General features: G+C 49.0%; 1 protein-coding gene, 1 long non-coding RNA gene and 1 other non-coding gene across 3 annotated transcripts; 1 reads left to right on the top strand and 2 right to left on the bottom strand.

The window, feature by feature from the left end:
- The first annotated feature begins 13,713 nt into the window (after positions 1-13,713).
- TRNAE-CUC (transfer RNA glutamic acid (anticodon CUC)) lies at positions 13,714-13,786 on the top strand. Its single transcript has one exon. It is a non-coding gene; the product is annotated as a tRNA-Glu (tRNA).
- A 12,607-nt stretch (positions 13,787-26,393) lies between these two features.
- LOC132366682 (uncharacterized) lies at positions 26,394-37,528 on the bottom strand. Its single transcript, XR_009503494.1, has 3 exons — positions 37,448-37,528; positions 26,911-26,988; positions 26,394-26,527 (listed from the first exon to the last, which is right to left on the bottom strand). It is a non-coding gene; the product is annotated as an uncharacterized LOC132366682 (long non-coding RNA).
- Positions 37,529-49,930: 12,402 nt separating this feature from the next.
- On the bottom strand, positions 49,931-52,104 carry BLOC1S4 (biogenesis of lysosomal organelles complex 1 subunit 4). Its single transcript, XM_059924288.1, has one exon. The coding sequence runs from the start codon at positions 51,894-51,896 to the stop codon at positions 51,243-51,245; it is 654 nt and encodes a 217-aa protein (XP_059780271.1). The 5' UTR covers positions 51,897-52,104; the 3' UTR covers positions 49,931-51,242.
- Between the last annotated feature and the right edge of the window lie 17,796 nt (positions 52,105-69,900).

Here is a 69,900-nt window from a genome sequence, read left to right as displayed (position 1 = left end):
ATGGAGCCTGGAACAAGGTTGAACTAATGCACAAAAGAATTCTTCTACTCCCCTGACGTTAGATATTACTGATTTGAATCTTAAACTCTTAAAATAAGAACTCTCAGTGTGTTTAAATCCCGTAACATATTGTGTTCCTTCAGGCATAGGAGGCCCTGGACTTAGAATCAGGGGGTTTCTTTGAATTCAAGTTGTTCCATTTACCAGCAGTGTGACATTGGGCAAGTTTCTTAACCTCTCTGAGCCTCAGTTTCCTCATGTGTAAGACGGAAGTAATAAAGCCTACCGTACAGGTCATGGGGAGGGCAAAATCAGGTGGTACAGGTAAAAACACCTGGCAGATGAGGATAAAATCTTATTAACCGCAACAGCCCTAACACACATTGGGCCCCCTTTCGGTGGAGGACAGGGACATTCATAGAACCTTTGCGGTTTGTGAGCTTTCAGACCTCTTACGTCACTCAATCACCTGACCTAGAATATTCTTGCTAGCTTGTTCACTCTCTGTTGTCCCCACCCCTGGAATGCCAGGGCTGGGAGGGCAGGGGCTTATCTGTGCTGTCCACCATTCCACCCCTGGCTCCTGGAGCCTGCCTGGCCAGCACATGGTACCTGCTTGTTAAGGATTTGTTGAATAAATGCTCACTTCAGGAGCTGGGTAAGGGAGACATACTCTTTCCCATTTTACAGATGAGGAAACTGAGGTACAGATAGGTAGCCGTGGCTTCCTCTCTACACCGTGTCCACGGTCCTCCAACCACAGTTTGCCTCTGGAGTTACAGGGAGTGGAGGGGCTCAGAGTGTGGGCCCCGGAGGAAGACTGCTTGGGTTCAAAGCCTGGCTTGGCTGCCTACTAGCTGTGTAACCTCAGGCAAGTCACTCGAGCTCTCTGGTCCTCAGTTTCCTGTCTGTAAAACGGAGGTGATAATAGTAGCTGCCTTATGGGTTGTTATGAGAGTTAAATGAGGCTATCTCTGGACTTCTCTGGTGGTGCATTGGTTAAGAATCTGCCTGCCAACGCAGGGGACACAGGTTCAAGCCCTGGTCCGGGAAGATCCCACGTGCTGCGGAGCAACTGGGCCCATGTGCCACAACTACTGAACCTGCACTCTAGAGCCCGTGAGCCACAACTACTGAGCCCGTGCGCCACAACTACTGAAGCCCATGCGCCTAGAGCCCGTGCTCCGCAGCAAGGGAAGCCACCGCAATGAGAAGCCCATGCACCACAATGAAGAGTAACCCCTGCTCGCCACAACTAGAGAAAGCCTGTACGCAGCAACGAAGACCCAACGCAGCCAATAAATAAATAAATAAATAAATGTATAAAAAATAAATGAGGTTATCTCTGTAAAGTGATTAGCACAGTGCACGGCAGAGAGGAATGTCAGCTGTCAGCAACACCATCCATAACACTAGGAAGAAACAGGTCCAGGGAGATGACTCACCCACAGTCACCCTGCTAAACTCCAGGCTCTGTCCACCACCCACACACGCCCCACTAGCTGCACGTGGAGACCAACCACGGCTGGGGAGTTAGCCAGGCCAAGCAATGGGCTCCCAAGACAGTTGGGGTGCAGGGGTGCTCCATCCTGGGCAAGGCCTGGCCCGGGGACTCAGCTATCAGCACCACATTCAGCTCCTGGAAATGGGCACACCCAGGTTGGCCTGTATTGGTCTGTATAGGCTGCAGCTGCTCTGGCCCAGGCTGGGTAGGGAGCAGAGGTGGCTCCAGACCTGGCCGGGAGCCCAGGATGGGAGACAGGAGTGGGGAGCAAGCCGAAAGGGAGGGACACTGCTGGAAGCCTGCCTCTACCTCAGCTGCACCCAGGCATGGACCCCATCCTGTTAGAGGCTGCAGTTCTAGATTGTCCCCTTACTCTGCCCTGGAAGGCTGACTCATAGGGTCCAGAATCAAATTCTGGTTATGAGCTTGGGTGTGGATTTCCAAGCCTCCTCTGGAATTAAGATCACCTCTGGGGGGCTTGGGACTAGCTTCTGCAAAGAGTTTGTGTGATATTGTTCAAACAATAAGGGTTTTGTTGCCGTATGGACCTGCCTCTGCTGCTTACCTTTGTGTGACCTTGGACAAATAAAAACCTCCCTCAGCCTCAGTCTCCTCATCTGTAAAATGGGCATAATGACAGTTGTTCCTCATGGCTGTGTTAAGTAAGAAAGAGCCTGTAAAGCCCTTCCTTCCAGAAAATCCTCTTCCCAGCAAGGACAGCAGATCAGCAATTCTTCAGGCATCCCCAGGTGGGAACACCACTTCCTTGCCAGGTGCCCAATGGTCCCGCCTGCTACCATCACTCAACTTGATTAGAGCGATTTACTGGGAAGCCAGGTCGTCCTCAGAACTTTGCATGACCAGTAGGGCTCACGTATTCATCTGACTTTGATTCAGTGCCTAGTGGCACGGAGCTCTGTACGGCCCTCCCTGCTGCCCCAGGGCCCAGGGTTTATGCCCAGCTCGTGTCTAAGGTGGGACAGCCTGATGCACCTCTTTCCACTGTGGAGCAGACCTGCGGGGGGGTCAGTAAGTGGCCTGAAACATCAGGGCTAAATCCAGTCCCGACTCCACTGTGTGACTTAGGGCAAGCTACTTAATCTCCCCGAGCCCGATTCCTCTTGGAAAATGGCATAATTCATCACCCTGGAAGAGGTTAGTCAGTGTCAGTGTCGGGCTTAACACAGGAAGAATATTTTCCGCCCATCTCCAAGGAGGTGGGCCCTTTCTCACCTGGCTCTGGGTACCAGGGCCACAGCATCACCCTGGACAGAAGCCCAAGACCTTAGGAGGCGACCCGGATGGCAGACCGAGCATTCGCAAAGATGGGAGCTGCCTGGTGAGGAGGTCTCAAATGTGGAAACTGAGAAGAGTGGACTTGGACGAGCATAACCTGTGCCAATGAGCTCCGCCTGCCCCAGGGGAGGGTCTTACAGGAGGAAGGGCAGGGATCCGGAGGACAGGGAGACCTCACAGGCTCAGGGCTACGAAAGGAAAAGCCGGCAATCTCTGATGGGTCCAGGATCCTCTCAGAGAGGGGCCGACGGTGGGGACAATGACCCTGAAAGCCCTGAACCTTGGTCTCTGCCCATATCTGCTCCTTGTCGGCTCCAACTGGGGCTCTGCACACAGATACCAAAGTCCCGGTGCCATGCCAGCCGGATGGGCCACTCCTGCCAGACCTGGGAGAGAGGAGAGGATGGCCGTGCTCTCAGGATGCAGGCCCACCGTGCATCAGGAAAGCCTCCTGGATGTGCGTGACCGGCCACCCCAGATACTTACTCTGAATGCACTGGGCATGCTCTGGGGAGAAATTAGTACATCAGGGACCTCCAAGAGAGAGGGAAAAAATCCTCACCTGAGTCGAGTGTGCCGGTCCCTTTATGTGTCAGCTCGGCCAGGTTCCTCTCCCCAGTTATTAGGTCAGACTCGAGGGTGGGTATTGCTATGAATGCATCTGTCGACGTGGTTCCTCCTACAATCAGCTGACTCAAGTGAAAGAGGTCGTCTCCATCACGTGGGTGGGTGTCATCCAATCAGCTGAAGACGTGAAGAGCAAACGTGAGGTTTCCTTGAAAAAGAAGAAATTCTGCCTGTGGACGCCGTTCCTGCCTGTCTCCAGCTCACAGGCCTGCCCCGCAGATTTCAGACACGCCCAGCCAGACCCCACAGCTACGTAAGCCCCTTCCTTAAAATGAATTTCCATTTCTCTGCTGAACCCCGGCTGACACGGAGGAAACAGATGTCCAATTCCAGGTTCACCTCCCCTTCCTTCTTTCCATTCCTTCCTCGGAGCCCACGATGCAATAGACACCGTACTAGACCCCAGGTACATGATGGTGAGCACAGCCGACACCTTCCAGACCAGCAGGGAAAAGACACACGCACGGTGTAAGTGGCGATTCCTGCCTCTGTGGTGCGCCGTGGCTCGTGGAGTTGACACATCCCTTCCTGACTCCGCGTTCAATGATGTCACGTTGGTGACTTGAAATTGGCTGTGGTGTGAGTATTTACACCCCGGACATCGTCAGATGCTGCGAATTAGGGCTCTTCCCACCCAGCCCTGTCCCCCCGGCTCACCGGTGCACCACTTGAATATGACAAGGGAACAACTTAGATTAGGAGCTGGGGGTAATCAAGGGAGGCTTCTCGGGGTGAGTGACATCTGAGTGAGGCCCAAAGACTAATCGGGAGTAAACTAGGTGGGGAGGGAAGGGAAGAGCAGCCAGGCTGAGGGACCAGCATGTGCGGAGGCCCTGAGGAGAGAAAGAGCTTTGCTGTCTCATCACCATCTCACTTGTCTGGGTTTCCCTCCAGACTGGGGGCTCCTGGCGGGGGGATCTGCGGCACCCAGCAGAGCCACGCTGAGCTGGGTGACCTCGGGCTCGTCACCATGCCAGGTTTCCTCATCTGAAAACTGGCGGGGACGGGGGGTCGGGGTGGGGGGTGAGTGGCAGGAGCTGAGGGTGGAAAGGTCGACCTTGAGGTCAAGGTAAGGAGTGCAGATTCTTTTCCAAGGTCAGTAGGAAGCCACAAGGCAGAGACATGATCTGATTAATATTGTTAAAGCACCAGTGAGGCTGCCGGGAGGGGAGTGGAAGCAGGGGAGAGCGGCTAAGAGACTAAGAGCTGCATCCCAGCGGGGAGGGGGCAGCAACCCGGTCGGACGGACAATGACGGAAAAGAAGAGAAGTGGTTGGATTAGGGATTTATTTAGAGGACTGCTCGTGGGGCTTATAGATGAGAAAGAGAGGGTAGAGGATGCCACCCATGTTTCTGGCCTAAGAAACTGGGGGACAGGGGGACATTGACAGAGATGGGAGTGTGTAGGGGCATAGGTGTTAGGGGGTGGGTGTCACAGGCTCTGAATGGGCTGTGAAAAGCTGAATGCATTTCTGCTCGGGGCAGATGAAGGGTTAAGTCAGCAGTCTGCCAGACAGCCTTGGACTACTGGCCACTGGCTTGGGATCAGGAACAACTAACATATCTCTTGGCTCTGCCCTCCTGAGTCCTGGCCTCTAACCTAGAGGTCACCTCAGGGTCCAAAATAACTTGGGACTCCAAGCTTCATGTCTTCATCCCGGGCGTAAAGCAGGAGGAAGAGGAGATGGGCAGCTCTCGGTCCCCTTTTTAATGAGCTCTCCTTACCAACTTCTCCTACGGCTCACTGGTCAGAACTAGGTCACATGCCACACCTGGCTGCAAGGGAGGCTGGAAAATGTAGTCTTTGGTGGGACACATTCAAAACAGGGTTTCGTTGGAAGGGAAGAAGTGAGGCAGCAATCTCAGCAATACTGTCTTTCTCCCATGGCTCTCCCACTCCCTGGCTGAACAATTCCCCACACCCCTCGTGTGGACACGTAAAATTCAGACTTCTTGCTCTGACCTGCAAACCCTTCACCATCTAGCTTCTACTGCCCTGTTCCGCCTCTCCCCAGACCTCTCCTTCTCTTGTCCCCAGACCTGATTCTCATCCCAAGGTGAAAGTCACGTTGTGGTCACTCCATGTGTCCTCAGTGCCCTGACCAGGGCCTGGCACCAGACCAAGGCCAAGGTGTTCTGAAGGAATAGGTGTTGAGGTGCTTTCTAGGGCTGTGCACAATCCCAGGGTTATTAGCGATAGCGACATATAAGAAGCAGTTCTGTTTGGTGTCACCACTGTCACTGCGAGGTCCTCCTCCTGCAGATGGAAGCAGCCAGAGGGCTCTGAGAGATTGGGGTGGACGGCCGAGCCCTCGACAGAGGGGCTGCCGCTACATGGTCCCAGCAGGTGAACACAGCTCAGCTGCGGATACCTCTGAACCATACTGCACACTTAGGAAGCAAACAAAGGTATGTTTTAAAGGTTGACATTGCTGAGGCAGACGGCAGGATGGAGAGGCCAGTTTTGGGCAGAGATGCTTGCAGAGCTTACGGGGCCTCTCTAAGCAGCCATCAGCCCCTTATTCCTGTTCATGGTGAGGATGCTGTGGTCCAGAGAGGGGGATAGGGAGGGGACCAGAACGGCCCAGTGTGTGCCGCTGGGCACCAGGCACTGTGCGCAGATTTCCAGGTGGTGGTTCATTTCTGGAGATGGAGAAACTGAGGTTCACAAAGGTTAAACAACCTGGTTGAGGTCACTAGGCTGACTCCTTCGCTGTATTTTATTTTTCTGATTCTTCATCTCGTATTATCTTATCGCTGACTTTTTCTTCCCTCCCTCCCTCTCTTCCTTCCTTCTTCTCTCCCTCCCTCTTTCCCTCTCTCTTTTTTTAGGAATAATTTCATGTAGTCAAATGCACAGAACTTAAGTATTTGATGAGTTTCTCCAAATGTATACACTCTGTAACCACTGCTCCCATCAAGATAAAGAGCATTTCCACCTCCCAAATCCATTGCCCTCACATCCCTTTCTAGTCGACTCCCCTCCCCCTCCGAAAGCAACCCCTGTTCTAATTCCTGTCTCTGTGGGTTTGGTTTTGCCTGTTTCTGAACTTCACATGCATGGATTCAGGCTGGCTCTTCTCTTGTTTCCTTACAAATGGCGTGGGGAATCCGGGGCCATCTGGGGAAGGGCTGTGGTCAGGGGTTGTCAGCTAAAGGAACAAAAGGCACGACGCCGTCTGTACACTGCGTCCTTCAGCGCAACTCCCGCAGCAGGGCTGCATGCTCACATCACTCCTCTCCTTCCGGGCCAGCCGTGCTCCCAGCCCCCTCACAGCACTGACCCACTCTCTCGCTGGGAAGCGTTCCCTGACCCACCGGCTGCTGTGTGCTCCCCTTGCCCGGAACTATCCTTCAACAGCCTCAACGCAGTCATGATGAAATCACTGGTGGTGTTACTTTTATTCAACACCTGTGTCCCCCACGCGAGGTCAGGTGTGTCATGGTCACATCACATGCCCAGGTGTAGCTTGCTGCAGTGCTTACACATCTTCAGTAAAGACTCGTTGAATGATTGATTGTAGGAGTGTGTGTGTGTGTAAGGGTTGTGCTATAGGAGAGAGGAAAAGGGAGTATGGGCGAGTGTGGGCCGAGGAACACAGAGGGGCACAGGGGCAGCCCTGCCTGGGGTGGCTTTAGGGCAGCACCCCAAGGGGTGCTTATTCAGCCTGGCACTGACCCTTGCTTGGTCCCTTTAAATCCTTACCAGCCTCCCTAAGGAAGTTACCTCCATCACTTTGTTTTATAGACGAGGAAATGTCCGGCCCGGAGCCCATCTATCTCCTGCCTCAAGACTGCTCTGAAGAGGCAAGGGAGAGGCCAGGATATAGAGGAGTTTTTGCAACAAAGACCAGAGAGTCGAACATCAAAAGATTACTTTTGGGGCTTCCCTGGTGGCGCAGGGGTTAAGAATCCCCCTGCCAGTGCAGGGGACAAGGGTTCGAGCCCTGTTCCAGGAAGATCCACACGCCTCGGAGCAACTAAGCCCGTGCGCCACAGCTACTGAGCCTGCGCTCTAGAGCCCACGAGCCACAACTACTGAGTCCACGTGCCACAACTACTGAAGCCCGCGTGCCTAGAGCCCGAGCTCCGCAACAAGAGAAGCCACCGCAATGAGAAGCCTGCGCACCGCAATGAAGAGTAGCCCCCGCTCGCCGCAACTAGAGAAAGCCCACGCAGCAACGACGACCCAACGCAGCCAAAAATAAAAAAGAAACAAATAAATAAATAAAATTTCCCAATTCATTCTGTGTATGTGAGGTTTAACAAGATGTCTTTAAATGAAAGAATAACAGGTATGATATTCCTGGATAACTTTTGCTCAACTCTTTTTGGCGCACTTTCCCAGGAACTGAGAAAGTGAAGGGCTCCAACAACGAGGTCACGAATCCCTGTGCAAACCAGGCGGTTTCCGTCAAATTGAGAAGAGTCTAACCAAGTACCCCACTGACTGATCAGTAAAAATAATTCAGATAATGAATCATCATTATGTGATTTTTTTTTGAGGGGGTCACATATCTTTGAAGGAGTTCAAAGAATTAAGTGACATTTCTATAACAAAAGTGCTTCCCTTCCCATAGATGTATTTATATGAATGAATAATTTCCATGCTTATATCTATAAATACAAAAAAGAGGAATAAAACCTACCTTGAACCATGTCTCATTTTAGCTATAAGTAATATTCTTCCGTGGATATCATGAGCTAATTCAGCCAGCAAGGCCTGGAGGGGGCCTCAAAAAATTTCAAGTAAATTTTTATTTTTATGTTCAATAAGTATCAGAATGTGTAACATAAGAGATTTTTACTAAGTATTTTGGTAAGGGTAACTCAATCCAAAAGTAAATTTTTTAAGCTCATAGAGCCTTGGAGTGAAAGGAGATTAATTTCAATTTATATAAGAATTTTTGTTAGAGAAAAACTAATGATTGGATAACAGTAAAATACTTTGGGCATACAAATATATGCTGTTAAATTAGGACAAAATTCTGGAGAGAGTAAAATGAAAATATAAAGCCACAGAGGAAAAGAAACAAAACAGTATGTTCGATTGTCAAAGAGCTTGTTCACAAGTTTTTAAGTGGAGGGTAAGTGGGGGTCAAATTTCTACAGAATTTAGATTCCATTGATTATATTTATTTATTTTTACAAATTTATTTATTTATTTTTGGCTGCATTGTGTCTTAGTTGATGCGTGCGGGTTTTCTCTAGTTGCGGCGAGCAAGGGCTACTCTTCGTTGTGATGCACGGGCTTCTCACTGTGGTGGCTTCTCTTGTTGCGCAGCACGGGTTCTAGGTGCTCGGGCTTCAGTACTTGTGGCACACGGGCTCAGTAGTTGTGGCGCGAGGGCTTAGTTGCTCTGCAGCATGTGGGATCTTCCCGGACCCGGGCTCGAACCTGTGTCCCCTGCATTGGCAGGCGGATTCTTAACCACTGCGCCACCAGGGAAGTCCCCATTGATTATATTTAAAAGAGTGAAGTAACAATTTTATTTTAAAATGTCAATATTTTCAGTACTTTGGAAGTTACGTTATTTGCAACTGTGTAAATTTAGGGTAAAAAACTGAGAGAAACAACTTACACAAAGTTGAGAGAGTCAAAATATACAAGGGAGTACATTGGGGGTCCCTCGCCCACATTTTTTAAGGCTTATATGAGCAAAAAAGATTTGAGATCACGACTTGAAGGATAGCTCTTCAACAGCGGACCACACTCCCATCTCCTCTCAAATGTTGGTGTGTTTTTTTCTCCTGAGCCGTTTATTACTCAACCTGAGCTTTTTGAAAGGAGCCTGCACATGACATGCTGCGGAGGAGGGTCTGATCTTTTCAGGTAGAAAGTTGCAGAGTTGATCTTAACAAGTTCCAGAGGGTTTGTCTCTTTCCCAACCCTATTCCCTTGAAGAACAGAAAACCTCTGGGGTAATCTTATTTGAATCCCCAGGACCAACGTCAAGTCACTTGGGACAGGGAGATCAAAGACAGGCTGGTATCTCTGTGCAGGGAGCCTGCAGTGAGCTTCAGGGGACGCTGTGCTCCCAGGATTGGTGTGTTGGAGACGACAAGTGTCTTGTCTTGGCCTCCTGAGCCCTCTGGGAGTCTTCTCTAGGTCTTCGTGCAGACCAGTGGGCGGTAGAATAGTTGGGCTGGACCTGAGGCCAGCTCTTCAGTGTTCCTGGCAGGGTTGCTACGATGGCCACTCAAGAGAGACCCTAGGGAGCCACTGTTACTGACTAGGAAACAGTTCCTTCTTTTTTTTTTTTTTTTTTTAATAAATGTATTTATTTTATTTGTTTATTTTTGGCTGTGTTGGGTCTTCATTGCTGCGCATGGGCTTTCTCTAGATGCATCGAGCGGGGGCTACTCTTTGTTGTGGTGTGCGGGCTTCTCATTGCGGTGGCTTCTCTTGTTGCGGAGCTCGGGCTCTAGGCACGCGGGCTTCAGTAGTTGTGGCGCGTGGGCTCTAGAGTGCAGGCTCAGTAGTTGTGGCGCATGGGCTTAGTTGCTCCGCGGCATGTGGGATCTTCCCGGACCAGGGCTCGAACCCGTGTCCCCTGCATTGGCAGGCAGATTCTTAACTACTGCGCCACCAGGGAAGTCCAATACTGTTTTTTTTTTTTAAGACCATTCTCTTAGTACTTTTTAAAAACTTAAGTCAGCATTGTCTTCCAGTGTTAAAGGCACCCCCTCACCTCTGCATTGAACTTAAGGTGTCAATCAATACAAAGGAATGGAACATACATCCTGAGACAATTTCATTGTGTGTAAATTCATACTCTTTTAATTTTTTATGATGAGGAGATGAGCTCAGATTTAAAATTCTTCAAAGCACATTTACTGTAACAAGAATTGTTACGTGTTAATACTGCAGTTTTCAATAAAGATTGACTACTTATGTTGCAAAAAAAAAGAGCAGACCACAGAAGGATGAGCTCGTTTTCCTGAAGTCCCTTCAGTCAGGACTGTGATTTGTGCTTCGTGCTTCTTTGCTTTAAAGCGCGCAGGTGATGCTTGCCAATGGGAGTGTCAGCTGAGAACACGTCTGCGAAGCGCAGGGGGAGGTTGAAGTCAGCCTGCTCTGGACCGGCCTGGCTCTCCTGCAGCGCTGCTGGGCCACAGGCTGGCTGTTGGCCTTTGCACAGGCAGGCAGGCTGGCTGGCAGGGAGGAAGGGCCACAGCCAGGCCCGGTGCTGCTCCTGAGGTAGGCAGCGCTCCTGGAAGCCTCCTGATCTTCTAGGCAGGATTGGAGTCTAGTCCCTACTCTTGTTGCGATGGAGGGTGAGAGCTTGATTTTCCCAAAGGGCAGCCGAGCAGATGTTGGGAAGATCACCAGTAAAGGACATGCGGACCCCAAACTTGTGTCTCTGCAAGAGCCACTGGCTTCCTCTGTGCCAGGGACTGACCTAAGTGCTCGTACCTAATCCTCAAGCAGCCTGGGAGGGCGGAGTGATTGGAAACCCAGGCAGCCTGATTCCGGGTCACATCGTGTATGAGGTGCCACCGTCAACACAGACACGTTCTAGCCTCCGAAGGGGCGATTTAACTCTTACCTCTTCTACTTAAAACTCTGTGATCTGGAGTGAGGCATTAACCCTCTCCGACCCTCAGTTTTCTCATCAGCAAAATGGTCCAGGCAGTGGCAGCTGCTCTGCCTGAGAAGGACTCTGCCATATCAGAAAAGTTTGTGCCTAAAATTAGAAGGCTGAAATCTCAATTTTGACGTGTCGGATAAGATAACATAGGAGGACAAACCACACTTATTTTTGTGGCTTTCCTAGTTGGCTCTGCTTGGAACACTGTCTGGCATTTTCCATGCCTGGGGCATCCCCAGCTGCCTCTTGGGGCCTGAGAACCTTTCCTCCCAAACCCCAAATACCATAGCAGCTGCACCAGGGCTGGCAGCCATTTGGATGATTCCCAGGTGGCCTCTTTTGGAAATGTATGGTGACTGGGCAGGAACTGCGTTCCTGCAATGGGGAGAATGAGGCCTGTCCTAGAGAGGCGGGGGTGTGGCGAGGGCAGTGGAATCCAAGTCCAGAGACCTGGGTCTCGCCCTACAAAACCACTTACTGTGTCATCTCAGGTGGGTAGCTTAACCTTTCCGAGCCTCATTCCTTCACTCAGCTATCCTCAAGGCTGAGCCCTGGGGACTCAGGAATGAGTCAAACAGGCCCTTCCCTACAGGCCCTTCCAGTTTCATGGGAGAGGCAGCCAAGGAAACTGTAACAGGCAATGGGATCCTTCTGCGGCTGAGAGGCAGTGTGCCTAGACATCAGGAGGACTTCTTGGAGGAAGTGAGGTTGGGGCACCATTTTCCTCTTCTGTTAATTGAGAGGGCTAAATTAACTAACACTTTTTTTATTTCGGAGTAGAATTGTGTTTTAAACTACTTTATCATAAACGTAATACATGCTCCTGATGAAAAATTTCAAGAGAACCGATAGGTATTAGATGGAATGTCTCTTTCCCTGCTCATCTCTGGAAGGAACTAAGTACATTCCACAGTTTCTTGTGTAGCCTTCCAGAAATGTTCTATGTGCATGGAAACCTACGTGGGCAAAACATGAAAAGCCCAAATAAATAATAATAATGGCTCCTAGCTGTTGAGTGTTTCCTACGTGCCAGCCTCAACAATGATGCTTGCTCTTTTCAATTAATATCTCTCTGACATATTTCTTCATCCATAATCAGCTTTTCAAGATACTGCAAAAGTAGCCTGGGAGGCAAGTGAATAAACATTTCCCACTGCCTTTCTCAGAATTGCCTGGATCCCACTGAAACCTCCCTATGGTTGAGTTACTGTTAGCTCAATTTTCAGATGGGGAAACTGAGGCCCAGAAAAGCACAGTGGGGGTCTGAGTCCACACGGCGACCAGAGGCAATTCCATGCCTTGATTAACCAAGTGGGGCTCTGGGGCCAGAGGGAGGCCACACTGTCCTCAAGTCCTGGTTTCTGGAAGAGAGCAGGACTAAAGATAACCCAGGCAGGCGGGAGGCGAGTGTCAAAAGCCGCAGCTTCACTAGAAAGTGCAGGCCCGTCCTCCACCCGCAGGGGTCTGGGATCAATGCACAGGCCAGGCTCTTGGGATTCAGGCCAGTGTCCCTGCTCCCCGCCCACCCAGGCGCCCACACATCCCCAAATGCGTCATTGTGGCTGCTTTGATTGTCACTGGCTGGGTGGCCCTGAGCCTGAGCAAGTCACTGGCCTTTCTTTTTCCTTTCTTTTTTTTTCCCCTTTGTTTTTAAAAATTGAGGTGGGATTCATATAACACCAAATTAACTATTTCAAAGTGTCCAATTCAGTGGCATTTAGTGCATTCACAATGTGCTAATGCCCCCTCTATCTTGTTCCAGACATTTTCATCACCAGCAAGGAAGACTTGCACCCTTGAAGTAGTCACTCCCCAGCACCCTCCCCGCCAGCCCCTGGCGGCCACGTGTCTCCTTCTTGTGTCTATGGATTTGCCTCTCCTGGACGTTTCATACAAATGGAATCATACAATATGTGGTCTTTTATGACTGGTTTCTTTCACTGAGCATCATGTTCTTGAAGTTCATCCATGTTGCAGCGTGTACGTCAGGGTTTCATTCCTTGAAACAGATAAATAACATTCCACTGTATGAATAGACCATGCATATTGTTTATCCATCGTTGTCTGCGGACGTTAGGGCTGTTTCCACCTTTTGGCTACTGTGAATAGTGCTGCTATGACACTGCCCTTTCTCAGCCTCTGTTCTCACATCCGGAAAATTCAGATACTAAAATTACCACCCCCCTCCCCACTTGGGGGGGGAAGGGCAGTATCGGGGTAGGGGATTAAGAGGTACAAACTATTAGGTATGAAATAAGCTACAAGGATATATTGCACAACATGGGGAACATAGCCAACATTTTATAATAGCTATAAATGGAGTATAACATTTAAAAATTGTAAATCACTATGTTGTACACCTGAAACTTATAGAATATTGTACAGCAACTATACTTCAAGTTTTGAAAAGTTTAAAAAAAAAAACCTACCTTGTGGGGTCCTGGGGAGGATGAAATGAGTTGTGGATGTAAAGCCGTTACCTGGCACGCCGCGACACTCCACTACAGCTTCTGTTGGGTGTTTACTGCACAACCTAACATTGATTGAGCACTTGCTGTGTACTGGTCTCAGCACTTACCTGTTTTCAGTCATTTATGGACATGTTTTCCATTCATTCATTAATTCCTCCAGCAACGTTAGGAGGTAGGTCTCAGTGATCAATTCCACTTTATAAAACACTAGGCCCAGGGGAATTCCCTGGCGGTCCAGTGGTTAGGACTCGGCACTCTCACTGCCGAGGGCCCGGGTTCAATCCCCGGTCGGGGAACTAAGATCCCACAAGTTGCGTGGTGCGGACAAAAATAAAAAATAAAAACAAACTTTAAAAAACAAAACAAAACAAAAACTAGGCCCAGAGAGGTCAGCTAATGAGCTGCCTGTGGAGGCAGGATCTGAACCCAGACCACGTGACCCTGAAGCCTCAGCTGGTCTACACTCGTGGGGGGTTGACACAGCTATCCTTAGTGACATCGCCTCCCGGCTGGGGACCGTGAGACACTTTCACTTTCTTTTTTCCCTTGGGCTTTCTCTGTTCCACATCTCTGTAAGTGCTTGATTTGTTTTTTTTGTTTGCTTTAAATTTTATTTATTTATTTATTTTATTTTTGGCTGCGTTGGGTCTTAGTTGCTGCGCGTGGGCTTTCTCTAGTTGCGGCGAGCGGGGGCTACTCTTCATTGCGGTACGCGGGCTTCTCATTGCGGTGGCTTCTCTTGTTGTGGAGCACGGGCTCTAGGTGCACGGGCTTCAGTAGTTGTGGCACGCGGGTTCAGTAGTTGTGGCTCGCGGGCTCTAGAGTGCAGGCTCAGTAGTCGTGGCGCACGTGCTCAGTAGTTGTGGCACACGGGCTCAGTAGTTGTGGCTCACGGGCTTAGTTGCTCCGTGGCATGTGGGATCTTCCAGGACCAGGGCTCGAACCCGTGTCCCTTGCATTGGCAGGCGCATTCTTAACCACTGAGCCAGCAGGGAAGTCCCGCTTGATTTGTTTTTACAATGAGCAGATCATAATTTTGTAATCGGAAAGAATCAGGAATGATTTTAGATGCTGGCATGTTATATGTCATGTGAGAAGAGCTGAACCCCAAATTCCAGGTACAGCTTGATCTCAACCGTCTTGAAAAGTGTACCGGAAACACCCGGTGTGAGGTGGGGAGGGCCTGTTTGCCAACATATTAATAAGGTTTGTCTCTGGGGGTCTGGATGGGGTGATCACGTGATTTTTCATATGAGTTTGGTCTCCTTCTAGCTTTTCCAACTTTATTTTGATGACAAACAAGTATCGCTTTTATATTCAGAGAGAAAGTGATTCTAAAAACAAAAGACAGATTTTCTCGGCTGGGACCCATGGGTGTTTCTGCTTTGGGTCCCGCCAGGCAGGTGGGTTTGATCTGCTGGGAACAGTCCAGGGAACTCATGGGGAAGCTATCAGACGGGGGTTCCAGCGCCGAGGGACATGCCCAGGGACTGCCAGCCTGACGCGGCCACTTGTCACCTCACCCCCGCCCCAGGGATACAGAGAGGACACTGCAACCCCAGGGCCTCGCGCTCAGCACCTAGAGCAGGGGCACCTCACCCCGGGCTGCCCCCCCATCCCGGCCACCTTGCCTCTGCTTATGCACTGCTCCCACCTGGCATCCCCTCCCCCCTGCATCGTCCAAACCCTCACTCTCCTCAGGCACAATCTGCGAGACCCGGTGGAGCACTGAACAGAGCCGCCCACCTCTGAAGGTGTTCGTCCTGGCTGCGGTGGACGAGGTACGTCCGCAGCTCTGTCCTTCCCACCTCCTGGGGAGACAGTATTGCCTGTCCTGATCACGCCTGTGTTCCCGGGTTCTGGAACTGGGTCCGGCACCCAGGAGGTGCTCAGTGCATGCTGAATGGGTGGTATTGTCCTATTCTTATTCTAGAACGGAGACATCTGAGGCCCAGGGAGGTTAAGCAACTTGCCTAAAGCCACACAAGCAGAAGGATGCTGGCCGATGGAGGCTGGACTGTCACATTTGACACCAGTGCTCCTGGTCCCCACGCCTGCCCTCCCTGCTCTGGGTTCTGATTTCCAGGGGGAGCTGGTCCTCGGTGATGAACAAAGGGCTTTCGTGAAGGAGATGGGCAGCAGCACCAGAGGGCCGGAGCTGCAATCCCAGTTCTGCCACATACTAGCAGTGTGACCTCGAGCAAGCTTCCTGACCTTTCTGTGCCCCCCCCCACAGTTTCCGCATCTGTAAAATGGGTACAGCGGTACTACCCACCTTGCAAGACTGCCAAGGGGAGCAAGTGAACCATGCGTGGACCAGAGTATGTCTGATGTCTGCTTATTCAAGGAAATTGAGCTTCTTAAGGGGTCAGCTGAGCTGCCGGGCAGAGCTGGGCACCCTGACCCATCGCAGCAGAGGCTGTTGGATTCTGGGCTGTGTGGTGGCAGCCAGGCCTCCTCCCATCGTGAAGTGGCCATTGAGCCCCTCGATCTGACTGGACATCTCTGTAGCTCTCTCTCTCTCTCTGCGTGACCCACACTTGAGTCTGGAACCCCCATACCCTCACATGCCCTGATTTAAAGTGCCCTCCCCCCCCCCCCCAGGAAAAAGAGTGAGTCAAACCGCCCGACAGGGTTGGGGACCTCTGCTGTAACCAGGACGGCCAGAGAGATGGCTAAACCCGTAATGACAATAACAGCAGGGTCAGAGCTGCCAGACTAATTCCACCTGGGGGAGTCCAGAAGCTTCCTGGAGATGGTGTCATTCGGCAGGGTTGCGACAGCTGGGTCAGAGTTTGACAAGAGAGCCGAGAGGAGAAAGAAGACTTCTCGGCCGTGGACGGGACGGGGTGTGCAAAGGCAGGGAGGGCAGAGGACGCTGCATCTGACCCCACGGCCACCTCTGCTTTGGCAGGACACCCAGGGCTGGCCTGACCTAACCCTGACAGCAGCTGCCAGGAAAACAGGTCAGAGCAGGATGGACCCTGGCGGCTTTGCACACGAGCTTGGCTGGAACACGCAGCCCGAGCGGAGGAGGGGGTGTGCTGGGCAGGAGTGTGTGACCGCGCTGCTCCCCCGCTTCCCGGGGGCTGTTACTCCCACCCTGATGTCCAGGCCTCCCAGTGAGTTTGCAGGCAGTCGCGGCTGGCTGGCCGCCGGGGGGGAGCGGGAGGGCTGCCTCAGCGCCTGCAGCGTGGGTGGGAGGCCCTTCCCTGCCCAGCTGTCCTGACGCAGCTCCGCCCAGGAACCGGCCCGGCCTCCCGTGCGCTGGATCTGCCGCTTCCCGAGAGGGGGAATGGGCCCAGTGCGGCCCCTCTGAGCCTGTTTCCCTACAGCTCTGCAGTGAGCTTCCAGGGAGATAAAGTTTGAGAAAGTGCATGTGTTTATTTATCTTTTTAAATTTTAGCTTTTTGGCCACACCATGCGTTGTGCAGGATCTTAGTTCCCTGACCAGGGATTGAACCGGGGCCCCCTTCTGTGGGAGAGCGGAGTCCTAACCACTGGACCGCCAGGGAAGTCCCAGAGAAAGTGCGTTTAAACACGGGAAGCTCATCTGCAGAGGACCGTTGTTGCTGTTGCTACTATTATTATTACTTTGTTAGGCTTGACCCACGGGAGGCGTTTCATTCAGTGGGAGAAGTCAGACACATCTGGATTTGAATTCCAGTTCTGCTTCTGGGCAGCTGTGGATCTGGACCGATGACTTCTTTGAACCTCAGGTTCCCCGTCTGTGAACATCTAGCACGAGTGCATCCCTAGGCTCTGCGGTGGGGGGGTGGCCGGCCTCCGGGAAAGGCCAAGGTCAGCGCAGGAGGGCAGGGCCCGTCTGGGGCAGCTCCAAGTCAGAAGCAGCGTCCTCGCGGTCCAAGGCCAGGCCACTGCCCTGGCCTCCCGAAGCCACCCCTGCCCCTGCCCCCTCCCTCCCCCGCCAGTCTGAAGCGCTAACTCTCATAACCCCTCACCCGTGCGTGAACCCTCGCATTTCACCTAGAAGATGCTGTCAGCACCCCTTATACAGACAACACTGTTGAGCTACTGCCGTGGGCAGGCCCCATGCCAGGCCCACGAGGCCACAGGCCAGGGGACACAGACGGACAGCCGCAGGCAGCGCCCTCCACCAAAAGGCAGGTGGAAGGGCCCGGGGGCTTGGGGAGGGGTCAGGCAAGGCTTTCCTGAGGCAGCGGCCTTAGGCTGGGCCTTGGAGGGCCCCATGGCCGCCCCATCACCACTTCTCAAGTCCAGGTTCATTGTGGGTCCCCAGGGCCCAACGCACACCTGGGGTTTGGGAGGGCCCAGTGAGTGTTCGTGGAATAAATGAATGAGTGAGTGAATGACACAGGGTGGAGAACTTTTCAGTATCTTTATATCCGACTCAGAGTTCTTCCCAGGGAGAGAACTCAGCTCTGGGAGGTTACTTAGTCGGGCCTCTTAGGTGGTGATGGAAGCGTCAGGGGACGTTTGGTGACTGAAGGGTGGACAGTCCCCCTCGGCTACCAGGCCTTCCCCTCACTCACGAGGTGAGTGGGGCTCTCCCCAGTCTCGACGGCCCTCGCTGTGCTGTGTGGCCTCAGGCCATCCACTGACTCTCGGCCTCAGTCTTCCCACCCATGAGATGGGGTTGTGACCGCAGTGTGTCCGGGGCGCGCACGGGGCTCTGTGGGTGGGAAGGTGAGCAGACACAAGGCTGCGCTCCTGCAGGTTCTTGGTCTGGGCTCTCTGGAGCTCCAGGCTCCGTGGGCGGGCTCGTGGGGCGTCCAGAGCAGACAGCTCCCTTTCATTCACTCTCCCGGGCACCCCGGTGCCAGCTGTGCTGGCTGCCGGCACGCTCTTTAATTATCGTGTCTGTCCCCACACCCAGAGTGGCCCATCCGCCTGAATGCAGTCATTGGGGCCCCCTAAAACCTGCGAACAGCTGGACTGTTGCCGCCAGAGAGCCTGGCAGGGCCTGGGCCAGCCCTTCCTTCCAGGGGAGGTGAATGAGAGAGACAGACAGAGACAGAGAGACAGACGGAGGTGGGGAGGGGGGGAAAGGAGAGAGATGGAGGTCGGAAGGCCCACAGACAGGGCCGGAGACAGAGAGAGAGACTACGGGGCGCCCGGGGGTGGAGGTGGGGTGTAGGCGGGGAAGGGAGGAGGGAGAGGCGGCCTGGAGAGAAGAGCCTGGCCACCAAGGGTTGGCAGCCCTGCCAGAGCACACGGAAGCCTGGGCAGCTGCTGGAGATGGGGAGACCCCCTGCAGCCCACCAGCAGCCCCCTCCTCCCTGTTCCCAGCCCTGTCCCCAGCCGTGGAAAAGCCTTACACTCTCTCTCGCTCCCCAGCAAACACACACGTGCCCATCGACACCCTTCATGCACACGCGGCATTCACACACTCACACTCACCATCACTCACGACTGCACATGTGCCCGTGCTCAACTCAGCCCCACGTACACGTGGCTGGCATGACCTAGGGCTCCCGTCTGCCGGGGAGGTGAGAACAGACCAGGCAGGCGCATGCCTGGGACTCTGTCCCCTGAGGCTGCTGGTGCCGCGGCCCACAAGTACCCCTAATCGCCGGGAGGGGTCCTGAGACCTCCTAGAGCTTCAGCAGGGTGGATGTCTGCCTGCAGGGGCTGCACAACCCCTGCTTCAGAGCTGATTCTGCCTCCCCCCGCCCATTCATTCTGCAACCCAGACGGGCAGCCAGGGCCCCAGCCTTCAGAGAGCCTCTACGCGGGGTTTCTGCGTGGTGGGCCCACTGCCTTGTGCGACCCTGCAGCTCCCTGTTGGTCCCCGTGTGACATGCAGCTGCCGGTTTACGCTGGACACCAAAAATCCACTCCCAACAGGATGGTGGACGGAGGATCCGTGGACAGCCTCAGGGGATCCGGGGAGGGGCGGGCAGAAGGGGCTTCCCAGGACAGCGGCACGGACACGGCCAAAGGAGCAGTGCCCACCATCCACGCTGAAGACGTCCAGACGTGGACGTCCATCTGAGTGCGCCGCTGCCGTGGTCCGTACCTGGCCACCCCTCTCTGCCCTCTGCCAAGTTCAGGGCGGACCAGGATTGCCAGGTTGACCCCATCCCACCAGCCCTCGACCACTGACAGCTCAGAATATCCTGCCTTGAGTGGACAAGTGAGCTCTCTCACTTCTATTTTGATTAATCATATCTGTGAAAATGGATTTGTAACAGTTACAAAATCCGTGCAGCAGAACAACTCAAGATGAACAGTCAGTGAAGAGGGTTCCCAGTGCTCTGTGCCTCGAGAATCACAAGATAAACTCAAGGCTGTCATTTGGGTACATTCACAAACTGTTTTCCTACATTTACTTTTTTAAACCGTACTTTTAATTTAGGTATAATTCACAAAACATAGAATTTGTTATTTTAAAGTACTGTACACAGTTCGGTGGTTTTTGACATATTCACAAGTCTGTGCAACCATCACCACTGTCTAATTCTAGAACATTTTCATCACTCCCAAAAGAAACCTTGTACCCATTAACAGTCACTCCCCATTCCTCCCTCCCCCAGCCCCTGGCAACCACCAACCTACTCCCTGTTTCTATCGATTTGCCTATTTTGGACATTTCTGATAAATGGAATCATACAGTCCGTGGCGCTTTGTGTCTAGCTTCTTTCACTGAGCATCAGGTTTTTGAGGTTCATGCACATCTTCATATGTGTCAGGATTCTGCGGGAATACTATCCCATTGTATGGCTAGCCCACATTTTGTTTACCTATTCATCTGGCAATGACTACTTGGGTTGTTTCAAACGAACTGTTAAGATACATTGTTTCAAAATTATTTTGGAAACAGTGTGCAGTTGACAACTCTCCTTTCTTATTTTCCCTCTCCTGAGGTCAAGTCCTTCCTATGTTTAAATGTTTTTTTCTTTTAGGAAATAATGGTGACTCTAGAGGAAAGTCTTTTTTTTTTTTTTTTTTTTTTTAATTTTTAAAATTAATTAATTTATTTACTTTTGGCTGTGTTGGGTCTTCGTTTCCGTGCGAGGGCTTTCTCTAGTTGCGGCAAGCGGGGTCCACTCTCCATCGCGGTGCGCGGGCCTCTCACTATCGCGGCCTCTCTTGTTGCGGAGCACAGGCTCCAGACGCACAGGCTCAGTAACTGTGGCTCATGGGCCTAGTCACTCCGCGGCATGTGGGATCTTCCCAGACCAGGGCTCGAACCCGTGTCCCCTGCATTGGCAGGCAGATTCTCAACCACTGTACCACCAGGGAAGCCCCGAGGAAAGTCTTTTTTTATTATTTATTTTTATTTTTTGGCCTCGCCGCATGGCAAGGCGGCATGTGGGATCTTAGTTCCCCGGCCAGGGATCGAACCTGTGCCCCCTGCCGTGGAAGTGCGGAGTCTTAACCACTGGACCGTCAGGGAAGCCGCTAGATGAAAGTCTTAAACAAAATGTCCTTGGTGGGGAGACACAGAGTCAGCAGCCCTAAATGGACTCCCAAACCTTTTCTCCTCCCCTGATCGGGAAGCCACGGGGCTGACGAGCCTGCAGATCTTGTTCCGTGGTGGCATTACTGATAGCTGACACGGGGTGCCTTCCCATTTCATCAGAGCTTCCTTGCCACGGTGTTTTCAGGAATCTGCGTCTGGGTGGAGACGGCCATTCCCAGCCTGTGGGGAAACAGACATTCTCTGTGGTCCTCCTCCCCACCCTGGAGGCTGATCTGTGCGGGGCAGGGGCTGGGAGGAGGAGACGCGATTATAGCCACTGAGTCACCAAGATGTGGGGAGGTCAGGCCTGCGCTTTCACCTGTGTGCCTTGTTCCCTGCCTGAGTCTTGTTGGCTCAGAATAACAAGAAAGGACAGTTGTCAACTGCATACTGTGCACCTGGGATAAGCTTAGGTCCCAGGTATCTGGGATCGGGCTGGAATGGTGGGAAGGTGATAAGGAAAGTAGCTCCATTGGATGTGTTGACAATTACACGTACATAGAGTTTATTACAAAAGCAATACAATAAAGCACATCAACATTTTTTAAACAGGAAAAGAAAGGGAATTCCCTGGCGGTCCAGTGGTTAGGACACAGCACGTCCACGGCAGGGGGCACAGGTTCGATCCCTGGTCAGGGAACTAAGACCCCACAAGCCGGGTGGCACGTCCAAAAAATAAAATAAAAAATAAAATAAAATAGGAAAAGAAAGAAAAAATTCACCTCTCATCTCACCCCAGCAGGAGCACACTTATTTGCATTTTGCTGAACTTTTAATTTGCCTAAGAGAAAAACAAGATTTAAAAAAAAAACACTTAAAAAAATTATAATAGCCTGATGTTGTGCAACCATCACCATTATTTATTTCCGCAACTGTTTTCATCATCCCAAACAAAAACTCTGACACGCTGAATAATAACTCCCCACTCCTCCCTGCCCTCCACCCCACATAACCTCTATTCTACTTTATGCCTCTGTGAATTTGTCTATTCTAGGTATCTCATATAAGTAGAATCACACAGTATTTGCTCTTTTGTGACTGGCTTATTTCACTTAGCATGGTGTTTTCAAGGTACATCCATTTTGTAGCATGTGTCAGAACTTCATTCCTCTTTATGGCTGAATAATATTCCATCATATGGATTGACCATGTGTCAGAACTTCATTCCTCTTTATGGCTGAATAATATTCCATCATATGGATTGACCATGTGTCAGAACTTCATTCCTCTTTATGGCTGAATAATATTCCATCATATGGATTGACCATGTGTCAGAACTTCATTCCTCTTTATGGCTGAATAATATTCCATCATATGGATTGACCATGTGTCAGAACTTCATTCCTCTTTATGGCTGAATAATATTCCATCATATGGATTGACCATGTGTCAGAACTTCATTCCTCTTTATGGCTGAATAATATTCCATCATATGGATTGACCATGTGTCAGAATTTCATTCCTCTTTATGGCTGAATAATATTCCATCATATGGATTGACCATGTGTCAGAACTTCATTCCTCTTTATGGCTGAATAATATTCCATCATATGGATTGACCATGTGTCAGAACTTCATTCCTCTTTATGGCTGAATAATATTCCATCATATGGATTGACCATGTGTCAGAACTTCATTCCTCTTTATGGCTGAATAATATTCCATCATATGGATTGACCATGTGTCAGAACTTCATTCCTCTTTATGGCTGAATAATATTCCATCATATGGATTGACCATGTTTTGTTTATTCATCTGCTGATGGATGCTTTGGCTGCTTCCATCTTTTTGGCTGTTGTGAATAATGCTGAACACTGTTGTACAAGTATCTGTTTGATTCCTGCTTTCAGTTCTTTTGGGTACATACCTAGGAGTGGAATTGCTGGGTCATCTGGTAATTCTGTTTCACTTTCTGAGGAACTGCCAAACTGTTTTCCACAGCAGCTGCATGACTAAAGGCCATTTAAAAAAATTTACCTTTAATATTGTTAAGATATCAATACTATCCAAAGTGATCTACAGAGTCAGTGCAATTCCCACAAAGATCCCAATAACATTTATTATAGAAATAGAAAAATCCATCCTAAAATTCATATAGAATCTCACAGACCCTGAATAGTGAAAACAATCTTGAAAAAGAACAATGTTAGACGTCTCACACTTCCTGATTTCAAAACTTATTATAAAACTCCAGTTATCAAAACAGCGTGGTAATGGCTTAAAGACAGACATGTAGACCAATGGAATAGAATAGAGAGCCGAGAAATAAAACCTCAAATACATGGGCAAATGATTTTCAGTAAGAGTTTCAAGAGCATCCAGTGGGGAAAGGACAGTCTTTTTAGCAAGCGGTGTTGGGAAAACTGAATATCCACATACAAACGAAAAAGTCGGACCCTTATTTAACACCATATACGAAAATTAACTCAAAATGGATCTAAACATAGGCCTAAAATTATAAAACGCTTAGAAGAGAACATTGGGGAAAAGCTTTATGACATTGGATTTGGCAATGATTTCTTGGATATGACACCAAAAGCACAGACAACAACAAAAAAAATAGGTACATTGGACTTTATCAAGATTAAAAACTTTTATGCATCAAAGGACACCATCAACAGAGTGAAAAGACAACGCATGGAATGGAAGAAAATATTTGCAGATCATACATCTGATAAGAAATTAAAATCCAGACTATATAAAGAACTATTACAACTCAACAACCAAAAGTTCCCAAACAACTTGATGTAAAAATAGGGAAAGGGCTTGGTAGGTTTGATCTTCAGGTCCCACCTGGCTCCGAGCACCCTGGCTTTTCCAGTCATGGAGGCTTCTCCAAGAAGGAGGCAGCTGGCAAGAAGGAAGCCTGGACTTTTCCAGCAGGCTGAGTGCACCTTGCCCCCACCCCGGGCAATGGGCTGGAGGCTTTGAAAGAAAAGCGAGAACCCAGAGAGAGCTAGTGGGCTCCTTTGCCTGCCTCTCCTTGACTGGCCTGGTTCCAGCTTCCCCTGGAGCACTCTGCCCACCCCCAGCTGCGGGAATGGCTCTGTCACCCTGGCAGGGGAACCAGCCCTGGGATCTGAGCAGGGCTCATCAGAGCCGGGTGGCTGCCTCAGCCTCCCTCCAATACGGGGTGCCAGCTCCCTGGGAAGCCATTTCTTCAACAACAGGGACACCAGACAGGGGCCCCTGGCCTCCAGGTCGGGGCAAACGAGGAGCTCATTGGAGGTGAGAGAGACGTGCGGTCCTTTCTGAGGTCCCTTCTGGTCACTAGCACTTCAGGTTTAAGCCAAGAGGAGGGCTTGTTTCTTGGATTTGATGTCAAGAAAGTAGCGGGTGGTTTGGAGAGATGCTTGGGATGGGCGATCCTAGGAGTGGCCGGACGGAAGCTGCAGCAGCAGGAGAAGGAGGAGGGGTGACTCGAAATAACAGCACGGATGCTGGCCGGCCGGTGAGCGCTGCGCCCTCATCGCTGTCTGTTGCTCGTCTCCACCCACAGACTTCTGCAGAGTCCGCCTCTGCAGAGAGGCCTCCCTGGCCACGTGGCTGCATTCCCCTCCTCCCTGTGGGTCCTTCGCTAGCACGATAGGTCCACTTGAGCAGCACTCTGTCCCCCCGCTCTTTCCTCGGTGCCTACAGCAGCGCCTGGCGCCTAGCAGGTGCTGGAGAAATACACACCTGAGGAACGAATGCATCCTGTGAAGGGAGTTTACCTTCAACAGTTTTTTCAGAGAGGCTGTGTAACTCCTCTGAGAGCACACAGCCAGAAAGAGGCAGGGCTGCGATTTGAACCAGGCCTCTTTCCAGGAGTCAGAACCTGGGAGCCCACTGCCGGGCTGGGTGGTGTCTGCACGTGCTTCTCTCTGTGCAACGTGACAGGACATCCTGTCATGTGCGAGCACGTGCACACGCTCCCGGGAGCCGAGCCCTGGGATTGGCAGGAGGTTCTGTGCTGTCCTGGAGGATGATTGGCCTCCTCCTCCCCCCTGCTGAGGGTTTATTCCTCCAAGCCTGGCTTAAGCGACACCTCTTCTAGGAAGGCTTCCCTGGGTGTCCCCAAGTCCCCTTCCTCCTCTAGACAGTTCTAGAATCTTGTACAAAGTCCTGCTAGGGCGTCCGTCATGGCGAATCACAAGTACAGCAGAAAGACTTGGGGCAGGTCTGCCTGGATTAGAATCTGGACTTGCCAGTAGCTGTGGGACCCTGGGCATATCACTTCGCCCTCCTCCCGCCCCACCAGCACGGCTCTCTCACCCGGACAGTGGAGACACTGGTACCCTCTCTGCCAGGGCCGCCATAACACAGGACCACAGAGACAGGGCTTAAACAACAGAAACTCATGTTCTCACAGTTTTGGAGGCTGGAAGTCCAAGATCAAGGTGAAGGCAGGGTTGTTCTGCAGCCTCTCTCCTCAGCTTACAGATGGCTGTCTTCTCCCTGTATCTCCATATCACCTTCTCTGTGTGTGTGTCTGGGTCCTAATCTCCTCTTCTTATGAGGACACCAGTCCTATTGGCTTAGGGCCCACCCTAGTGACCTCATTTTAACTTGATCACCTCTTTAAAGGTCCATCTCCAAATAGAGGCACATTCTGTGGTACAGGGGGTTAGGGCTGCAGCATCTGGATTTGGGGGAAACACAATTCAGCCCTTGGCACGGCCCCTAACCTGACCCTCGAATTCCCTATATAATGCCCCTGACAAGGAGTTTCCCCGCCTTGGCTTGCACACCTCCAGTGATAGGGAGCTCTGTACCTTCCCAGATGATAAGTGGTGGTGGTGACTTCTAGCGGGTGGGCGCCATCCTTCTGAGCAGCCCCGCGTGGAAGCTAATCCCTCTGGCCCTGGAGGAATGGAGAGGGCCATCTCACAGTCTTGAACAATTCGCAACAGGTTGGTTTCTCCCCAAACAGTGAGAGGGCTTGCTTGTTTTGGAAGACAAATTCAAAGGCAGAGACCTGTTGGTGGAGTTATCTGTGTTTTGTTATCTGCCTTGAGCAGAAGTGCTTTGGAATACCCAAACAGCATGATGCCTTGTTTGCACAGATAAACGTCAAGTCTGCAGCCAAAGGAGTTTATAAAAGAGCCACCTTGGGAGGAGGGCATGGTTTTAGGGGCGGCCACTGCGAAACTGCAAATTATTTTCTTCCCCACCCAGATGAGTTGGATTGTTCTTGTGTTATCCTAGCCAGATGGCAAAAGGCTGCCACCAGGGACGTTCTGATAGTCTTACGCGATTCAGTTTGGCTTTAAAAATCCATTCTCAGAGCTCAGCAAATGAAGCAATTTTTTTTACCCTGATGTCATTCTATTTTTACTTAAAGTTTTTTCACATTATAAATATCATACATGTTTTTTGTAGATAGTACAACAAAGCATAAAACAAAAATTACCTTTAATTCCATCTCCCAGGAACAATCGCTGTTAACATTTTGATGCATTTCTTGCATTTCTCTCTCCCTTTCCCTCCCTCTCGTCAAAGAATACAAAAATTAAAAAAAAAAGATTGCATTGTATCTCATATACCCACTAGATACGACAGATAGAGCAGTGAATGAGACAGACAAGGGCCCACCCTCTTGGAGCTCAATCTAGAGGGAGACAGAAAATAAACATATAAATGAACTTTCAGGCTGTCTCCAATTTTTCCTCTGTTGCAAACAATACTGCATTGAGCATTCTTATAGCCAAGGGCCTGAATACACACATGCTGATTGCATAAAGATAACTTTCAAAAGGTGGAATTTAGGAGACAGGATGTTTTCCATTATTAAAAAAACAAAACAAAACTGTGATGATCATCTGTATGCATATTTATATTAGTAGTGTATGGATATTACCTGATAAATACCTCTTCTGCCTGTATTAGACAGCTTTCTATTATAGATCTGTAGATTCTCTGGATTAGAACAGATTTTGCAGCTTTCCTGCCTAGGCTAACCCCTCACTCCTCTCCTTATGCAGCTTTACGTACCTCCAGGGACAGAGAGCTCATTCCTTCCTCTGGCAGTTCATTCCATCTTTGCATGGCGCTGTCCTGGGACACGTCCCCCTGTGTTGAAATGAAATGGGTCCTCCTGGGCTTCCACCACTGACCCTGGTTTTCTTGAGACCGTGCAGAGCAAATCCAGGCCTCGTTCTTGCACCAACCCTGCTGAGCCCAAGGCTAGCTCCACACAGCTCCCACCCCCTGCTGAACAGCAGTACCTCTCTTGGGATTCCACCCAGGGGTTGTCTCACCTCCCCCAGGGAGCCTTCCCTGACCAGCCCTCCCTTGAGAGCCCCATTCCCAGTCCCCGCTCCTCCGGGGAAGCACCGGCCTCTTTTCCTGCCTGTCTCCGTCTCTCGCGGCTTTAGCTCCATCTGTGCACCCCCCACCTCTCCACTGCCCTGGAAGGGCTTAGAGGTGAAGTGGGGAAGGTCAGATGATTAAAGACAGACGTATCAGGCAAGGATTCCACCCTGGGTGCCCTGATCTCATTAACGCAGTAATTGATCCATTGAATCCAGGCCTTACTGACTCATAGGTTGATTTCTCAATAGGGTGGTTGGTTTATTCATTCGTTCATCTAGTAAATCTTGACTGCGGTCTTTTTTTTTTTTTTTTTTTTAATTTTAGTGAAGTATAGTTGATGTACAATGTGTTAATTTCTGCTATACAACAAAGTGATTCAGTTATACAGATATATATATTCTTTTCCAGTATGGTTTATCCCAGGATATTAAATATAGTTCCCTGGGCTCTACAGTAGGACCTTGTTGTTGACCCGTTCTCTATACAGTAGTTGCACCTGCTCATCCAAACTCCCACTCCATCCCTCCCCCACCCCCTCCCCCTCGGCAACCACAGGACTCTTCTCTATGTCTGGGAGTCTGTTTCTGTTTCATAGATACGTTCATCTGTGTCATATTTTAGATTCGACTGTGGCGTTCTTGAGCCAGGCACCGTGCTGCGCTTTGGGGACGGGGCATGAACAAGACAGCTCTTTGATCCGTGAAGCTCACCGTCTCGAGGGACAAGACAGATGCTAAATAAATGGGGAAAATCCAACAGGGCCGCGAGACAGACAGCAGTCAATAGCGGCAGATCCCAACCCAAGGAGGAACGGCTTAAGCTCAGGCTTGCAGGCCACCGAGGGGCAGCCCCGCGAAGATCAGAGGAACAGCCCATGCAAAGGCCCAGCGTCCGAGTGGGCTCGGCATGTGCCAGGCTCAGAGGGAAGCCTGCCCTTGAGCGAGCTGACTGGCGGCCCTGCCTGAGGAACACGTGTTTTGCCCTTAACAAATCACCCCCTAATTCCAAGGGGCTGCCAACGGGGAGGTGCCCCGTCTCCAGCCACACGCAGCGCGCGTGTCTTCCTGGAAACCGGTAAAGGCAGCCGCCCCCAGCTCGCAGAACCTCCTCCCAGAGAGGCCGCAGGGGCGGGGGCTGAGCCGAGGGAAGAACAGGGCCGCATTGTGAGTGTCCCACAGGCCGCTGTGGCCAAACAGAAGGCCCGAGTGTGTCCAGGGCGGGCAGGCGGGAGCTCAGAATTGCTCAGGGAGCCCTCAGTCTCCAGGCCAAGTGTGCGGCCAGGAAGAAACAGGTCTTTATTACAGGGAGGCCCGGCACGGCCTGAAACGGAGGACTCGCCGGGCTGTCCATCTGCAACCTTCCCGAGGCTTCACAGGGGTGGGGACTGGACACAGAGCCACAGGCGAGTATAGACACAGCGAGTCTGCATTTATGATCCACGGGGTGTTCACACACACACACACACACACACACACACACACACGCCTGGCTCCCTTCCCTCTGTTGCAGCAAAAAGAGAAGTGAAGTCTTCCCTTCCCTGAGAACAAGGAAGATAAAGGGAACAATAAACAGGCTAGAGAAGAAACATAACGTGGCCTGAAAGAGTTAATCACTCCTTGGTTTACTTTAACATGTTGCTAATTTGTAGTAAATAGATTTGTACTTTACAAAGCTAACCTCACTCCCTGACACTATGTGATTTACATTCGGTACCCATCACCCCTAACTCTGTGTGAGTTACATCCCCTGCCTCTCACCCCCTAACCTTATTATGTCCCTGCACTTACATTCTATATGCCCCTGGTAAGAAATCACCCCCTGTAGTTTTTGCATTTCAGAAACAAGGTCACCGGCCAATAAACCAGAGGCAAACGGACACAATTACCAGACTGCTGGACCCCAATTACTGGGGCGGCCTGACGCCACCTATGACTGTTTTGAAATAATGCAAAGGAAAGGAAGAATGCAAGACCTTCACTGCTTTGCTCCTTATCCTATACCCCGGACTTCTAGCCCCACATATTAAATCTTCCCTGATTCCCAAGGAGGGAGGGCACAGCTCTGGAGGCGGTAGCCTGCTGTGTCTTCCCTTCTGCCTGGCAGAAAAATAAAGCCATCTCTCTCTCTTCCTCCCAAATCCCTGTCTCTGTTTCTGTTCGGCCTCGGTGCACAGGGAAGCTGATACTTCGGCAACAAAATGGGGGCTCGTCCGGGGTCTGCTGGCGGGCAGGCAGCCCCGCAGGGCCCCTCGGCTTGATCGGAAGCTCGGGGATATCTCTCTGCACGCCAGGCTCCTTCGGGAGAGCGGAGGGTTGGAGGATTTCTCTGAGGCCGGATCGCCAGGGAGTCCCTGCCGCAGGGCTGTGCCCCATCACACCCGGCCTGTCGACTCGGCGGCGGAGCTCCGAGGCTGCGGCGGAGGACGGGGGAGAGGCTGACCTAGCAGCTGCCGAGGCTCCTTTTGCCTTGAGGACACCTTCTCTTCTCTTGGCCGCGCCGGCCTGGACTTCCGCTCCGAGAAAACACTGAATATTGGAGGATCAGAAAGAGGGCGTAGGAAAGTCGCGACGCACCCGTCAGCACCTACGGTGAGTCTCCCGGACTGCGCTCCGTGACCTTGGACGGTCCCCTTAAGGGGAACTAAGGTACCAATTTGAGGATTTCTCTGCAAAGGGAAATCCTGATGTGGAATGCTCCCTGCAAAGGGAGATTCTGATGTAAGACGCCGCTTTGGGGCAACGGTCCAGGTCGAGTGGGACTCGGAAATCACGTTTGGGCGGGTCTCCGCCATATGTTTCTCTTTTTCTTTTTTGAGCATCCCTTTGCTGTTTCCTTTTATGGTTTATGTTTTATGTGTGACTTCCAGCTGATGAGGTGAAGGTTTATGTTTTGATTTGAGCGTGCTAATATCAAACGTCTGTTACCAACTGCTCGAGCCAAAATGGGAAGCGCTTCCTCTAAGGTTCCACCCACCTGGGAACACTTAGGGAAAATTTTGAATGACTGGTGGACCTATAGCTATGATCCAATGACAAAGAAAAATGGCCTGAAAATGGGTCTCCTACAATTAGATCTTTATTGCCACAGGATGGGAAAAATGGACTGAGGTTCCCTTATGTTCAGGACTTTATGCCCCTTTTATTATAATCCTGCTGTAGGTAGCTCCATAATCAAAAGCCTGAGGAATCAGGAAAAAAAAAAAAGAAAGAAAAGAAAAGAAACAAAAGTCTCCTGACATTCTAAATGATCCTCTTCTAACTTCTCCCAACTCTCAGGGGAGTGGGAAGGTTCCCCAAGTCCTGCAAGTTCCCTTACTTCGCATATTCTTCTGATCAAACTAAGACCGCACCTCCCCAGAGGGACAATCCCTGCTGGGACAACATTTTATCAGCCAGTCTGCCCCTGTTATCAGAGCCAATTTGAGCATTATCTGGTTTAAATTTTAGCTGTGAAACCATGACCACAGAAAAAGAAAGATGATTTTTGACAGTATGGCCACAATACTCTTTAGGCTCTGGAGAAAACTGGTTAAAATAAAGCTTTTCTTAAAAGTGCAAAACCAGTTCTTTTTGCATGTGCAATTAGAAAAAGCTAGCTTGTTAAAATACTTTTCTTCAAAATTCTGACCCTGAGAGAACAAAAATACGCCTAGGACAAAGCTTGAAGTTAACTCTTATCGTTTCCTTGAGCTACAAACACAGCCCACTTTGCCTGAGACTTCAGCCTTGGGTTAATTAGTAGAACTTCAAGCCAAGAAAAAAAAAAAAAAAAGAGGCAAAGAGACATTTTAAATCTCAAGTGGAAACTATGAGATCTCTGTCTGTCTGGATATCTGTGTATGTCTCAGTATATGTTTCTGTCTTTGGATAATATTGCTGAGGTTAATTTGTAAATGAGCTCTATTTAATTGGCTTAAAAGAAAAGTAAGCACATACAAATCAAACAATTCTAAATACAAGAAAAATTAAATAAATTTCAGGTTCATGTGACCTGGGAAATATTCAGTATTAAATTAAAACCTGGTATTAATGTTTGTTTGTTAATCTAATTAATATAGACATGTCTTTAGAGCCATCAACATTAAGTATAATACTTTTATTGTGCCTAGGTTTAATATAAACTAAATAAGATCTTATTATATCTGTTACAAATTTGTCAGCAATGAAAATAACTCGATGTGAAGAAACTTTTAAGAAAAAAAATTGCAAATGAGATAAGAGCTTTGGGTGAACTTTTTAGGAATACTTATGTTGTAGGAATATTTACTTAAGAATGATCTCTCCAGATATTCGACAACTTGAAAATTTAGAGTTGTGCTAAATTAAGTTAAAAGATGGAAGTTATTAAATAACTAGGCCATTTCCAAATAAAATAAGATACTGAAACATTAATTACTGAACATTGGCTTCCTTGTACAGAGAAACAAAAGGTTTAGAACTATTAAAAAATGTGTTTGGTGCCACACTGAGATATTTTCTATAAGAAAGCACATTCTTTAAATGTTATTATTTGGATGTACATTTACCAATCTACAGAGTGCTGATATAAAGGACAGTTCATGGTTGCTTAAGGAAAGTAGGATGTGTGTTTTTAGTAAAGAAGGTATGAGGAATGGAATTGCATTTTATTAAGGGAAAAGGAAGTAGGTCTGATTTACAGGTGGCTGTTTCTGAATGGGAAAATAAAGTGATGGATACAGAAAGTGATAAAAAAGGTTTGTGGAAAGTGGACCCTGAGAAAAGAGTTTTATGCATGGTACAAGTTTTCTTAAGGTGTTGAACTGCCTTGGATGACAAATTTTAAGCTTCTTTACCTTTTAAGTGATCAGTTCGATATTTGCCTTTAAATCTTTTATTGTCACTTTGGCTAAGTGAAAAACAATTGTTTCACAGCAATGTATGATCTTATCTGACTGAGTGTTCTAAACCCTTTTGTTTTTTTGATAAAACTTCCCAAATCAAATTGTAATGAAGTTTCTTTGACCTCTAGCTAACTTTGGGGTGCTTCAAAGGGCCTCTGAAACATCCCAAAGAGAGATGTTACACTAATTAGGTTCATTTGGTATAAAATTACATGGGAAGTGTTGTCAAATGTGTAATAAATCTTCTTAGGTTAGATTGTATGGTACTTGTTACTAATATAGATATTCTAGAAATTATATGGAGTTTCAAAAAAATTCTGATATGTCCTGGTAAAATGTTATCAGTCATAATTCTAGTTATTATCTTAAGCGTCATATGTCACAACAGTAACCAAGTTACCTTGTAAGTTACATTGTAATCAGATTTTTAAACTTGCCATACGTCTTTTGTCATTATAGACACTTACAGTTTCACTCTGAAGCTTTTGCAAAGATGCTTCCTCTTTAAGAAGATTTATAAAAAGGACTTTTGGATAAATACAAGTTTCTGACTTTCAGACCATAATGCTAAACTGGATATAAAGAAGCTCTTCTCCTCAAGCTACTTATGGTTTACAACAATTTGGTAATTTACACCTACGGGTAAAATTAAAACATTTATTTTTTCTCTCTATCTGCTCCCTCCAGAGATTGGAAACTCTTAGGCCCCCAGCACCTTTATCAGATAAATTAGGAAGGCTACCTCACTAACAGGTACAGAAATCTCAAGGTATTTTCGGGACCTTGAAAAGGGAGGAATTCACCTAGATCTGGTAAGCGAAATCTGTGACAAGCCTTTGGTGTGACTTTCCTGAGAGGTCTTTTAAAAGTTCAGTCTGAGACTCCTTATAAAAGTTTCAGGAAGCAAAAAGCCTAGATGATAAATTACAGTTATATAAATCATCAGGCCAAGTTTATTGAGACCAGACTGAAATTTGGTTCTCTCTCTCTGTTAAGAGAACAAAGTTTTCTTGGGATGCTGCTTTAATAACAGACTATGTAAATTTCTTTGCCTTTAAGTGATTTACATTTGCTTTTAAAATCTTTTGTTACTTAGGTAAAGTAAATAAGTATTATTTCACAATGATCTATGAAGATCATGGCACACGTAAATAAAGTTCATTCTGCTTCTAAATTAACCTCTCATTGTCAGACTTTTGCCATCCTGATTGTCCTTAAAACATGAAAACAGGGGCTTCCCTGGTGGCGCAGTGGTTGAGAATCTGCCTGCTAATGCAGGGGACACGGGTTCGAGCCCTGGTCTGACACGGGTTCGAGCCCTGGTCTGGGAAGATCCCACATGCCGCGGAGCAACTAGGCCCGTGAGCCACAGCTACTGAGCCTGCGCGTCTGGAGCCTGTGCTCTGCAACAAGAGAGGCCGCGATAGTGAGAGGCCCGTGCACCGCGATGAAGAGTGGCCCCTGCTCGCCGCAACTAAAAGCCCTCGCACAGAAACGAAGACCCAACACAGCCAAAAATAAACAAATAAATAAATTAATAAATTAATTTAAAAAAAAACAACAAAAAAACATGAAAACAGTCTACTCCTAAATCAGGGAATTTAAAATGGGTAAACAATAGCTGTAAATCAAACAGTCAGGGCTACGGAAAATCCAAGACGGCTGCTTGGCTTTTTCCGGCTCCCTGATAAACCTTATTTTTTATTTGATGGGATAAAGCCTTCCCTGGTTGCAGGGTTAATGCCCTCACAATGAAGAAAAAAAATTCTGTTTTACTGAATATTAAATTCTAGTTTTGTTAATTAAGGTCTGTGTTTACCAAGACTCACTTCCCAGATAGTTCCTTGCAGTTATGTTATATTGCTAAAAAGTTTAATTGAATTATTAAAGGACACTCTAAGTTTGTTTCTAAAGCTTATCTCAGTAATTTTTCTTTGGATGAAGATCAGATACCCCACGACCTACAACCAGGGGATTATACATACTGGAAAAGACATAATTTAAAGGACTATCTCCAAACTGGATGGAAGGACCCTTATCAGGTACTCTGAACTAGCTCATACACAGTAAAACTAAAAGGAATTAACTCTTGGATTAATTTCCACTCACAAAGTGCCCCTGCACTGGACTGGCCTATAGAGAGGATGGCTGACCTCAAAATCACCTTAAAACAACGCTGAAACAGAGGAGAAACTACACTCACATCAGGATGAGAAAAAGACAACATCAGAAGTAGACAGCTTACCCAAGATCCTGGACCTGACTCATATGCTCATTTACAATGTTTTCTTGACTTCTTGGACCTTTGCATATGAATCAAATGTTTTTCTATCATAGGCAGGATGCTATGCTAGTTTTAAAAATCAATCCAATTGTTGGGTTTGTGGCCAATTACCTATGTCTAGTACTTCTGGGTTACCTGAGTGGATTTCTCTACTCCAAGGCTCTAATTGGCTGACTCTTAGGAAATTTATCTTAAAAGGAAAATTATAGTCATGTTCAGGCCACTATTGATATGACTAGATGAGATCCCCTCCCCTGACCAATTAATAATACCTGCTCTGACCCTGACCATAAATATGAATTTTCCTCTATTACTCAAAGTTCAATCAGAGCAACAAGCAAAATTTCAGCCAAGGAATAAAACCTCCCACAATTATGGGATGGATTTATGTAACTAACACCAGGCTATGGTAATTTAAGGTTCAAGGCTCCTCTAAAGGCTGGGGACAATTAAATCATACTAAAGATAATCAGTCTAGTAACACTAAAAAACTGGGCTGAGTACCTTACAGACAATGCCAATATATAATTTCCCTGAAGAATAGGGATTGGTACAGAACAGACTAAGTCAGACGACCTGGGATATACTGGGCTGCCCCTAATGGAAGTTCTTGGCTGAATTCTTACTTATGACTTTATTAATACTGCCAGCTATGTTATTTGTATTTTGCCTATTTCCAAAAATTTATTGTTTCTTATGTTACCAAGTGTGTGACCGAGCCTCTGATAAAATGATGATATATAGTTCCATATGAGATCAATGATTGCAATAGTCTAACTCTAGATATAAGAAGAAGCAACAAGAGGGAATACTGTCCTGGACCATAAGATACTAGGAAGACAGGTGGTCCAGAGACTTTTGGATACTAGTAAAGACCTAGTCCAGTAATAGCCCATGGAATGGCCTATCAGCAAAATCTTCACCAGACCTGGAAAGGAGCATTCCTAACACCATGGGACAAAATGGTCAGGAAATGCTCCAAACCATGGTTGAAACTACAACCATAAAGGGGCCCTGCTGACTGAAAACTGACACTTGCCATCTACTTCTACAAGGATTAAATCATGAGCTGTTGTAGCTGGTGACCTTCAACACCCTCTACAAGGACTTCAGGGTGGAGAGCTGAAATGAGGGACTCTGTGCTCTGGGAAAAACTGACAGGATAGGCTTTCAGATAGTTAACTAATTTCAGGAGAAGATCTTACGAGCCCCAATTCTTGCATCTTCTCATACCCAGAGAAACACTGACATCATGAACGGTGACACTATGGTGTGATTTTAGGCAAGTTCTTTTATTGCTAAGAACTTGAGTTTTCTGAGCTGTTTTAGATATGGGATGCCACCGGCCAATTTCAAAACAACGTCTGCTGACAGCTGGTAACTGCAACCTTACTTCTTAAAGGTCTCCTCTTGTAGCTATTACACTTTGAGACGATAAAATTGCTTTAGACCATATGTTAACAAAAAGAGAAAACACATATGTAGTGACCAATAGCTCCTGTTATTTATATATTAATACCACATCAAAGGTTAAAACCTACTTTGATGAAACTAGATAACCGGCTACCTGGCTACAAGTCTCCCCAAAGCACCAGGCCTAGACTGGGTTTCAGGCTTATTCTCCTAAAAAGAAATGAGATCTATTTTGTCTATTAATGTTTAGGTTGTCACGCCTCCAAATACTTCTAACAGGGTCTGTTACACCTACATCAATCAAACTGGGCTAATAGAAGAGGACATAAAATTATATATATCACCAAATGGCTCCATTCCTTTAGACAGGGTAACACAAGCACTGACTCTATCTAGATCAGGATCAAAATTACTACCAAATGTTACATGGCTCTTCATCCTGCTTGGGCCCCCAGCTACAATAATTCTTTTATTAATCTTTGGCCTCTGTTTTATAAACTACTTGCTAAGTTCTGTCTCTTCCAGATTACAATAGGTTCACATCAAGATAATGATGATGCAAAGATTCCAGCCATTTCTCAGAACAGATCCTGCCAAAACAACAACAGAAGTCACCCTGGGGCCCTTAATAAGACAGGGCGAGAGCTCTGTGACCCCAACTAGGTAGGGTCTACGAACCCCTTGCCAGCCTGAGGAAGCTGCAGAAGACAGACCGTCGTCCCTCATCCTCCCAGTAAAGATTTCTTGGGGTTCACGTCTCTCAGGGGGGATTTGAAATAGGAGATAGATGGGCCCCTGGGCCGGACAGCTGGTGTTTGTCAAGTGGAGCAAAACTGAAGTTTTGTCCTCAGCCAGACGAGAACGACGCCCGTTTCCCTTCCTCCATTGATACGGAGGGAATGAACTAGCAGTGGGGAATTTGTTGCAGCAGAAATAGAAATGAAGTTTTCCCTCCCCTGAGAACAAGGGAAATAAAGGGAACAGTGAACAGGCTAGAGAAGAAACATAACCTGGCCTGAAAGAGTTAATCACGCCTTGGTTTACTTTAACCATCACTAATTTGTAGTAACTAGATTTGTACTTTACAAGGCTAACCTCACTCCCTGACACTATGTGATTTACATTCGGTACCCATCACCCCTAACTCTGTGTGAGTTACATCCCCTGCCTCTCACCCCCTAACCTTATTATGTCCCTGCACTTACATTCTATATGCCCCTGGTAAGAAATCACCCCCTGTAGTTTTTGCATTTCAGAAACAAGGTCACCGGCCAATAAACCAGAGGCAAACGGACACAATTACCAGACTGCTGGACCCCAATTACTGGGGCGGCCTGACGCCACCTATGACTGTTTTGAAATAATGCAAAGGAAAGGAAGAATGCAAGACCTTCACTGCTTTGCTCCTTATCCTATACCCCGGACTTCTAGCCCCACATATTAAATCTTCCCTGATTCCCAAGGAGGGAGGGCACAGCTCTGGAGGCGGCAGACTGCTGTGTCTTCCCTTCTGCCTGGCAGAAAAATAAAGCCATCTCTCTCTTCCTCCCAAATCCCTGTCTCTATTTCTGTTTGGCCTCGGTGCACAGGGAAGCTGATACTTCGGCAACACCCCCTCCTCCCTCCCCTCGCTCAGAGAGAATTTCTAAAATCCTTACTTGAAAGGTGCTGGCTGGTGAATAATGCCGACCACGTGAGGGCCTCTGTGCCCCGGGGCTCAGGTGCTCTTCAACAATCCCATGAAGCAGGTGCCTTCAGAAACGCCACTCTGCAGACGAGGAAACTGAGGGTCAGAGAGGGTCTGGGACTTGGCCGGGTTCACAGCTGGTAAATGATGGACAGGTATGGAACCCAGGCCTGTCTGAGCCCTGTACCCATGTATTTCACCACCATGGGGTGCGTGTGTGCACGCACGTGTGTGCGTGTCTGGTTGTTCCAGGGGGCATTCAGAAATCCGACTTGGTCAGGACGACACGCAGGGTGGGCTTACTCCCTGCAACTGTCGGGGAAAAGTACCCTCTAAGTGCCCCCTGTCAGTGACCAGAACAGAGCGCCTGCTTCAGTCTGGGGCATTTCCTTCATGGGGTCAAGGGTCTGGGGAGCTGGGTCAGCCCCTGGAAGGCTGGTGGGCAGGAAACGGAACAGAGCCCTGGGGGGCGGGGGGGGGGAGGGAGGGGGGGAGGGGAGAGAAGGGGAGGGGAGGGGGAGCCTGCTGAACCTCCCCACCCTAAGGCAGACCCACCCACCAGGGGAGGGGGATCCAGTGTTTATGGGGCTGTAACCCCCTCACAGTTCACTGGCCTCTGACCGGGACCCTCCCCCCACTCACCCCCCATCCCCCGTCCTCAGAGAGTCTCTCAATCAAGTCCACCCCAGTCCGCTCCGCCCTTCGCCTTGTTTAGAGCTCCCCGGGGACAAATTCCAAGGTTGCTGGGCCCGCCCCTTCTCTCCCTCGCCTTCCGCCTGCCCCGACTTTGGACTTGGCACTTTCAGGACTCTCTCCGTGCCTGTGCTCCTGCGGACGCTCTGCCGGCATCCATGCCCCGACTGCTCCACCGGGAGGGAGAGGGGGAGGGGGAGGGGGAGGACCCCACCCGAGGGTCCCGCCCAAGGGTCCCGCCCCTCCGCCCGGCCCCCAGGCCCTTGCGCTTCCCCTGCCCAGTGCTGGTCACAGTGGGGATGGGTGACTCCGCTGTCCCACTCCTGGGCTGCTCCCCTCCCAAGGGTAGGATGGGGGTCCCATTACTCTGGCTGTGGAACAAATTACCCCAAGACTTCGTGACCTGAAACCACCACTTCTTAAACTCACAGATTCCGTGGGCTGGGAGTTTGGGCTTGTCTGGGGCCTCAGCTGGAGTCACCTGGAGGTTTGTTCAGGTCGCGCGGTCGATGCTGGCTGTCCAGTGGGCCCTCCACGTGGGCTAGCGGGGGGGCGGGCAGCACCCACTTCAAGACGTAGCCGGTCTGGGACTTCCCTGGCGGTCCAGTGGTTAGGACTCTGCACTTCCACTAAAGGGGTTGCGGGTTCCATCCCTGGTGGGGGAACGAAGATCCCACCTGCCATCAGCCAAAAAAAAAAAAGGTGGAGGGGCGCTCCAAGGGGTGGGGGGCATGGACCTCCCCGACTGCTTGGTGGGAGCTGTGTAGGGAGGGTCGTTTAGGAAGATACAGGGCCAGCCCCCAGCAGGTTCTCAGGACGTTTCTGCTGCTCTGTTGAGCCCACATAGCCCCGCTGCAGCTTCCAGAAGAGGAAACTGAGGCCCAGGGTACTCGCTCAAGGCCCTCAGGTGTGGGACGCCAGTTCCACTGCAGGACACTGCCCCCTAGTGGCCAGAGGCGGCACGTCCAGGAGCCGAGGCCTGAGAGCCTGCGTGGACGGGGGGCGTGGACGGGGGGCTGGGGCGGGGGCTGGCCCTGCCCCTCCTGGACCAGCGGGCAAACTCCTGAACCTCGGCAGGTTCCGCAGAGTGGGGTCAGCGCACATTTATGTCATCAGTCTCGGTCATCCTGGTGACCCTCCCATCAGTGACATCCTTAGAGATCTCCACTAGAGGCAGTGTGGTACAGACTGGACCTGCTGAGTGGCCGTGGGGTGACCAGATGGTCACAGGGTTAAAGTCCACTCTGATTTATTTGGGGAAGCCATCAGTGACTCCCGCGGTCCCCAGGATAAAGGCCACAGTCTTTGAAGTGGCTTGGGAGGCCCCACCCACCCCCATCCTCCCCCTCAACCTCAAATTGTCAAGACCCCAGAGGTTCCCACCACTTGAAGTCCACCAGCAGAACAAGAGGCCCAGGTTCTGCAGGCCTGTGGGAGCCAGACCAACCGCCCAGCTGCAGGTTCCTTGCTCCCATCTCGTGCTTAGCCTATTTTTTTTTCTTTTAAAAATGTAAAATGCAGTTTGCCAAACTGAATTATTGTTAAGTTGATTGCACAATGATGACCCCACTGTATTATATGCTCTCTCTGTCTCTGGCTCTGTGTGTTTGCACTTGCTGTTCCCTCTGCCAGGACTGCCCTTCCCCTCAAATCTCTCTCTGGCAAACTTCTACTCATCTGGCAAGGTTCAGCTCAGTCATCACCTCCTCCAGGGAGCCTTCCCTGACTGCCCACCCTAACCCCGGACCTCATATAGAAGGCCAAGTTTTTTCTTGTGACAACCTAGATGATTCTTTAGCTGTCTCTCTCCTCACTGTCCCTTGAGGTCAGGGACTGGGTCTTATTCACATCTGTGTCCTCCATGGCCAGGCCAGCACCCAGGACGTGTTATGAACTCAAAACAGTGTTTGTTGAGTGAATGAATAAAGAATTGCCTGTAGAAATGAGACCATCCAGGGGCGTGGTTAAGAGCTCAGATGCTGGAACCAGCCCGCCTGGGTCCAACTTCCATTTTTGCCACTAACAGGCTGTGTGACCTTAGATGCTTTCCTTGGCTTCTCTGGGCCTCAATCATCTCAAAGGCTAGGAGAGTCTGAAAGGAGTGGGCCAGCTCTTATCCATGCATTTTCATCCAGCAGTGAGTATTTTTTTTTTATCCCAGCTGATTCTAAGACTGGGAGGAAACATTAAAAAGTATAAAATACAATGGGAACACTGACATGGAGAAAGCGCCCTGGAGCCTTGACGTAGCTGGGTGTGGCCGAGAGCAGGTCCCCTCCCTGCTCCCTTCCGGGAAATGTAAGTCCTGCCCTTCTGAAGTGCTAACTATGGGCCAGAAAATCGATTAGCTCATTGAATCCTCACGTGATCCTTCATGAGTTTGATCATTGACATTTTATAGATGGGGAAACTGTTTCCCAGGGGAAGACAGCTGCAAAGTGGCGGAGCTGGGATTTGAACCCACGCAGTCTGGCCCTTGAACCAGTCACTCAGCCGCTTCACTGTACCACCCACCCGTTGTGTGCCATTCCCTGCCTTCTCAAGATTCAGCCTCCCGCCCCCGTGGCTGGGTCTCCCAAAGCCCTCACATTCCTCTGTACTTCAGTATGCAGTGGACTGTGTGTCAACACACATGCACACGCACATACACGCACACGCGCGTGTATCTCCACCTGAAAGAGTGTGGCTTTCTGTCCTCTCTCTGTGCAAGGGTCCTAGGTGAGCTCCACTGTCACTGTCCCAGGTTTATCCAGCGAAAGTCAGGACAAATGGCCAGGAAGTGGAATCCCCACACGCAGGGAAGAAACACCCGACACCAGGGCCTTCGTCCCTGCCTTCACTCGAAACCTCACCGAGGCACTGGTGCCACCCCTTGTTGTTCCCTGTGCCTTAGCTGCTCTGCTCCCAATCACGGTCGGGCTGTCTCCCTCTCCTGGTTCAGGTCTCAGCATGGATGATACCACCTGCCAGAGGCCCTCTCCATCCTGGACCACCCCGGGAGTGGGGGGACGGGGGCGTGGGGTGGCGTGGTGGTCCACGGGCGTGGCTGGAGTGGTTTCCAGTATGCAGGGCACCTCCGCTCACAGCCACATTAGAAGCAAATGACATCTTCTCTGTGCTTCTGCTCCCCATCTGAAAAGTGGGGATCACCTCTGGGTCCTCACCTGGTAGAGTCTATGCTGGCTGTGGCATGTGGAGAGAGGCAGAAGGGAATCGCTGCCCAGGGTCCCTGGGAGTTGAGGCCACAGAGCCCAGGGTCCTGGTGCCCGGAGCAGAGCATCCAGCCAGCACAGAGCCTGGAACCTGGGGGAGAGGAAAGGGGTCAAGGCCTCTTCCTTAGAAGGGAAGACAGACGTCGTGAGACCAAAAGGAATGAACTCTGGACACAGCCTGGGTGGAGCTCAGGGGCTTGTGCTGTGTGGACAAAGCCACTGTCAAAAGAGCACACGCTGTGATTCCATTTACATAACACTCTCAAAATTAACAACAACTATGTGTGTGTGTGTGTGTGTGTGTATGTGTGTGTGTATGTGTGTGTGTATATATGTGTGTGTGTGTATATAAGTGTGTGTGTATATGTGTGTGTGTGTATATATGTGTGTGTGTGTGTATATAAGTATGTGTGTGTGTGTGTGTGTGTGTGTGTGTGTGTGTGTGTGTGTGTATGGTACTGTGGAGAGCAGATCAGTGGTTGCCAGGGGTTGGGATAGAGAGGGGGATGGCCATAGGGAATAGCATAAGGGAATTTTTTGGAATGATGGAGCAGTTCTGTGTCCTGATTGGGGTGGTGGTTACACAAATCTATGTGCAATAAAATTCATAGAACTATATACAAAGAGAAAAGTAAGTGCATGGAAAAACAGGAGAATTCCAAATAAGGTCTGTGGTTTAGTTAGTAGTATCATGCCAGTGTCAATTTCCAGGTCTTGGCCATGGCATTATGGTTTTGTAAGATGCTGTCACTGGGGGAGCTGGGTGAAGGGCACACGAGAGCTCTCTGAATTATTTTCGCAACTTCTCTGCAAGTCTAAAACTACTTCAAAGTAAAAACGCTAGGACTACTTCATCCAACAACAGCAGAATATATACTCTTCTCAAGTTCACATGGAACATTCACCAAGATAGACCGCAAAATACACCTTAAATTTAAAAGAATACAGATTGGGAATTCCCTGGCGGTCCAGTGGTTAGGACTCTGTGCTTCCACTGCAGGGGGAATGGGTTCGATCCCTGGCTGGGGAATTAAGATCCTGCAAGCTGTGCGGTGCGGCCAGAAAAATAAATAAATAAAAATTTAAAAATTAAAAAAATAAAAATAAAAGAATACAGATCATATAATGTATACTCTCAGATCTCAATGGAATTAAACTAGAAATCAGTAACAGAAAGATAGTAGGAAAAGCCCAAGATACTTGGAGATTAAACAACACTCTTCTAAATAACACATGAGTCAAAGAAGAAATCTCAAGAGAAATATTAAAAGATTTTGAACTAAATGAGAGTGAAAATGCAACTTACCAGAATTTGTGGGATGCAATGAAAGCACTTCTCAGAGGGAAATTTATAGAATTGAATGTATCTATTAGAAGACACATCTAAAATCAATCATTTCAGCTTTTAGAAAAAGAAGAGCAAATTCAATCCAGAGTAAGCATAGATGACCAACAGGGACCCGAAAAGATGCTCAGCATCACTAATCGCCAGGGAAATGCAAACCAAAACCACAGGGAGATGTCACCTCACCCCGGTCAGAATGGCCGTAATTCCGTAACTCCACCCAGCTGAGAAATGAACCAGGGGTGCCCGAGGCTCGCACACAGTAGCCTGATAAATCACTCCTCCTCCTGGCTGGTGGGGGAGAAGGTGAACAGGAAGACAGGAGAACGGAGCGCCCGCTACGGTTGTTGTTATCCCTGGTGGCACTTCCCCATCATCACCGTCACCATCTACCCTGAGAAACCTTTGCCTCCTCACCACCTCACGCCATCAGGATGGCCATTGTCAGAACATGTGTCGAGGAGGATGTGCAGGAACTGGGACCCTCATGCACTGATGGTGGGGTTGTCAATAGAGCAGCTGGGTGGGAAACAGTATGGTGGTTCCTCAAAAAAATTGAAAATAGAGCTAGTGGGAAGCAGCCACATAGCACAGGGCAATCAGCTTGGTGCTTTGTGACCACCTAGAGGGGTGGGACAGGGAGGGTGGGAGGGAGGGAGATGCAAGAGGGAAGAGATATGGGAACATACGTATATGTATAACTGATTCACTTTGTTATAAAGCAGAAACTAACACACCATTGTAAAGCAATTATACTTCAATAAAGATGTCTAAAAAAAAAAAAAAAAATGAAAATAGAACCACCATGTGATCCAGCAGTTCTACTTTCAGGAATATATCCCCCAAGATTGAAAACAGGATCTCAAAGAGATATTTATACCCCCATGTTCATAGCAGTGTTATTCATGATGGCCAAAAGGTGGAAGCCGCCCAAGTGCCCATCAACAGATGGATGGATATCAGGAATTCCCTGGCGGCCCAGTGGTTAGGACTTGGTGCTTTTGTAACAGGGAAGAGCCAATCCTGACTCCATGTTGGATCCGCTTCTTTACTTTAACCTTTGCTTCCCGTTGCTTTTGTTCACTAAAAGGATACCGCCTATACATAATGGCCTGCTTCGGGGAACCCTGCCCCTCCGCCTGAATGTTAAACCAAAGTGCCTTTGGTCAGGGAAGCATCCTGACTCTGTCCACCTGTGAATGGCTGCAAGAAAGATGAAATTAACACACCGCTCCCCGAAGCTGGCCATTCCAGGAGATATTTGCCAGACTTATGGTCTTTTTACTTTACTTCCCCACCTCCTCTCCCTCTCTGTTCTCTAAAAGAAACTGGCATCCAAACCCTGAGAAGATGGTGTTTTGGAGGCATTAGTCTGCCATCTTCTCCGTCTGCCGGCTTTCCAAATAAAGTCATATCCCTTGCCTCAGCACCTCGTCTCCCGATTTATTGGCCTGTCGTGCGGAGAGCAGGGCGAGCTTGGACTCGGTAACACTTTCACTGCTGTGAGCCCGGGGTTCGATCCCTGGTTGGGGAACTAAGATCCCGCAAGTCACATGGCATGGCCAAAAACAAAAACAAAAAAACAGATGGATGGATAAGCAAAGTGTGGTCTATCCACACAATGCAATATGATTTAGCCTTAAAAAGGAAGGAAATCCTGTCACACACTACAACAGGAATGAAACTTGAAGACATTACGCTCAGTGAAATAAGCCAGTCACAAAAAGACAACTTACGTGATTGTGCTCATATGAGGTCCTTCCTTAGAGCAGTCAAATCCACAGAGACAGAAGCTGTAATGGTGGCCCCCAGGGGCTGGGGGAGGGGAGGGAGTGCAGAGGTGTTTCACGGGGACAGAGTTTCTGTTTTGCAAAATGAAGAGTTGTGGAGATGCAGGGTGTTGATGGCTGTACAGCAGTGTGAATGTACTTAATGCCGCTGAACTGGACACTGAGAAGTGGTTACGATGGTAGATTTATATTATGTGTATTTTACCACGATTTTTGTTTTGGAAAAAAGAATAAAAACCATGATCGAACTAAAAAATCAGTTAACAAAAATAAAAGGACACTTACATTCACCACTTAGATGCCTTCCTGAACAATCTTATAAAGCAGTAGTGCTGGCACTTGAAACTCAGGTGTCCCAAACTACTGAGAATTGTGGCACCACTAACACCCCCCCCCCAAACCTCCCACCCTGCTGGTTCTTGTCTCAATTAATAGTGTCACAGGGAACAATGTGCTGTTAAGAAAGTCTGTGGGTAAGCATTTTCACAATCTAGAAAGTGACAGATATTTGGGGGTGAGGGGAAAGGAAGGTGACGTGTGTGTGTGTGTGTGTGTGTGTGCATGTGGTGGGGGGGGGTGTCTTTTTTTTTTCCAAGAAAAGCCTGAAATCGCTTTTCTGGTTTTGCCAGGGCAAGGAGCTGAGTTAACATCGCAGGAGCCTGAAGGATGGGGCCCTCGCCATTTCCGCCCTCCTGGTTCTCTGCGTCCTGCTTATCCTCCTGTCTGTCCCCTTTCATTCATCCAGCAGACACGTTTGGAGTGCCTACCCTGCCCCCAGCATGGCGGCAGGTGCCACTGATCCAGGGCTGCACAAAACGGACAAAGACCACTCTCCCCGCCCTAGCAGGGGAGACAGAAAAAACAAGCAAACAGATAAATAAGTGTGCTCATTCCGGTAGAGAGAAGAGCTGCGAGGAGAGCAAGTAGGGCGCGGGGCATTGTCGTCAGCTACCACGTCCACCCTCCCGCGCCCCGGGCAACAAGAGCAGCCAGCTGTGCCTTGGAGTACAGCTGTGGTCCTCACACTGTGAGCCCCTTGGGCGGACAGGGCCTGGTGGCTCTGACTGCCCAGGCCTGGTGTGTTTATTTCCTGAAGGCTGGGCTGGACCAGCTGCTTTCAGGCGGCTGTTCCTGTTCCCACAGCTCCCTCTGCTGGAAAGGAGCTGCTCCTGCAGCCGAGGGCAATCCCGTAGTTACAGGGGCGACAGTTCCCGGTTATTCCCTTCCTCTGGCCCCAGGGTCTCATGTGACCACAGACTGACCCCTGCCCTTTGAGGATGAAAATCGTAACGAAAAATCTCTCATTCTAAAAGGAATGCATTTCCTTCTCTATTACTGGGACTAAGGATTTAGGTCACTGTGTAAAATATTTTTTTAACAAATAGTTTTTAAGTTTTTGACTTTTTCTAAGTCTCTTTAGAAAGATAGTTCTACAAGTTCTATGTCAATACCCCTGAGGCACGGTTAAGAACGCAGCCTTCTTGGAGCCCACAGGATTGCTTGTACGGATTTAAAAGGTTCAGTCCATGAAATTTGGATTGGATTAGGTTGGTGTCTGACCTTCTCTCCCACTGGCCTGTCAAGCTCTTGGGAGAAGAGCCACGTCTTATTTCCCTTGGGGTCCTCAGCCCTCCTGTGGTGATTGATTTCCCAGCAAACATGTGATTGAGTTACTATATCCGCTTGCCTCCTATTCCTTTTGGGGTGCCTGGTTTTCGTCTAGCTGTTCATTCTCTCCGCCAGTCTGAGTCATTCATTCAACAGGTATCTGAGTGTGCCGGGCACAGTGAGAATACAGCCGAGGAGAAGCGGGACTGCCAGAGCCCATGCAGCCTGGAGGTGGGCCGACAGTCATCTAATAAAGACCCAGACGCAGTGGTGGTGAGTGCTATGAGGGGAACACGCTGGGCATCTCCCAGGATCCAGGTGAAGCTGGAGAGACGTGAATGAGCAAGAGGAGAGAGGCCCAGGACCAGTGAGGGCGTAGGGGCCAGATCCCGCAGGCCTGGCAGGCCATAGGACAGATTTTGGATTTTATTCAAACATAACAAGAGAAACTGATGGGAGTTTCAGGCAAAACCCAATCTATCTGATTTCTGGAAAGACCCCTTGCGCCGCTGTGTGCTATATGAAAAGTGGCTTGGAGAGGGGATGGGGGAAGCAGGAAACCACTTGAGGGCTGAGTGGCTCAGGTGAGACGGGGTGGCGGTGGGGACAGACACAGAGGATGCCCTGGGGATGTTTTCGGGGGGTGCTGGGAGGCACACTGATGAACTGGTTGTGCGCTCTTACTATTCACAGCACATCACTCCTAGTCAAAGTCCTTAGAAGATACTGCCATGAGTTCATGAGGCAAAGCTCCTGGTAAAGAAAGTAGGGGTGACGAGGCAGACAGGACAGATGTCAGACCTGGGTCATTCTTCTGTCTCCAGAATGGAGGTTGGGGGAGGCAGGCATACCCCACTCTAGCTGGCACTGCCCCCTTCAGACCTCCTGGTTCCCTCCTCTCCCACCCCTGACCAGCTGGAGAGTTAAGAGGGCCCTTCTGGATCTCAGAAAACTGTCCTTCCACCTCTTCTTAAGTCAGTAACAAGTTGAGAAGTTGCAGCTGCACTGCACTTGCTTGTGACTTGTGTCACAGCCAAGGACGGCTGGTGACGTGGACCCTGTCTGCCACCCTGAGCCCACCTTTCTCTTTACTCTCAGCAGCTGGAAGAAATCCCTATGAAATAACGCTTCACCTCTTCCTATGCTGTCCCTTCTGACAGCTGTTTAGCTAAGCTAGTTTAAAACTTTAAGTTCCAGACCATTATTAGTTTTTTCCTCTCAGTATGTCCCTCGTATGTCCCGAGCTGACTCCAGGACCCCTATTCTCACGTTCATGATGGACACACCTCCTCACATACAGTCCAAGGCTCATATTCCTGAAAGTTCTGGCTTGGAGGATAAAAAGCCACAAGGTGCTTACCACCTTATTTCATGTGTGAATTTTATTTATTTATTTGGTTGTTCCGGGTCTTAGTTGCTGCACGTGGGCTCCTTAGTTGTGGCATGCGAACTGTTAGCTGCGGCATGCATGTGGGATCTAGTTCCCTGACTAGGGATCGAACCCGGGCCCCCTGCATTGGGAGCGTGGAGTCTTCGCCACTGCGCCACCAGGGAAGTCCCACATGTGTGAATTTTATGTGTGAATAAATAGCACCCAATTTTATGTGTGCTTCCAGGGCGACTCCTGTGTGCCCGAGGCTGCCTTTGGACGGACGAGGGGATGTCCTAGGTACCCCTGAAAGCTCTAAGTGGCTACTGTGCTCTTGGGTGTAGGAACGAAGAACAAGCTAACTGCACAGGGAACTCTACTCAATACTCTGTAATGACCTATATGGGAAAAGAATCTAAAAAAAACAGTGGTTGTATGTGTATGTATAGCTGATTCACTGTGCTGTACAGCAGAAACTAACACAACATTGTACATCAACTAGACTCCAATAAAAATTTTTTTAAAAAAAAGCTAATCGACTCTAGGGTGACTGGTGGTGTGCTCCTCTCAACCTTTATTCGACCCCATGCTCATCCCTGCTTATTCTTCTAGCAAGTGGGGGAACTCTAGACCCCAGCAGCAGAGACAGTCTGCAGGAGTCACCAGAATGACAACACACCCCGCTCTCCCCCAGCCTCAGCACTGGCGGCCTCCCTCCCAACTTGCTACTGGCTTAGGAAGAGGTGGAAGGACAGTTTTCCGAGATCCAGAAGGGCCCTCTTAACTCTCCAGCTGGTCAGGGGTGGGAGGAGGGAACCTGGAGGAGGTCTGAAGGGGGCAGTGCCAAACAGAGCGGGGTGTGCCTTGCTCCCCCAACCTCCGTTCTGGAGACAGAAGAATGACCCGGGTCTAACATCTGCCTTGTACCGTGCAAACCAGCTCCCAGTCCCCATTCCCCACGAGGCCCTGCACTAACCTCTATGTAGAAACCTCAGAAACAACACCAGATGACTAAGAGAATTTCAGAACCCAAGGTCCCTTAGAGATAAGGTGCACAGATAATGATGTAAATTATCTTCCAGGGCTTCCCTGGTGGCGCAGTGGTTAGGAATCCGCCTGCCAATGCAGGGGACATGGGTTCGAGCCCTGGTCTGGAAAGATCCCACATGCCGCGGAGCAACTAAGCCCGTGCGCCACAAATACTGAGCCTGCGCTCTAGAGCCCGTGTGCTACAACTACTAAAGCCCGTGCGCCTAGAGCCCGTGCTCCGCAGCACGAGAAGCCACCACAATGAGAAGCCCGCGCACCGTGACAGAGGGCCCGCGTGCAGCAACAAAGACCCAACGCAGCCAAAAATAAATAAATAAGTAAATTTATTTAAAAAAAAAAATTACCTTCCAAACCACAACTTTTAGGGAATTCCCTGATGGTCCAGTGGTTAGGATATTGTGCTTTCACTGCGGACGGCCCGAGTTCCATCCCTGGTCGGGGAACTAAGATCCCGCAAACTGCATGGTGTGGCAATAAATAAATAGCCTATTATTAGCTTTAAAACTGTTAAACTGAATTTCATTCTTTTACTGGTTATTATACTTCTAATTTTATCAACCCAATTTACTTTTTTGTAGGTAATGAATGCAAATATCTAATATTATATATTCCTAATTAACTTTTACTTTATAGCACACTTGTTAACTTATGCTTTCTGGAATTTGGGGTTCCTATTATGCAGATATTAAATCTCACCTTTAACAATTATTCTAACTTTTCGTAATTTGTCTTAATTACTACTTTTTTTTTTTTTGGGCTGTGTTGGGTCTTCGTTGCTGGACTCGGGTTTTCTCTGGTTGCAGCGAGCGGGGACTACTCTTCATTGTGGTGCGCGAGCTTCTCATTGCAGTGGCTTCTCTTGTTGCGGAGCACGGGCTCTAGGCGCGTGGGCTTCAGTAGTTGCAGCATGCGGGCTCAGTAGTTGTGGCGCATGGCTTAGTTGCTCCGCAGCATGTGGGATCTTCCCGGACCAGGGATCGAACCTGTGTCCCCTGCATTGGCAGGCGGATTCTTATCCACTGTGCCATCAGGGAAGTCCCCTAGCTACTTTTTAATATTAACCACAAATTAAAAAACCATTTTAGTAATACACATGTTATGTAAGGAAACTATTTTCATATTCAGTGAATATGCAATAGGCATATACTAATTACTTACAGCAGGTACCCAGCAGTCGCCAAATACTTAATGTAGGTTACCTGTTCTTTCCACTTCTAAATTCAGGAGTTCTTTAATTTGTAATCACTGAACTACCTGAATAAAAAATGTAAATGTGTGGGACTTCCCTGGTGGTGCAGTGGTTAAGAATCTGCCTGCCAATGCAGGGGACACGGGTTCGAGCCCTGGTCCGGGAAGATCCCACATGCCGCGGAGCACCTAAGCCCGTGCGCCACAACTACTGAGCCTGCGCTCTAGAGCCCGTGAGCCACAGCTACTGAGCCCACGCACCTAGAGCCTGCGCTCTGCAAAAAGAGAAGCCACCACAATGAGAAGCCCACGCAACACAATGAAGAGTAGCCTCCGCTCGCCGCAACTAAAGAAAGCTTGCACGAAGCAACGAAGACCCAAATCAGCCAAAAATAAATAAAATAAATTAAAAAAAAAATTATATATATATATAAATGTGTGACACAGAAGGTCCATGAAAGCTAAGGTCGGAGATTACACAGATTTTTCACAATACACAGCTGAGAATATACCTACTTTACAAACCTCAAAGATCTATGATAAATGACACAAAAGCAACCTAAGCTCCATGCTTGAGTTCTACTACCTAGGAGGACCACCTTATAAAACAGATTAAAGTCAAGATCAAAGCCTGTTGTACCTGCAAGGGATCTTTAAGATTCCACGTCGTCAGGGTGAAAGAACAAAATCCTAATACCAGTCATATTACCACACAAATAATTTAACTATTCACTTTGAGGAGAAATAAATATTTAATGCTGTGAACTTTCTTTATCCCACTCCTAAAATCAGATACTCAACGTGTCTGTTTTCAAACAAGCAAAAAGGAAAATACATAAAGTCCTTTTCAGATGGAAACCCTTTCCAATAAAATTTAAATTTTTTATTAATATTTAATTATAAACCAAACGTTGGGAATCATATATAGACACGTTCCCTATGGACAAACTAAGACTGAGGTCATACTTTCAAAAAAACTTCAGAATGAGTTGCAATAAATCAATACGTTTTCTCAGAAATTGTATAATTTCCTTCGGTTTGCAATCCATTATATGGAAAGCCTAATATAATTTAAAATAATTACCATCTATCCTAAAAGTAAGCTATTGAAAACTGAATCACCATCAGAATCGAATTAACAAGGGTTTAAAGGCTCAGTTTTCCTAAGGGTATACAAATATACAAATCTTTAAAAGGTAATACTGTTAGTTGAGCTGTAAAATCCATAAAAATAACAGTTCTGCCACAGTGCCCAGGTAAGTTCATTCATTTTGCTTCCCGAATCTCCCCCACCAAGCAGCTTTGAAGTTTCAAGTTTGAACTAGAAGACGTAGAAAATCATACATCCTTCGTGAAATGATGAAGATAGTGAGAAATCAAGTGTGCAAAAAATAAACTTTACAATTCCATACTCCAGCATCCTGTATGTCTAGTAACAGGATTTTTCAACTGATTTGATTACTACTCGAGAGAATTTCAGACCCGTCTTCTCGCAGCGCTGTCCCGCGGAGTCAGACCTGAGGTCTTTCGCTGCAACAGGGAAAGTGGTCTTCGGTCCGAAACACGACGGGGGGTTCGTAGCTGGTCCCCTGGGACCTGCTGGAGGGCGCCTTGTTGAAGAAGGCGGGCACGTTAATTGTGCGCAGGAGTTTCCTGAACGTACTGGGGAACGTCCCCAGCTCGGCCTCCGCCCTGGAGACCTGCTCCTCCAGCCTGGCTACACTGGCGCCGATCATCCCGACGAAGGCCTCCAGCCGGTCGATCTTGCTGTACACTCGCCGCATCTCGGTGGCCTTGGCGTAAATGCAAGGCACGCCCTCGCTGACCACGTGGGAGGAGTCGCCGCGCAGCATGTCCAGCATGCCCACAAACTCGTCCACTCTGGTGAGCAGGTCCTCCAGGCTCGCGTCCAGCTCCTCGACCTCGGGCCGCGCCCCCGCGCCAGGCAGCAGGCAGGCGGCGTAGCCCGCGGCGGCGCGGCGCAGGAGCAGCAGGTCCCGGCTGGGCGCGCCCGACTCCGGGCCCTCATCCTCCCACGGCACCGACGCGCTGCTGTGGCTCTGGGACACGTTACCGCTGTCCCCGCTCCAGGCCGCCACCTGGGGCTCGGCCTCCTCGGCCGGCTCCTCGCGCGGCTGCCCACGGCTCTCCGCGAAACCGTCCATGGCCCGCGACTGACGTGGAACGCCAGCCCCGCTTCCGGCCTCCGCGCGCGCATGCGCACGCAGAGCACGCAGCACTACTTCCGGCCTCTACGCGAGCACGTACACGCACGCACACCCACCCTTGCTACTGGCCTCTGGCCCGCGCATGGGCACGCGCACCCGTCTCTGCTTCCAGACTCGGAACGCTCATGCACGCGCGTGGCGCAGTCCGCGCGCAGGTGCTCACGCTCAGAACGTGTCGGAAAAAAACATGAACGTGTTGGGGGAAAAAAAAAAAAAGAAGAACGTGTTGGGACTTGCTTGTTGGCGTAGTGGTTAAGAATCCGCCTGCCAATGCAGGGGACACGGGTTTGAGCCCTGATCAGGGAAGATCCCACATGATGCGGAGCAACTAAGCCCATGCGCCACAACTACTGAGCCTGCGCTCTAGAGCCCGCGAGCCACAACTGCTGATCCCACATACCACAACTACTGAAGCCCGCGTGCCTACAGCCTGTGCTCTGCAACGAGAAGGCACCGCAATGAGAAGCCTGTGCACCGCAACAAAGAGTAGCCCCTGCTCGCTGCAACTAGAGAAAGCCCGCGCGCAGCAACGAAGACCCAATACAGCCAAAAATAAGTAAGTAAATAAGAACGTGTAACAGGAATACAATAAAGTTTGTGTATCTTAAGTGTACACATTGATTATTTTTTACACATTCATACAACCACATAACCTCCAAGCAGGTCAAGATACAGAACATGTCCAGGAACCATGACGGTCTCCCCGCTGCTGTCCCTAGTTTCTTCTTGCTGTTTATAGTTAAATGAAAGAGAAGTGAGATAAGCAAAAGGAAGATTTGTTAAACCTTGATTATTTTTTTTTTGGCCGCGCGACTTGTGGGATCTTAGTTCCCCGACCAGGGATCGGACCTGTGCCCCCTGCAATGGAAGGACAGAGTTCTAACCACTGGACCGCCAGAGAATTCCCAAACCTTGATATTCTTGATGACTTTGAACGTTCTCAGCCTCTCCAGATGGCTAAAATAAAGAAACAAAATTAGGGACTTCCCTGGCGGTCCAGTGGTTAAGACTTCACCTTCCAATGAAGGGGGTGCAGGTTCGATCCCTGGTTGGGGAGCTGGGATCCCGCATGCCTTGCGGCCAAAAAAAAAAACAAAACAAAACCAAGGCGTGGAACAGAGGCAATATTGTGACGGGACTTTAAAAATGGTCCACATCAAAAAAAATCTTTAAAAAAAAGAAACAAAATTAAGAAATAGCTTTATAGTAAAGATCAAATCCAGGGTACTGCCAGAAAAAAAACAAGAAGTTGTGACTGTAAAATACCTCTTAATCAAGTCAAAGAAAGAAAGAAATGGAAAATTTTATTCGAGCCAACCTGAGGATTATAACCTGGGAGACAGTCTTTCAGAAAGCTCTGAGAACTGTTCCACCTTTTAGAGGTCAAAGCACAATTACATGGTTTTGAGACAAAGGATTATACATCATAGTAGCATGTTGACGGTTTACATAGCCCAAATGTGCACGTGCAAGGCAAGCAGTGGGTCATCATGACCCCTAACGGCAGCGGTCCGCAACCTTTTGGGCACCAGGGACCGGTTTCATGGAAGACGGACATGGGGCTGGGATGGTTCAGGTGGTAACGCGAGGGACAGGGAGCGACAGGTGAAGCTTCGCTCACTCGCCTGCCGCTCATCTCCTGCTGTGCAACCCGGTTCCTAACAGGCCAGGACCGGTGGGGTTGGGAACCCCTGCCTTACAGGATTGAGAAAGGAATGTTTTCTCCTAAGGAGTTACCTCGCTAGTGCCAGGAGAAAAATTGCTTTTTTTTTTTGGCAAGCAGGCACTCCTGCGTCTTCTAAGGGAATCTTGTTACTGTATAATGTAGATGCACAATGCACACTAAAGAGGGATAGTGGCAGAGAGAGAACTGTATTTAAAATTTTTTTCTTGTCCTGCCCTAAAAGTAATTGTATTTCATCAAACCCCCTCCCCTTTGGTTGCCCAATTTACTGTTAAATAAGAAAACGTCATCTTTGTCTAAAAATTTTCCTCCCATTTTCCAGTTGCTCAATCATTACGGGTTGAATGGAGAAAACTTAGAAAACAGAGAGGCAAATGTTGTAAAATCTTTTTTAAAAAACTCAGAAAAAATCAAAGATGGCAGCTCAAAGTACCATTCAGAACAACTTTTTAAAAAACTTTATTTTTGGCTGTGTTGGGTCTTCATTGCTGCACGCAGGCTTTCTCTAGTTGCAGGGAGCAGGGGCTACTCTTAGTTGCGGTGAGCAGCTTCTTACTGTGGTGGCTTCTCTTGTTGTGGAGCACGGTCTCTAGGCGCACGGGCTTCAGTAGTTGCAGCACGCAGGCTCAGTAGTTGTGGCTCACGGGCTCTAGAGCATAGGTTCAGTAGTTGCAGCACACGGGCTTAGTTGCTCCACAGCATGTGGGATCTTCCCGGACCAGGGCTCGAACCTGTGTCCCCTGCATTGGCAGGCAGATTCTCAACCACTGTGCCACCAGGGAAGCCCCAGAAAAACAACTCTTTAAAGAGATTAAAGATGTGCCTCTCAGAGCCTCTCAAACAATAGGGTCTTTAGAAGGTTAAGGGCTTGTCCCTTGGCATTATCAGCAAGCCAAGGAGCCCAATTATTAGGAGCCCAATGTGAAGACGGATTTATCTCAAAGGGATTTGAAGGTGGGACTTTTGTCTAATAGAGTGAACCCCAATGAGATTCACAGGAAACCTACAAAGTGTTTTAAGACCATCAGATTAGAAGAAACACTGCAGGTAGAAGGGACAGAGATGGTACAAAATGAAAGGCCTTTGGACACCCCAAATTTCTAGAAGCATGAAGCAGGCTGAGGAAATTACTCACCTGTAAATACGTACTACCTATCATGAAAAAGGAAGCATGACTCAAAGGGTGGAACCAAGAGCCCAGATGATAGAGCTGAGAGCCATGGAGAATTATTCGTAGACTTTGAGACTGAACTGCAGAATTACTACGCCCCAGTGACTCCTTTGTGCCTCCCATTTCGCCCCTTATTTGAATAGGAATGTTTGTAACGGTTATGCTATGCCTGTCCCACGACTGTATATCAGATGTGTGGGAGCATATAACTTGTCTCTTTAGTTTTAAAGTTCTACAGATCAAGTAGAACTGTAGTCTAGGTGCTGGATTTAAGAAACTACGATCATGATGGCTTATCCACATCTGACCTAGAGAGCAAAATTCTGGACTTGCAGATGCTGCTACAACAGGATGTAACCTTTGGGGCCTTTGGGTGGGGGTGTGGCTTGCATGTTGGAGGGACATGAATCGTTAGTGGCCGGAGAGCAGACTGTGGCAGCCAGCCTTCAAAATGAGCCCCAATGATCTCCATCTCTTGTTGTTCACACTCTTGCATATTCCTTCCTGTTGAGTGTGTACTGGACATAGTGACTTGTTCATAATGAATAGAAAAAGGCAGAAGTGGTGGTGTGTGACTTAGGGATTAGGTCATAAGAGGAGTTGTGTTATTGTTACTCACCAGGGTTCTTGGCCTCCTTAATCTATAGAAATTGATAAGAGACCAGATAAGAAATTCAGGCAAAGCTTTACTGAGGTTCCTGCTGCAGCAGTAGGGAGAACAAGTAACAAGTTCCCTTGTTCGCTCCCCGGGGTGGGGCGGGGGGCGAGCTGGTTCCTTATATGGGGTGAAGGTAGGTGTGTCCTGGGGTCAGCTGGAGGGGTGGCTTAGGTGGTCTGCCCACCCCTTTGGTGGGGCTGTGTGCAGGGGGGCATGCTCAGGACCCTGCTTTTGCTCCCGGCTCTTCAGAAGTGGCAGTTGGGTTTTCGGTCTTTTTGTATCTTGTTGTCCATAATTTGCCCCAACTGCACATGCACGCATTTTTTTAAAAAATTATTTATTTACTTTTGGCTGCACTGGGTCTTCATTGCTGTGCGTGGGCTTCCTCTAGTTGCGGCGAGCAGGGGCTACTCTTCACTGCGGTGCTTGGGTTTCTCACTTCCGTGGCTCCTCTTGTTGCGGAGCACGGGCTCTAGGCGCATGGGCTTCAGTAGTTGTGGCGCATGGGCTTAGCTGCTCCACAGCATGTGGGATCTTCCCGGACCAGGGCTCAAACCCATGTCCCCTGCATTGGCAGGACATGCAGTTACTTTTGTTTCTTTGTATTTTGTTGCTGGAGGAGACGTCTGCCCAGGTGTGCACACAGCAGCAAAGGGTCCCAGATCCCAGGTCCCAGCCTGTCTCATCTCTTTCTCTCAAATCACTTGCTCTGACTTCTTGTGGACATCTATTGAGAAACTACATAGCAAGGAACGGAGGTCTTTTACCAACAGCCAGCAAAAAACAGCCTCCTTCCAGTAACAAGAGGAAGTGGATCCTCCAGCCTCATTCAAGCCCAGCGATGACTACAGCCTAATTAAATGTCCTAAGCTGAAACTATGTGACATAATAAATATCTGTTGTTTTCAGCTGCTACATTTCGGGGTAATCTGTTATGCAGCAATAGACAATCTACCATTGAAGGAATATACTACAATTTATTTGTTTTATTTATTTATTCTCTGGCTGATAAACATTTATGTTGTTTTAGCTTTAGGGCTATTATAAAAAGCTGCTATGAATACTCTTCTATATATCTTTTTAAAACTATATTTATTTATTTATTTATTTATTTATGTTTTTGGCTGCACTGGATCTTTGTTGCTGCATGAAGGCTTTATCTAGTTGCGGTGAGCGGGGGCCACTTTTTGTTGTGGTGCGCAGGCTTCTCATTGCGGTGGCTTCTCTTGTTGCAGAGCATGGGCTCTAGGGGCGTGGGCTTCAGTAGTTGTGGCACGTGGGCTCAGTAGTTTTGGCTCAAGAGCTCAGGCTCAGTAGTTATGGCACAAGGGCTTAACTCGTGCTTGAACCTGTGTCCCCTGCATTGGCAGGTGGATTCTTAACTACTATGCCACCAAGGAAGTCCCATCTTCTATATATCTTTTTGTGGATAAATGTGCTCACAACTACCAAGCCCGTGCGGTCACAACTACTGAAGCCCATGCGCCTACAGCCCATGCTCTGCAACAAGAGAAGCCACTGCAATGAGAAACCCGTGCACAGCAACGAAGAGTAGTTCCTGCTTGCCGCAACTAGAGAAAGCCCGCGTGCAGCAATGAAGACCCAAGGCAGCCAAAAATAAATTAAAAAAAAAAAAGAAGTGTCTTTAAAAACAAACAAACAAACAAAAACCTGACAGACCTTGCACTTCTCTGATGGCGCAGTGGTTAAGAATCCGCCTGCCAGTGCAGGGGACATGGGTTTGAGCCCTGCTCCGGGAGGATTCCACATGCCGTGGAGCAACTAAGCCCATGCACCACAACTACTGAGCCTGCACTCTAGAGCCCGCGAGACACAACTACTGAAGCCCGCACGCCTAGAGCCTATGCTCTGCAACAAGAGAAGCCACCGCAATGAGTAGCCCCTGCTCGCCGCAACTAGAGAAAGCCTGTGCGCAGCAATGAAGACCTGACGCAGCCAAAAAAATAAATAAATAAACTAAAAAAAAAACCCCAAAAAACCCTGACAGACCTACAGTGAGAGATGGACAAATCCACCACTAGAGCAGGTGACCACCACAAAGCCTCTCCCTGGGTGAATGACTGCTCAGGCAGGTAAGAAGACTTGGGACAGCAGACAGGGATGATTTAAGGGGCCACATTAAGGAACCCTTTATCCATTCTTCTCTGAGTACTTATGCAACTAGGGCTGTGGGAGGTAAGGAATGTGGGTGAAATGGGTGTGACTTACATGACACTGAATAAATGGTTAAGAATGATTGTGCAGGTCTTCCCTGGTGGCGCAGTGGTTGAGAATCTGCCTGCCAATGCAGGGGACACGGGTTCGAGCCCTCGTCTGGGAAGATCCCACATGCCGCGGAGCAACTGGGCCCGTGAGCCACAACTACTGAGCCTGCGCGCCTGGAGCCTGTGCTCCGCAACAAGAGAGGCTGCGATAGTGAGAGGCCCGCGCACCGCGATGAAGAGTGGCCCCCGCTCGCCGCAACTTGAGAAAGCCCTCGCACAGAAACGAAGACCCAACACAGCTAAAAATAGATAAAAAAAAATAAAATTAAGAATGATTGTGCAGCCTGCCCCAAGTTCAGGATGCCTTTAACTAACCAAGAATGATGTCATGGGTATTACCAGATGACCGTGGGGCGGCATTTGTCCAGTAGCCTTTTTCCAGTTGGAGAGAATGTCTCAGGGTCTTCCTGGAACCCAGGCATCTTCTGCCACCTAACGAAACTCTTAGTCCAAATACAGAACCTATTTGGAAGTCCCAGTGTAGCTGGACCATAAAAAATAAATTCCCGAGAGACTATGAAAGGGCCAGAGATACCTGTTCTCCAAGCTCCGCCTCAAGGCGCAGGGCTAAAATTGTCCAAGAGGTGGCTGGTTACTTTACAGGAATCTCGAACAAATGGAATGCCAACTCCCCAAGAAAGCTCAAAGACAAGACAGTGCAAAACCATCGGGTTTTTTTTGGCTCAGAAAGAGACCGTCACTTGTCTAAGGTGACACATTAATAAGCAAGTGGCAGAGCCAAGAGTGGAACTGGCCCTCCCTCCGACCCCAACCCATGCCTTCTGCACCATCCACTGTCTGCTGTACCGTCAGCTGAGTCAGGAGCTCTTCCCCTGACTTCCCTCCTGCTGGGCTCAGACAGCAGATACTGCCCTTGGGTCCCAAGGTGCAAATTTCATGCACCTGGTTGTTGCCAGTTCACCATCATGGTGCCCAAGACCCAAAATGCCTTTGTCCAAGGGACTAGCTTAGCTGAGGAAACACCCAGATGCAGAGGCCTCAGCAGTTCTGTACTGAGAGGATGGGGGCCAGTCAGACTGGAACCTTCCACACACCTTCTCCTCTCCCCTGCCCATCACAGCTTCCATCACCTAGAGCCTTCCCCACGCCCTGGCTGGGTTAAATGCTGCCTCCCTGTTCCCCACCCCCTCCACTTCCTCAGTCTCAGCACTTCTCACTCACTGTGGCAGGATCTGTTAAACTGGCCATCTCACCCACTATGGTACAAGCCCTTTAAAGGCGGCAGCTGTGGAAGAGTTGGGGCTACAACGTCTAGCACATATTAGCTCTTCCATATATATTCCGGTGTGCGAATGAACGGGTCAGTAACCCCCACTAGGGAACCAACTGTTTGGCGGTGTCCCAAGGACCTAGTACATCGCCAGCAAAATATCTGCTGAATGAATAAATGAACAAATAAGCGAATCCACTCTATGAAATGAGCTGGTCGGTGCCTGCTGGAGACTCAGAAGACATCTGGAACGTGGGACCTGAGTAGAAGGAGGGATGCCTGCATTCGGGCTCCTAATCCCACCGAGCCCCCAGGGATTCCTCACACGTCTCCTCGGCCTAGACGTGGTCTATCGCGGCCTATTCCCAACATCCTGGAGGCCAACCCGTGCTCACTGCTACATCCCTCTATAGCGCGCTCAGCGTCGTGGACCGCTGTTCAGAAAACTGCCGAAGACCAGGTTGCTGAGACAAGAGGCCGAGGTGCGCCAGGTGCCAGCTGATGCTATGGAAATAGCGCCGGCGTCAGTCAGTTCAATGCTCCTGGGCAAGTTCCTGAGAGTTTTTTCGGCCCAAGTTTCCCCACCCGAACAATAAGGATAATAAAACGACACCTGAAATGTGTGAAGATGAGGTAAGGTATGTTAAGTGCCTGATCGCAAGTAGATTCTTGTTAATACAGACTTTTGCTTCTCATTTCACACACCCAATATCCTGTTATTGGCCAGCAGGTATAGGAACTCAGCTCGGGGGGTAACAGCGGAAACAAAATCAATGCTGTTTTCACTTTTGGCCCCTTGAGTGATCTTCGAATTTGACCTATCCCATGCCATTCATATCCTAAGACTGATTTCCCCTTTCATGAGTTTGCTGAAAGCAAAGGTAACAATCCCAATTACCACTTATTAAAGAAAGGAAATGTACTTCTTTGAATTAAAAGCATGTTTGCCTCAACAGACACCATATCAAAGATAGGGACTCACAAAGAATTCCCCGTATTTCCACCTGCTGCCCTTTTCCACTTGACACCGCTGCACCGTCATCCACTGTCTGGCCAGGACAGGGACCGTGGAGGGTAGGGCACCTAGAGAGGGGACGTGCAGACCCTCAGTCCTCAACTCTGGCACCCCCCAGCCCTGTTAGGCTGCATTCACAATGGTCCCGGGTATTATTCACTGGGTAACCCATGGCACCAGATACAATCACCCTTTCACTAAGCAAGGATGACAGACTTGGGGGGCGGGTTGGATCTGAAACTGGTGGCTGCAATTCCAGTTCTGACAGACATCACAAGCAGGCAAGGGAAGTTAGGGCAGGGAGGTGGGTCAGGCCCTCATTTCCATTCTGTGCAACTACCGCAGTAACACCTCCACCTTCACTGCACACCCCTGCCCTGTCCATTTTCCGCGACCATATTTGCATTTTCTAAACCACAAACAGGAAAGTGTTGCTGACCTGCTCAAACCTTTCCATGGGTCTCCATTACTCTGCTTCTCAAAAGTTTTCAGCAAACCACCCTTAATTTCAGAGGGCCTTGCTACCCGAAGCGTGGTACCTGAACCAGCAGCAGTGCCATTACTTGGGAGCTTGTGAGAAATGCCTAAGTCAGGTCCTTAACTATAGGATTAGAATCTGCATTTTAACAAGACCCCAGGGGTTCAGATGCACTTTAAGTTCGAATATCAGCATTGCTCTAGAGGCTCAGGACAGGGCAAGAAGCAGCTCCAAGTGGGAAACTTCTTTAGCCAGTGGTGTGTCACTTTAAAAATTAAAAAAATACTTTTTCTGTCAAACATTCAAGTAAGTTGACGATTCAGAATGCATCAATATATTCCCTGGCAACAGGTACCCTACAGCGCATCTAGGTACAGCCCAGAACACAAGACCCCAGGTGGAGAAGCATGGACACACATAGAATCAAGGTTAAACTCTTCAAAGCCGTATGAAGACCTCCACAACCACGCTCCCTATGTCCCTCACTGCCTCCCTGTTCTCTCGCAGCACCCCAAAGCCCTCCCCACCATGCCACGCTTCTACCTGCTGATGGACCCCAGGGTCAGTACTGTACCCTTAGTCCCTGGGCCTGGGCAGTTGTGCCTATGCTTCCAGGACCAGACCAAGAGTCCTTGGGTCTGAAAGCTTTTTCCCTCAGACTCCCCGATGCTCAGGTGACTCTCTCCTCAGTGCTCCCACCACAGCATAAACACGGGGTATCCCAACCTCTTCGATGCCTTCAGCTGTCCTGGTTTACACTTATGATCCCACACTAATTACTACTAGGGCCACCCTTCACTCTCTTTTGTTTTCTTTTCTTTTTTTCCCATTTTTCACTGTGCCTCGCGGCCTGTGGGGTCTTAGTTCCCCAACCAGGGATCAAACCCGTGCTTTCTGCAGTGAAAGCTCGGAGCCCTAACCGCTGGCCTGCCAGGGAGTTCCCAACACCTTTCACTTTCAAAACTGCCTCGGGGGGGCTTCCCTGGTGGCGCAGTGGTTGAGAATCTGCCTGCCAATGCAGGGGACACGGGTTCGAGCCCTGGTCTGGGAAGATCCCACATGCCGCGGAGCAACTGGGCCCATGAGCCACAATTACTGAGCCTGCGCGTCTGGAGCCTGTGCTCCGCAACAAGAGAGGCCGTGACAGTGAGAGGCCCGCGCACCGCGATGAAGAGTGGCCCCCGCTCGCCGCAACTGGAGAAAGCCCTCGCACAGAAACGAAGACCCAACACAGCCATAAATAAATAAATAAATAAGTAAGTAAGTAAGTAAGTAAGTAAATAAATAAATAAATAATCTTCTTTTAAAAAAAAAAAACTGCCTCGGTTTGACAAATGACATGACCATCCTAAACAGGCACTCAGGCCACGAGGCCCAGAGCCATGGTCGAACCCTCGCACACCCACACCCAGGCCCTCAGCATATCCCATCTGCAGCACCTTCAGGACGCAGGCCCCACACGCGCCCGCAGCGACCACTCCGCCCCCAAGTGCCCCACCTCTCCGGGGGCTGCTGCCCTCACTCTCATCCTTGCTCTACTCGCAGTGATCAGTTTTCAACAGGGCAGCCGGACAGCCCCTGCGCATGGGGTCAGACCCTGTCACTCCCCTGGTTAAACCCTCAAGCTGCTTCCCAAACTGCTCCTTCTGGCCCACCGCCTACTGCTTCGTCCCATACCACTCGGGGCTCAGGCTGCTCCTCACCTCTCTGCCCTGTTTGTCCCGCCTGCCTGGAGTGTTCTTTCCCTAGACATCCCGGTGTATACTCCACACACCCATCTTTGCCCAGATGTCACTGTATCAGAGGTGCCACCTGACCATCGTCTATAAGACAGCAGTGCGTCCCCAGCACCCTATCTTCCAGAGCGCCCCCTTCTGCTTCTTCTACAGAACTTCCCACTACCGGTGTCATTTCGCCCCCTGCCTTACGACGGTCAGGCACTGTTCTAAGTTTCTTATGAATATCAGATCCAAGTGTACAAGCACTTTGTTCCCTGATGTTCCCCAGTACCTGGGGGCACTCAATTTGAACACATTTCCCAAATCAGAAGTATCTGACCTCCTTTTGACAATGACAACAATCAAGGAGACACTTTCATTCTGAAAAAAGTTTATGTATCTCAACTTTTCTTGGCCAACTCAATGGCTTTGGTCATTTGCACAAAGACTCTAAAAACTGGCTTTCAGCGTTTGTTTTTCCGAGCCAATGAATTTCATCATAACAAGCTAGAGCTCTGACCTCAGTCCCTGTGAGGTCTGCTCTGATGACCTAGCCCGGACATCATCTAAACCTGGAAGACGCCTCCTACTATCAGTTTGGGGCCTGCCATGGCCAGCTCCATGCTTTCCTCCCCAACCCTGCCAGGCTTCTGCAGAGGTCACATGCATCTGTGGCAGAGAAGCCCCTCAAACCATGATTATACTATATGAAATAATTTTAGCCCAAAGTCAGCAAACTCATGTAGTACCTAGAACTCATCCCCCATTTCAGGTTACTCACTAGACAGGTTACAAGATGTACATCAGTTAACATGCCACAGAAAAATTGTAATTCTGAAAAACCAAAGAAAACCAAAACAACACAGCTCCCCTCCGCTGATGCGCTGGACTGCAAAATCCCAAAATTCACACACCACCACTCGGCGTGCCCAACAGCCCTCTGGGCCTTCTCAATCTTATCCAAAGTAGCAGCATCCACACGCTTGATTGGGGTTTGATTTCTTGCTTCGGCAGCTGCAGCCAAGTAGTGTCTTCTTTCTTGCAGAACTCTGATTTCAAGTCTCTTTCTTGGGTCCCAAATTCCAAGAAGCATTAAAAAATAGCAAAGCACAACAGTATACTTTCAAACTTTAAAAATACAATAAAATCACAGTAACAAAAATAGGACCACACAGCAGTTTACAATCTAGGCCCTGTTCCTTTACGTAACGGCATTTACCTAAAAGCTGTCTTTTCCAAGCTGAATGCACCTAACAGTCAAAATCCACATATGACAATATAATACTGAAACCGTCTACCATACTGGTACTGGAGATTTAGTGTCTAACAGGGCGAAAACGCAGAAAGAAACGTAGGGAGAGAAAACTAAAGGCTCTTGGTTTCAGCCTCTCCAAGCAGTCAGTCCTCCTTACCAGCTGAACGGAATCCATCAGCTGATAATCGAGACTACGAGCGGGGGAAGTTCATCAACACGACGTAAATTCTAAGACTCTCATACCGAGGAGGCCAACAAGTAACCGCCACCACCCGTACAAAATGCGACCACTTGCCCTAAGGTCATCTGAGACCGTGCAGGCGCATCGCAGCCGGTCTCTAAGGCGCCCCCTCTTCTTTTTTTGGCCCTACGGCCGGGGTTTTCACCCCAGCGACTGAGCTGGTCCACATTCAGCAAATATTTTACTAGAAGGGATCTTTACGGTTCACAACAACATATCAAATCATTTTCTTCTAATTGCCAACGTTAAAAAAATTACACGATATCTAAGCGAGAAGCTGAGCGGGGTATTATCCTCGTTCCGCCCCCGCGGCCCAGCGCGGAGGCTGCGATGCCGGGCGAGCCGGACTCCCCTCCCCACGCTGGCCGGAGCCCACCCGCCCCCGCGTCGTCAGTCACACCCGCTCCAGTGCATCCGCCGGTGCAGCTCCGCGGCCCTCCTAGCCGTCAGCGCGGCCGCCGCCGCCTCCTCCTTCTCCACCTCCTCGCACAGCCTCACCACCCTCTCTTCCGCCGCGGCGCCGCACTGCGGGCGCGGCCCCGGGCGCGGGCCTCCGAGGCCCCCACCTCCCTCTCCCGCAGCCGCCGGCGCGCCTTCAGATGCGCGCGCACGTGCTCGCGCTCGCGGACGGCGACGCCCCGGCGGGCGGGCGGCAGGCGTGGAGCGCGGGGCCTGGAAACCTCTCCCAGGCGTCGTCGGGCGCACGTTCCCGCTCCGCGTCCACGGGCCGCCTCGCGTCGCCACCGCCCCGCGGTCTCGGGGCCCGCTCACCGCCTCCGGGAAGGCGGCCGGCCGACAGCGAGCGCTGGGCGCGGGGCTGAGCTCCGCGAAGCGCCGCTGTGGTGGGCAACAGGCTTTTGTTTATTTTTGATAAACCTTTGCTTTTCGCCTGAAAGCCACACCCAAAATGGCCCCCGCCCCGTGGACCAGCACGCTATTGCTTTGCAGCCCCTTTTACGACACGCCGGGACCCCTTTTCGGCCACGCCCCGCGTGGAAACCCTGAGCTGGCGCGTGCCCGCGGGAGAGGGGCGGTTGTGCCGTTGTCGCCGCTCTTCCCGCTTCCCGGTCACGGCCATTCCCTTGGGTCTTGAGGGCGTGGATTTTAACTCTTGAGTTGTGAAAGTGATTTTTCCACACCAGAAGTACTGAGTTACACCAGACACTGTGACCAAGGGCTGCGAAGCCCCCGGCTGCCTGCCTTCCCCATCTCACTGAACTCCCCAAAGCAAAGGTTGATTTGGCGCCTTAGCCCTAGCCACCTGGCACGGAGCGGGTCCTCAGGGAGAGTTTATTAAAACGAAATCGTTACCAAACTAATGTCTGCGAGGAGAGCTCTAACCACCCTGTGTGTCAGGGATGAGTGATAAGTTCGTGTTCTCGCCCCGTGGCCCCGAGACACGGTAACACTAAAGATCGTGTGCCCACGCATTCCCTGTCGGGGACACAGGACGCCTGGGGGCCGGCGGGGCCGCACGAGCAGCTTTCTCCCAGGGCTCGGGCCGTCTTCCTAGTGACGTGGCGACAGGCTGCTGCACGTGCTCGTTTGGGAACCAAGCTGAATGCCTCCCGGGCAACCACAGATCTGGGTGAAGGCCGTCTCTCCCACTCAGCCCTGGGGCACCTGTCCCAGGCCGGACCCCTCCCTCCCTAGCCAGCCCTCCAGGGGGCACTTCCCAGTGTGGCTCAGACACCCGGGGGGAGGCGTCCATTCCTGGGTCCGGGTGCCTGTCTGGGTGTGTGGGTGGGAGGCTTTGCTCCCTCGCCTCGCCTCGCCCGCCCCGCCCACCTTGCGCCAAGTGCCCAGGACCCTGAGGGCTGGAGGCGTCGCTGTCCTGAGCAGCTGGGGGTTGGCGGGCCGCTGTGGCCCCCCGGGGGGCCGGGAATGGCTGTGTGCGTGGGCTGGGTGCACGCGGGGTCTCGGCCGCCCCCGGACTCTGCACAAAGGGCCTCTCCTCCTCTCAAAGCCATTGATGGAGCTTCTCTGGAATTGTTTGCCAAAGTCCCAAGGTAGAATCCAAGGGTCCAAGACCATTTGCATCCAGCACACGTTTTCCTTTTCTGTAGGAACTTTTTTGTTGTTGTTTTTTAACCAGCACCACACCATGCTTCCGAAGGCCATGTTTCGTCTATCCTGGATCACTACAGTGAAGTATTACAGTTGTACAGTTCCCACTCTGGCCTTGGCTTGCTCGGATAAAACTTTGTATGTGTTTTGTAAGGCATAGATTCTAAATTGTAATGATGTCCTATGCAAAAAGAAAAAATATTAACTAAATTGTAAATTTTATTGTTTTAACCTGTATGCGTGTTTAGCGACGTTTACATTTTGAAATAAAATTTGTGATTCATTTAAAAAAAAAAAGATTGTGTGTGTGTGGGTGGGTCCTGCTTGCACAAGTGCCTCAGTTTTCCAGTGGATCATGTAAACAAAAAAAATGTTGTCTGCCATTCCAGTTCTGTTCATACAAGGATCAAGCCATTAGCCACTGTGGTTGCCCCCTCACCTCACTGTGGTGTGCCCTGAGAGGAATTCGGAATGGAAAAATAGAAAGGATTTTGTGCTTTGGACATACCAGCCCCGAGATAGTTCAAATACGTATCTAAGGAAAAATTTCATTCACCTCAGATTCTTGCATCTTCCCATGCACAGAAAAGCACTGAAGTCATTAACTTGAGATGTCTCTTTCTTTGTGATTAGCAGTAATTTTTTGATTTTGATATTTGATATTTGAAACATGGTTTTTTTCCCAGCAAAAAAAATTCGTATATAGCCTGGTTCCTCTGTTGCCTCTTTGGAGCATATCCTCAAGAGCCATCTGAGAGACTGTTTCCCAGGCTATAGTCCTCAGTAAGGTCCCCAAATAAAACTGAACTCACAACTTTTTTTTTTTTTTTGAATTTTTAGTTTTATTTAATTGATTTTTTTATACAGCAGGTTCTTGTTAGTTATCCATTTTATACATATTAGTGTATACATGTCAATCCCAATCTCCCAATTCATCCCACCACCACCACCCCCTGCCGCTTCCACCCTTGGTGTCCATACGTTCGTTCTCTACATCTGTGTCTCTATTTCTGCCCTGTGAACCAGTTCATCTGTACCATTTTTCTAGGTTCCACATACATGCGTTAATATATGATATTTGTTTTTCTCTTTCTGACTTACTTTACTCTGCATGACAGCCTCTAGATCCATCCACGTCTCTACAAGTGACCCAACTTCGTTCCTTTTTATAGCTGAGTAATATTCCATCGTACATATGTACCACATCTTCTTTATCCATTCGTCTGCCAATGGGCATTTAGGTTGCCTCCATGACCTGGCTGTTGTAAGCAGTGCTGCAGTGAACATTGGGGTGCATGTGTCTTTTTTTAAAATTATTTATTTATTTATTTATTTATTTTTGGCTGCGTTGGGTCTTTGCTGCTGTGCACAGGCTTTCTCTAGTTGTGGCGAGCGGGGGCTACTCTTCTTTGCGCTGCGCGGGCTTCTCATTGCGGTGGCTTTTCTTGTTGCGGAGCATGGGCTGTAGGCACACGGGCTTCCGTAGTTCTGGCTCGCGGGCTCTAGAGCACAGGCTCAGTAGTTGTGGCGCATGGGCTTCGTTGCTCTGCGGCATGTGGGAACTTCCCAGACCAGGGCTTGAACCCGTGTCCCCTGAATTGTCAGAAGGATTCTTAACCACTGCGCCACCAGGGAAGCCCTGTTTGTATCATCTTTGATTTCTTTCATCAGTGTCTTATAGTTTTCTGAGTACAGGTCTTTTACCTCCTTAGGTAGGTTTATTCCTAGGTATTTTATTCTTTTTGCTGCAATGGTGAATGGGATTGTTTCCTTAATTTCTCTTTCTGATCTTTCGTTGTTAGTGCATAGGAATGCAAGAGATTTCTGTGCATTCATTTTGTATCCTGCAACTTTACCAAATTCATTGATTAGCTCTGGTAGTTTTCTGGTGGCATCTTTAGGATTCTCTATGTATAGCATCATGTCATCTGCAAACAGTGACAGTTTTACTTCTTCTTTTCCAATTTGTATTCCTTTAATTTCTTTTTCTTCTCTGACTGCCGTGGCTAGGACTTCCAAAACTATGTTGAATAATAGGGGCGAGAGTTGACACTCTTGTCTTGTTCCTGATCTTAGAGGAAATGCTTTCAGTTTTTCACCACTGAGAATGATGTTTGCTGTGGGTTTGTCGTATATGGCCTTTATTATGTTGAGGTAGGTTCCTTCTATGCCCACTTTCTGGGGAGTTTTTATCATAAATGGGTGTTGAATTTTGTCAAAAGCTTTTTCTGCATCTATTGAGATGATCATATGGTTTTTCTCCTTCAATTTGTTAATATGGTGTATCACATTGATTGATTTGTGTATATTGAAGAATCCTTGCATCCCTGGGATAAATCCCACTTGATCGTGGTGTATGATCCTTTTAATGTGTTGTTGGATTCTGTTTGCTAGTATTTTGTTGAGGATTTTTGCATCTATGTTCATCAGTGATATTGGTCTATAATTTTCTTTTTTTGTTATATCTTTGTCTGGTTTTGGTATCAGGGTGATGGTGGCCTCATAGAATGAGTTTGGGAGTGTTCCTTCCTCTGCAATTTTTTGGTAGAGTTTGAGAAGGATGGGTGTTAGCTCTTCTCTAAATGTTTGATAGAATTCACCTGTGAAGCCATCTGGTCCTGGACTTTTGTTTGTTGGAAGATTTTTAATCACAGTTTCAATTTCATTACTTGTGATTGGTCTCTTCATATTTTCTATTTCTTCCTGGTTCCATCTTGGAAGGTTATACTTTTCTATGAATTTGTCCATTTCTTCCAGGTTGTCCATTTTGTTGGCATAGAGTTGCTTGTAGTAGTCTCTTAGCATGCTTTGTATTTCTACGGTGTCTGTTGTAACTTCTCCTTTTTCATTTCTAATTTTATTGATTTGAGTCCTCTCCCTCTTTTTCTTGATGAGTCTGGCTAAAGGTTTATCTCAAAGAACCAGCTTTTAGGGCTTCCCTGGTGGCGCAGTGGTTGAGAGTCTGCCTGCCAATGCAGGCGGCGCGGGTTCGAGCCCTGGTCTGGGAGGATCCCACATGCCACGGAGCGACTGGGCCCGTGAGTCACAATTGCTGAGCCTGCGCGTCTGGAGCCTGTGCTCCGCAACAAGAGAGGCCGGGATGGTGAGAGGCCGGCGCACCGCGATGAAGAGTGGCCCCCGCTTGCCGCAACTAGAGAAAAGCCCTCGTACAGAAGCGAGGACCCAACACAGCCATAAATAAATAAATAAATAAATAAAAAAAAAAAAAAAAAAAAAAAAGAACCAGCTTTTAGTTTTATTGATCTTTGCTATTGTTTTCTGTTTTCTATTTCATTTATTTCTGCTCTGATCTTTATGCTTTCTTTCCTTCTACTAACTTTGGGTTTTGTTTGTTCTTCTTTCTATAGTTGTTTTAAGTGTAGGGTTAGATTGTTTTTTTGAGGTTTTTCTTGTTTCTTGAGGTAGGCTTGTATTGCTATAAACTTCCCTCTTAGAACTGCTTTTGCTGCATCCCATAGGTTTTGGATTGTCGTGTTTTCATTGTCATTTATCTCTAGGTATTTTTTGATTTCCTCTTTGATTTCTTTAGTGATCTCTTGGTTATTTAGTAACGTAATGTTTAGCCTCCATGTGTTTGTGTTTTTTACGTTTTTTCCCCCTGTAATTGATTTCTAATCTCATAGTGTTGTGGTCAGAAGAGATGCTTGATATGATTTCAATTTTCTTAAATTTACCGAGGCTTGATTTGTGTCCCAAGATGTGACCTATCATGGAGAATGTTCCGTGTGCACTTGAGAAGAAAGTGTAATCTGCTGTTTTTGGATGGAATGTCCTATAAATATCAATTAAATCTATCTGGTCTATTGTGTCATTTAAAGCTTGTGTTTCCTTATTAATTTTCTGTCTGGATGATCTGTCCATTGGTGTAAGTGAGGTGTTAAAGTCCCCCACTATTATTGTGTTACTGCCGATTTCCTCTTTTATGGCTGTTAGCAGTTGCCTTATGTATTGAGGTGCTCCTATGTTGGGTGCATATATATTTATAATTGTTATATCTTCTCCTTGGATTGATCCCTTGATCATTATGTCGTGTCCTTCCTTGTCTCTTGTAACATTATTTTAAAGTCTATTTTATCTGATATGAGTATTGCTACTCCAGCTTTCTTTTGGTTTCCAT

The sequence above is a fragment of the Balaenoptera ricei genome, chromosome 5, assembly GCF_028023285.1.
Source record: "Balaenoptera ricei isolate mBalRic1 chromosome 5, mBalRic1.hap2, whole genome shotgun sequence".
Classification (NCBI taxonomy): domain Eukaryota; kingdom Metazoa; phylum Chordata; class Mammalia; order Artiodactyla; family Balaenopteridae; genus Balaenoptera; species Balaenoptera ricei.
The sequence above is the reverse complement of the archived record's forward strand: the minus strand, read 5'-3'. Positions and strand labels throughout refer to the sequence as shown.

What these genes read in the sequence shown, in the direction of transcription:
- BLOC1S4 (XM_059924288.1), bottom strand. Translation starts at nt 51,896, where the DNA reads ATGGACGGTTTCGCGGAGAGCCGTGGGCAGCCGCGCGAGGAGCCGGCC.